The sequence below is a fragment of the Saccoglossus kowalevskii genome, chromosome 7 (assembly GCF_978046115.1).
Source record: "Saccoglossus kowalevskii chromosome 7, keSacKowa6.1, whole genome shotgun sequence".
In the NCBI taxonomy this organism is placed as follows: Eukaryota; Metazoa; Hemichordata; class Enteropneusta; family Harrimaniidae; genus Saccoglossus; species Saccoglossus kowalevskii.
In genome coordinates, this window is record NC_140647.1 from 27846651 (window position 1) to 27902061 (window position 55411).

At 36.5% G+C, this 55411-nt stretch overlaps 1 protein-coding gene and 1 long non-coding RNA gene across 2 annotated transcripts; both read right to left on the reverse strand.

The window, feature by feature from the left end:
- Positions 1–17256: 17256 nt before the first annotated feature.
- On the reverse strand, positions 17257–22195 carry LOC146740897 (uncharacterized). The gene is made up of 4 exons (XM_085501421.1): positions 22030–22195; positions 20136–20178; positions 18818–18955; positions 17257–18341 (listed from the first exon to the last, which is right to left on the reverse strand). Exons 2-4 carry the CDS (start codon positions 20148–20150, stop codon positions 17889–17891), a joined length of 606 nt encoding a protein of 201 aa, XP_085357547.1. The 5' UTR covers positions 20151–20178; positions 22030–22195; the 3' UTR covers positions 17257–17888.
- Positions 22196–23094: 899 nt separating this feature from the next.
- On the reverse strand, positions 23095–26961 carry LOC146740898 (uncharacterized). Its single transcript, XR_014929922.1, has 3 exons — positions 26652–26961; positions 24021–24236; positions 23095–23461 (listed from the first exon to the last, which is right to left on the reverse strand). It is a non-coding gene; the product is annotated as an uncharacterized LOC146740898 (long non-coding RNA).
- Positions 26962–55411: the final 28450 nt, after the last annotated feature.

A 55411-nucleotide genomic window follows, 5' to 3' on the forward strand; every position in this document is an offset into this window, starting at 1 on the left:
AGTTAAAATGATTGAGATTTGATTCTTTATGAGAGCGAGTGTCATTGTAGCGTGGACTTGTATAATCATATGCATAGTTATAGTGACTTGAAAAATTATCAATGTGGTAATCACGCTGAGAATGAGGATAGGATTGTGATTGGTACTCATAGTCACGACGAACAATGAGTTTGGGCGTCTCATAGCCAGTGCTAAACACTGTTTCCTCCTTACATGGACGCAACTCGGACTAGCCTATATGAAAACATATGAGATTAGCTTAAATTTTAGCCCGTGCTTGGTGTAGCCAGATGACATAGTTAGCGCACAGTCCCCCAACAGCCGGTTGGGAAACGCTGTTGTTCTAAGTTGTGAATCGCATACAGTGCGCGTTGCTCTTCAGTGGGGAGACAGCGGTGACGTCATATCATTCTCGTTGGGAGCACTTCTGTTCTGTGTCACGTCTACAAATATTGCGTGTTTTTAAGTAAAGTCGGTAAATTTTATTTAAAGTTACAAGTCTCTATGTGATCATATCGGTTTCATGAAAATGCACGTGTAGTTTAAAATCCATATTCATTATACCACGACGGAAAGTTTCAACCCTGGTAAATCGCGTTAGCACACCCAAAACAATCACATTCTTTATTTGTGATTTAATACTTGAATTGTTGGGTAATATTTAATAATTTGTGCATAAGTGCCGAGGAGATGTTCATCTCAGTGGAGGAACTGTGGTTAGCGATACACATGCAAATTATAGTTTACATTAAACTTTTGACTAGTACTATATAGTCTACAGTACTTCGAGATTAAACTGGTTTCGTATTATTGTAGGGTTTATAATTCTAAACTACGTTGTTGGAATCAGAATTTTGTAACTTACACGAGGTCGAGAAAAAGTTATCGTCATTATCAACAACTATATAAATTGATCTGTGAGTTGAACAGCCCATTTAATTACGTCTCCCATGATGCACCAGTGCTAAACTGGGATTGTGTAACCGCGAACCTCAGGTTGCATATTTGTTTCTTTAATATATTCACAAGGTCGTATACAAATGCAACGTCAACTTCCTCAGCCAAGGAATGTGAATCTTTGTGCCACGCTACACTTAGTACGCATATGTATTGAACGATGGCCGTACGTGGAGGATTCTGTTATAATACCTGGTCATTTGAACAACCATGGGCTCATAGAACAGTTCAAAGACTACCTCGTAAAGGGTTATATAAACGAGAAGTAACTATCACGAGAAAGTTTGCAAAATCTACTACAACGAGGAAAAACAGAGCATTTCCTTTCGTTGACCGGATGTCGCTCTCCTGTTCGTGTAATGACTGTTTAATCCAAACAGGCGTTCGAAATATCAGAATGATTCGCCGTGATTTTGACCTTAAATGCTATGATGAGCAGAATCTCATTTTAATACAACTAATGAATATACGGACGGTACGCCGATACAATTCACGCACTTATCATAATATTGATGTTACAATGAACAGAAAGCGTGTCTGCCGTCTGGGATTTTTGAAAATCTTCGGAATCAGCAAGCAACGTATTGCAACTCTTATGGGGAAAAGAAGACCACTTTCGACAATTCAATCCGACCGCCGCGGAAAACACGGACTGCACCACAGATCTGTTGACAGACAATGCGTTATGGACATCGACAATCATATGGCAAGTTATACATTCGAATCCCCCCATTATTGTAATATTGGAAACACTGAAACAAAATATACGCCAGCTTCAAATAGTATTAGTAGTTGCTATCGCGATTATCTGAAGAAACAACGAAATAATAACACACGTTTTAAAAAACATTGATATCCATTTTAAACGGCCTCGGCGAGATACTTGTCAGCGATGTGATGTGATGGCCAAAAAAATTAAATACGCACGAACGACCGAGGACAAACGGCGTTTCCAGAAGGCCCTACAGGATCATTTGTCAATTGCCGAAACACATTATGGTAATATAAATTACGATTTTACAGTTTTGGCAATGAAACCACCCGACACACAAAACTGGGAAATTCCCGAAGTATTTTTGTAGCGGACTGAATTTGATCTCATCATGTGTTCAACCGCCGAGGGAGGGCACTATGTTACAGAAGACGAACCACTTGCTCTGCAATATAAATGCGTGGTGGTTAGTTGGAAACAGACATCTTGCTTGTCGGAACTAAAGATGGATAATTTTTGTTCAACGAATGACGTCGCTGTATTTCACTTAGATTTCTCAAAAAGCCTTCCATGTCCAAAGGTAAGACATATCAGTTTTAATGTTAAATTACATTCTCTCTATAATGCCGTACACTTTCATGTTGTTATCTAGATTACTTCACATAGAATTTAATTTAGATTACTTCATATAAAATAATTCTAGCATGAAGATGGGATATTGCTTATTTTTTTATTATCGGACAATTTGATAATTATAGATTATAGGACCATATGTTTATCAGGAGCTCGCGATTCCAGTCGATACTTATTGATATCATATCGATCCCTGCTTTCCTCAGCTGACCAAAATTGATGATTCGAATTACCGTTCATAGACGATATATCATATCTAGTCCCTTATCTGATCTATTTGTTTATTTCAACTACTAGGTCTCCACTCAAGACTGGCACTTTCGCAGTAAATTACATCTGAGATGTATTGGAGTGGACGTTGCTAAGACAAGAACTTTTCATTGTTTTCTTTGGGATGAAATGAACGGAGGTAAAGGTCCAAATGAAATCATCTCTGCATTCCAAAGCCTTCTCGTGCAACAGAATATAACCTCACGGCATGCTATTTTGAGTTCGGATAACCATCCAGGTGAATATCTTTTTTATATATAGTATATTTGTGCTAGACAATAATTTCGGGCATTGAGTGACAATTTTGTCTTTCCTGACTTTCTTTTTTGCCATTTGCAGGTGAATGTTTAAACAATAAATTTATGTGGTATCTTCAGAGTTTAATTGACCGGGGAACTTTCCAGCGAATAGATTATAAAACGTTATTAGAGGGACATTCATACAGCTTTGCAGATCGTCACTTTGGGCTGATTGAAAAGAATTCACGGAAACACGATGTCATAGAGCTACCTACAGATTGGTTAAATGTGATAGAACAGTCGTCATTTGCGGGCCACTATAAAGCCAAACTGTTGACAATTGATGACATTTATGATTATTCTTCATACTTAAAAAATGAGTTTATATACAGGTACAAAGATGTCAACGGAATCAAATTTCCGTTTAACGGGGCTCACTATTTTAATTTTGGAATTGGTGAACGATTAATTGATGGTACTGTCAAAACATTTTCTCATCCGGAAACAGCCTGGGTGCGTAGGACTCTTGATCCGAAAGAAACTCCGATTGTTGTGTTGTTCAGGAAAATTAAGCAAATGACAAGAATAACAGATTGTCATTTACATACTCTTAGTAGAGAATTAAAACCATTGCCTGGAAAGGTGTTTCAAGACGTGAATGAATTGGCGATAACATATTTATCCCCACGCGCACAAGAATGGTATCAGGCTTTGCCAAAAGTCACGGAATCGTAAATATTTGCATAAATGTGTGTATTTGTGGTTATTTTTAATAACATTGTACGTGAATTGTTCTGATCTTATCTTTGCAAATAGTAATTTTAATATTTAGTAGACCCGGTAACGCAGTCTACTGATCAATGACAAATTGGTTGTATTTTTACCAAAAACTAAATGATAATTGTAGAGGTTGGTAATTTGCGAGAAGTGCTCACTATTTTAAATAAATACATGTATGTAGACGAACAAGTTTTCTTATTTTTTATATATGTTTCTTCACGGGTATACTTTGTAAACACACTTACGTTCACCCCAGTCAAGAAGGATCCATATGTAATTTCAACGAATCACGATAATTTGTAATAATGATTAGCATACCCATTTGAAGTATTCCCTGTTGCATTTGTCAAACTATTTCTGTAATTGTAACTCCCTAACATTGCTTGATTATTTCATTGACAACATTATTTATATACAAAGTCAAAATATATATTTTATCCCCTAATGGGACATGACATGTCACATATGTTTTAAGTCAATCTAACGCCTACCCGTCCTTGACAAAGACGACAAGCGTTTTTCGAATTCTTGACATAGCAACATCTGTTTCCTGTCTTTGAGACAATTCTGAATTGAAAACCGAAATTCATGACCATCCCTTAATTTGCTCTGTCGTGGATTTTAGTTGAATACCATTAAAACAAGCTATCAATCGTCACTTTCAGATTAGTAGAGCAGATGTTACATATTTTAACAAAAACGTGCCAAAGAGAATTGTGGGTAAATCTAAATGAAGCAATTCCCTAAAATCACATTGTGAGTGTCATGTGTGGTACTCTCATGTGACCAGCAGCACGAAATCATTTAGTGAGGACACAACTTGTCAGCTGCCCGTGTTGTTTGGCCACAACTATTTTTTATTGACGCTGGTAGTATTCTGTAACTTTCCCTGGAACCTGGAACTTACTATTACAGGGCACAATCTCCCCACTGTGTGAGAGGGCGGACATTACTAAATTATACTGTATAGCCATCGGTATTCTGGTATCGGAGTGATCATTATAAATTCCAATATGCATCGGATAAAATGCAAACCGTGATTAAATAATTTAGATCTAAATGTGTTGTTTTATCTTCATACTACGATCTCGCTCCGGCTTGGGTAGCCGATTGTCGCTGGATCAATACGCATGCGCGTATGCTTTTCTTAGCACGATAATGAGCCTCGATTTCGCATGCATATACGCCCTTCGTCAACTTTCGACAAATCATGAAAATGAACAAATTAAATACATACAAGTCTCTTATTCACGATAATTTGATCAAATAAATGTTTACACAAAAAAACCTTAAATAGTATGATTGACTAGTTGCGAGAAGACATTAACAAACAAACAAACGTCACAACAAGCTCAGACTGACCAAGACGCAGTTGGGTTACTTTTGTTTTGTACACTACGTCAGCAATGGTATCGGCTAACAAGACAGTAGTTTTAAAAGCAATGCAGCTTTCAGGAAAACACTAGTAACAAACTTAGAGGCAAATTGATTGCCGCACTGCTGCACTGTCAACCAATTTAGTCGTGAAATTGCTTACTTTATGTGCGAAGTCAAATCCAGACGCGAACGGAAGAATGATCAAATGAGCTTAAACAATGCAATGGTAAGTTTACGAAATATAATGTTATAATATAAGAATCTATGTGTGAGTAGATCAAACAACGAAGATTTTTTCAGCCAGAGGACGAGTATCATTCACGTCTTGAATTGGCCAATGGGCGTTCCAGAATTACCATATTATATGCCATTAGTATATACATAACCGACCAATCTTGGACTTTATTTCAATATGTTGGTCAGGGTTCTGACCCTGTGTATTTTTCGGTGGGTACCGTTTAATTTCATTACCCTGGCTACGTGTTAAAATGGGTCTGAATTCACTCTGGATAAGTACGTACATAACCGACCAATCTTGGACTTTAATTTAATGTGTTGGTCAGGGTTCTGACCCTGTATATTTTTCGGTGGGTACCGTTTAATTTCACTACCCTGGCTACGTGTTAAAATGGGTCTGAATTCACTCTGGATAAGTACATACATGACCGACCAATCTTGGACTTTATTTCAATATGTTGGACAGGGTTCTGACCCTGTGTATATTTCGGTGGGTACCGTTTAATTTCACTACCCTGGCTACGTGTTAAAATGGGTCTGAATTCACTCTGGATAAGTATGTACATAACCGACCAATCTTGGACTTTAATTCAATGTGTTGGTCAGGGTTCTGACCCTGTGTATATTTCGGTGGGTACCGTTTAATTTTACTATCCTGGCTACGTGTTAAAATGGGTCTGAATTCACTCTGGATAAGTACGTACATAACCGACCAGTCTTGGACTTTATTTCAATATGTTGGTCAGGGTTCTGACCCTGTGTATTTTTCGGTGCGTTCCGTTTAATTTCACTACCCTGGCTACGCGTTAAAATGGGTCTGAATTCACTCTGGATAAGTTCGTACATAACCGACCAATCTTGGACTTTCATTTTGCATGCAGGTAAGGTACACCTACAGACATAACTGTGGACATTCAGTTCTTTTTATTTAGATAATGGCAATTTTTTGGTCAGAGCGCCCTCTAGTATTGTGGAGAATCATGTTCATTTGAAATGCTCTGATTGGATGGAAGTTCAAGCCTAGCAAGGTGTGATAGAATTGGCCTGTTATGTTCAGATTCAAATAAGCATGAACCACTAATTTGACAGGGAAGTGATACTTATAATGCAGCAAGCTGTTCTAATTGCTGTTGTGGTAGAGTTTTTCTATTTTCCTGTCAAATGCATTTATTGGTCCACTGAAAAATCAAAATAATGTTCCCTGTAACTTAGACTCTTATTGATCAAGGCATTTTAAAAATCATGGGTGTTAACTCCCCTCAAATTATGACCCGTTGTCCCCTACAGAATAATGGTTGCATCTAATATTAAAATAAAGATGGCGGAGTATAGCGTTGATTCATCTCGTTCTACTCTGGATTACTTGGAGTCAATAAAGATCCTAGAAAGTTAGTATTTATATGCCTGTGTGTTTTTGTGTTTGTTTTTTCACTGTCTTTGACTTTCCCAGTATGTTTGTTACTGTTGACAACAATTCAGTCCTCTGCCAGGCTTCAGTCAATGTTTTTCTTCACTACCTACCCAACTCCTCGTCGGGCACTATGTAGCTGATGTAGTATATTTATCACAGACAGTAGGGCAATTGTCACATTTAGTGCTCCAAGAAAATATTCTCTGTCCATGTGTATTTATATAAATAGATGCAGTTTCTTTGGCTTGAATAACATTCACTGGCTTCGTACATACAGGTATACTGGTTTACCTGTTTCTAGTTGAAATTTAGCCAATCTTATTAACCAAGACAGTTGGACATTTGCCACATGTCACAACACTCATTTCCAAGTGCCATAGCTTGAAACAAGTAGTCAAATCTGATATTGGCTGGAGCGTTAGTTTATATGGACATGGTAAATGGCAATCTAGATGGTCAGAAAGTAATAAAAATAATCACAGCTTTACTCCACCCACCCCACTATGAAGTAAAAGGCTGTTTATAAGGCCATGTATGATGGTTTCATGTTTCTTATGGAAAACAATTTTAATTATAAACTTCTATGCTCCTGTACCCAACCGTGGGGGTCCATCACACTAAACAACAGGTGTCACTATTACTAAGAAAAATGTACTTTTTTTTCATTAAAATTACTGATATATATATATATATATATATATATATATATATATATATATATATATATATATATATATATATATATATATATATATATATATATATATATATATATATATATATATATATATATATATATATATATATATATATATATATATATATATATATATATTATATAATTACTGCAATACCAACCTAAGCCATTGCCATAATCTATTCAATCCACAAGTAATACTTGCTCACTTGCAAACAAAACAAAACAGTAAATTAAAACATTTTAGGTCGATTACGAAAGACTGAAACATGGACATTGCTATAGCACATTAGCGAGTATAAAATTACCAGTGAAATTCACATTGCAATTTTAAAGGTTAAAGCCACTTGTACATTTGAACTAATTGGCATGATCATTCCATTAGAAACTTATAAGCATTTTAGAATAAACATGACATGATGCAATTTGACAACTGTTTTTTCTGTACTGCTGAACAGTCGTGTGAAGGACATTCTAAACATCTTTATATTTAATAAATAAAATGGTATTCTGTTCACCAGGTTACCGAAGTATCTTACCGTTTAAGAAGCATGCTCGGCAAAATTGATATCACTCGTATATAATAGTACCAAATATGAACTAACTAAGCTGTAAATTATGTTTTGTATTGCTACTATATGATAAAATCTTTTTGTTATTATTAGATTACAATTTGATCAGTCTTTTATCAGTATAACATGTAAGCTATGTTAATAAAATTACATATTACGTATTATTACAATAAGTTATTAGATATATATATTTAATAATATGAGGTTATTACGAGGATACCTTAAAGTAAGCACGAACACAGTAAAGCGGCATTATCGACCGATGGCGTACTGTCTGATTGCATACTTTGAGGTATCCTGGTAAAAACCTTATTATTAGTCCACGTTCGGATTCAGTCCGAAAGCGGGGACTTGTGTTTGATATTTTTACGTCCGTGTATCCGTATGTCCATGCGTGCGTGCGTGCGTCCGGACCTGTATCTTAGACATGCCTGGATAAATCACAATCAAACTTCAGATATACGTCATAAATATTATACATATGCAGATCAATTTACGATCTTATTTAAGATGGCCCAATGGTGGCCATTTTTGTGTTAAAAAATCATCAAAATCAAGCATTGATACACATAATTTTATTTGTCATATCCAATTTAAAATGGCCACTAGCGGTCATTTTGTTTTAATGGTTTGACTCTTCAAAATGGCAAAATCGCAGCCACTTTTGGGCTAAAAAATCAAGCATTTCTGGCATTCCAGACTTGATCTTGGCGTTTATGGGTGGAGTTTGATCAAGAGATTACGGGTTCCTGATGCACGTAATTCTATGTTTTCAGATCGGATTGAAAATAGCTGACTGGCGATCATTCTGTTTAAATGAATGCGCTTCTAGAGCCATATCTATGATATGCTTTGATTTATTATGTTCAAATTTTATATATTCGATTTACATCATGTTATAGATATTCAAAATGGGCTACTGGTGGCCATTTTGTTTTAATAAATGCTGTTCCAGAGCAATATTTCTCAATTTAGACAAGTACTCGTTTGACGATCATATACAAGATATAAATCATTTTAATGTTAAAAAATCATTATAATCAAGCATTATCTTCTGGACCCATACTTCTGCCGAAATCCAAAAAGTTTAGAGCAGAAACAGCGAACTTCTTTATGTGGAGTCCGATCCAACCCTGGTGGCGGCCATATTTGTTTTTATTATTAGAAGATGCTTACGCGCGTAGTCATTCAATATTCGAATCGACACGCTGTAACTTATGGCGTTACGGTGACAGATGTATAATAATAGGAATTAACATGAACATTATTATAAAACTAATTGTTTATTTATTTATTTCACATACTGGCTCTTGCGATTTGACATCCTGTTTCACATACAGTGTTCTCTGAATCAATATTTTTTCACAAGACCTTGCAGAGTAAAAATTTAAATAATAATTGTTCATTCTATTTATGTCTTCTATTGAAACCAGGCAATTTTTACGATATCTTTTTGCAAACATATACTGGTTTACAACATATGTTGATTTGAGAAGATTAATTGGAGAGACTTTGATTCCAAACAATGGAAGTCTTAATTATCATATTAAACTGGCCATATTCAATATAAATACTGAAAACCTGAAGCACTAAGCCTGAAATATGCGTGGTTATTCCACCAGGAACATCATTTGTAACGAATTACGTTTCGCCCACTAGAAATCGCGAAAAATTGGCTAATTTATACTAGGAACGAACATCACACATGGTGGGTTGCCATGGTACGGTATTTTTTAACATTTAGATTCAAATATTTATTTTTATGGATACAAAATTAGGACAAGGTTTCATTATATCATATGTATATTGTATGGTCCAAATATTTTGCGTTGTCTGATTTCAGTCAAACTTGGGTATTTGAAATGGTGCGTTAAAATAAATGTTTCTTTCATAATTTGTGATGAATAATTATGGTGATTCTGAAAGAATTACATTTTTACCCGAGTGAACTAAAGTTTGGTTAGGCACTCGCTTAGTTGCCGTAAAGATGGGCGAAAGTTACACTTGAATCTATTTGATGTAGTTATTGTAACACAGAACAGACGACCAACAAATTATATACTTTCAAAAGCAAGATGGTGAAGTACAGCTGTAATAAGCCACATAAATGTACTCAGTACTAGTATGTATTTTGTAGCTTTGCAGATTACTACAACATCTCCATTAGCAATTTTCCCAATATTGTAACTAATGTGTCATCAATCAAATCATGTGACAGCACAAGACGTTTGCCACATCTATAAGCTTTCAGCTTGTGGGTTATTTATATAAACGTTTCGTTAATATTCAATTTATGTCTGTTCAGTGATTATTGAACTTCAAAATTCCATATTTTGTAGGTTGCTAGAGTAAAACACATATTTAAACTAGAAACTAGTCAGATCATCTAATTTCAGTAGTGCAAAAATGATACAACTGAATTTATCTGCTGTAGTTATTGTATTATGTAACTCGTATTTTTTCATTACAAAAGGTTATTCATGTGTAGCGACCACCTAGGAAAGTCTAGTATGGTAATATTCAACTAATACTCATCTTAGAATGTAGAAATTATAACTCCCACTTGCTTAAATTGATCTCCGACTCGCAGTTGTGCTGCTGCACTTATTATTTTATTAGTATTTTTCATACCACAACATATATATTGATTTCTACGAAGTGACGACGACTTTTCATTACAAAGGGTATTCACCTTTAGAGGCCACCTAGAGAAGTCTGGGTTGGTTCGACATATATCTATTGTGGAAATAATCCCTGGACTAACATAAATAGTTGTCAGATTCGCAATTGCTACACTATTACAAATCATTCGCTCTATGTACAGAGCTGTCTACAATATTGGTTTATGTGACAGGTGCGTGTATAGGTATATGAGTGACCCAAGTGTAATTATTTAACGAGCAAATAAGCGACCAATAAACTTGTTCATGTTCTCAGTCACGTCTTGTTTCTAGAGATGTGCGGTAGTCAGGTGAATTGTGTTCTTCGTTCTAACAATATTTTCTTTGCTGAAATCTACCCGTTTATTTGTATAAATTATAGTACTGTACATATAACGCTCGACAGGAATACAATGTTTCACCGTGAAACGCAATTCAATCAGTCATCGAAGAATTAGGTATTGAAGTCACTATAACTCGGATTTTGGTGTTGTTATGCACGACGGAGAGTCATGTAACAATGTCAAAATTTCTGTGTTCAGTATGGTTAGTAGGACATGTTAGCTACTTAATATCTCTCTTGATGCGTAGAGCCGAGAATAGTTACTGATGACGTTGTATAGTTTCAAAATTCTTAAGCCGCTCGCAAAGATTGACTTATAGTATTAGGAGCTGCTGCACTTGTTACTTTGGCGTCCATCTTAGTATGATAGAGTGTGTACAGTTTTCTGAACAGAGTGGAAATCAATGCCGAAAATATGTACTTTAAAAAGGTCTTATTACCATATTTTATGTTATTATTTCTTTTATTTCTTTATTCATTAATTACCGACAAGGACTCAGTATCTCTTACAAACAATTATACATTTGAGTTTAAATATTTTTCCCAACAACAATTACTCAGCATATTAATGAATAACGCGGATCGATCAAAATAGATATTGTTGAGTCAGTGGAACAATGAGTCAACTTCGTCGTGCTGAGAATCTAGTTAAAGATACCTGATAGAGAAAAAACCTTTGACACCATTTCCGGCTCAACCATATCTTCTGGACCAACAATACCACCGACACCCCCAACTCCCAGATACGGTAATTAACTGTTACAGAACTATGCCCTTCATAGTACCAGCAGTCGTCATACGGCAACACATTGAAAATGGATGAAACTTTGCGAGACTACATCGATCGTTGTATGAAAGACAGTGTGGAAGAAATAGAAGCTAAATACGATGTGCAGGTGGTATTCAAAGTCAACACGCACGTCAGTTTCCTTGATGAACAAAAGGCTTGGGATACACAGAACGTGATGAGAGCTATTGCGACGTTTAAGAAACTATACAGGGACATCAAAGCAAAAACACCAGAGAATATAAAAGATAGAGGGTTTGTTTTTTCAAAGCAGGACTGTGAGATGAAATATTGAAGTGTCATGGTGAACAAGGGTAAACCAGGCTATGCCACATTTCATGGAATTAACAAAAACGAAAAACGAAATTATTTGCAGCAAGGTGGGGAACACATATCAAAGCCTTTGATGAGCATAAGAAAACAGTTCCGAGGAAAGTTGCCAAGGTAGCAACAGAACACACACCACCCCCTCCACCTGAGCTGAAAGACCCAATAAATGAATTACGAGAGGAAACACCCAAGGGAAAGATAATGCATTCTGGTGATGATAATTTCAGGCGTTCCTATATTCTTGACAGCCGGGAAATCCAAATTTGAATATACGACGGGAATATCCTAGATGAGACAGTGAACGCTATAGTTTGTCTTGTAAATGAACAAATGAAACCAAGTTGTGATATAGCTGTGGCTGTCGTCAAAGAAGCTGGACCCGATGTATAAAAGGAAATTGACGCATATTCTAAGAAACACGGTCAATTGACGACATCACATGTTACTGCTACGTCAGCAGGAAAATTACCCACGACTCTGATCTTGCACGCAGTTTGTCCACGTTGATCTGAGGCTAACCCTGAATGGAGTAGTAATTTCCTGTCGGATACCTATAAAAATATACTAGAAACCACACACAAATACGCTGCTATTTCCATAGCAATTCCTCCACTTGGTACAGGTAAGGTATTTAATAAATACTAGGGTGTCCGGGGCATACTCTAGAGCCTCGAAACGCTATTCCTAGCATTTTGAGGGGCAAATTGTGTTGACCATTCTAATGTAATGAATGAAATGTGATATAAAGTAATGATAGGGCTACTAAGGTAACGGTTAATAGTGAATTCGATATTTATTTATTTATTTATTTATTTATTTATTTATTTATTTATTTATTTATTTATTTATTTATTTATTTATTTATTTATTTATTTATTTATTTATTTATTTATTTATTTATTTATTTATTTATTTGCTAACTCAACTCACTCATTTATTTTGTCTATTTGTATATTTTTTCCTATTTTTGTTTATTTTTTGTTCAAACTTATTATTTCCCACAGGACTGTTGGCGTACACTTAGCGTACATTCTTACAAAGGTGTCGACCCAGTCATGCGAGCAGAAATAGACAAGCAAATAGACTGCAACTGCAATCTAAGAACATTGACATTATTCACAGGAGAAAAAGGACATGCTTGACAACTACCGAGCAGGTGGAAGTAAATCATCATCCTCTGATAAAAGTACAAAAGAGGATATATCTGCAAATTCTGCTGCTGCTGGTGATGGTGATGAGAAAGAAAAAGACAAAGGTGAAAACAAAGGATCAGATGCGGATAATGAAACGGCTCAAGGGGAAGCGGATGGTGGTGATAAGGAAAGTAAGGGCGGCCGAGACAAAAGTGGGCGGCCAAAGGGACACTCGTAGAAGAAAACCGAGGATGTTGATAAATCAAAAGAAAAGGAAAAGGATGACGGTAAGACATGTAAAGGATGCAAAGAAACATTTCAAGATCCTATCGAGTTACCAACGTGCAAACATAAATTATGCCGTGAATGCATGGTAAAAGTTCGTGGTGAGCTGAAATGCCTGATTTATGAGAAGGAGTACAAACCTACTCAAGGTAAACAATCCAAGGGGAAAATGACGTCATCCATAGATAAGACTATTCACATTCCAGAATATGATAAATTTACAACAACTGTTATCAAATATACATTTAACGAAGGCATACGGGCGGTAAGTTGATCACTCATCTTGAATCAAGCATTGAATGCATGATTTGATAGGGATTGGGAGGGTTCTTTGTTACAACCGAGGCAGAATAAACGTGTATATCGAGTGTCCACCGCATTATGGAATACACATGTAATCAATACTCGTCTTCGTGTTTTGCTATTAATTTGTTATGTCTATATTTCGATGGCAGCACTTTCTAATGTTAAGAAATGGCCACGTTTATCTGCTCATGGTTGGAATATTGGGCATCTTGTTACAACGCATATGGCTTTCATCTGTGTGTACAGGTGAATATTAGTTTTGCCACAAGTTTATTTTTATTATTAACAGGAAGGTCATCCCCATCCCGGAATGAAATATAAAGGCGAGTTATTCACAGCCTATCTGCCGAACAATAAAGAAGGATCGCAATTATTAAACTTACTGAAGAAAGCATTCGATAAAGGTTTGTTATTTGGAATCGCTCCACGAGAGATACTGGATACTATTGATTGGAAAGATATTGATCACAAAACAAGTGTTACCGGTGGTCCAGAAATGTAGGTATCCATATAATAAGGGGGCGGACCATTTGATATCCTGGGGGGGCAGGAAGATTGAAATGAAGCCTATTTTTTCCCCTATCTGATATGGAATTATTTTTTTTTCCAGCAGACCGTGTCTCTGATTTTTTTGCACTCAACAGTTGTTTTTATTTTTTCAGTATTTTAAAGCGGGAGGGTAATCACCTGCGCACTCGCGGGAATTGAGTCCCAAGCGACGATAACAACACACGCTAAAAGCTCAAAGGCTAATGGGTAGGCAGCAACCAATAGACCACATCATGATAACACAAAAAAAATCGACAAAGGTCGTGGCATCTCAATCATGCATACAACTGACTATATATATGAAAGCCTTCGTCAACTAATCAACAAGCAATACTATACTAAAATCAGTGGTAACGATACTATAGTTACAACTAATTTGGTCCATGAGCTCGTTACAGAAATGTACAATCTTGAATTAATCGATTACGACACGTATAAATATACAGACCCATTTAACAGAAAGTTAGAACGCCCCGGTGGTATTTACTGCCTAAAGTACACAAACCACCACCGGAGGGCAGTATATTCGTCGGTAGACCAATAATCAGACGGTGCTTGCTCTGGTCCGACAGAGGAAATATCAGAATTGATTGACCACTTTTTAATTCCAATCGTTAAAAGACAACATACACACATTAAAGATGTAATAACAAAATCGAAAAAATACAAGTATCTGAAAATAACGTTCTAGTAACCATGGAAGTCGTATCAACGTATACTAAATACTGTTCACGAATAAGCGATCCGAGCAACCGCTAATGCAATGCAATCGAATTACAATCACAGTGATAGTCCTTTGAAACCACTACCTTTGGAATATATAATTAAACTCCTTGAAATCATTCTGAAAAGAAACACATTCGAGTTTAATAATGAGTATTATACCCAAACATGGAGTTAGCATGGGATCACCATTTTCACCTGAGATTGCTGACATTACATTCCACCTAGTGGGAAATCAAATTTGACTACTTAGTGCTCGATATATTAAAACTTGGTATCGCTTTCGAGATGACATCTTCATGGTATTCAAAGATACCGTACCTGAATTACACAAATTTGTTCAGGATGCTAATATGCTTCATAACAAATACCGGCTCACATTTGAATACTCCATGACACAAGTCACGTACCTTACCTATATAAAGGACAACGCTTCCATGATCTGAATATATTAGACGTGAAAACGCACATCAAGACAACGGAAACTTTCAATATTTGAAACGTAATTCTTGTCACCCTACATCAGTATTCAAAGGATTTATTAAAGGCGAAACCATTCGGTATGCTAGAACATGTAATAATGTGAGCGATTTCTTACATAAACGTAATCTATTTATTGAAAAATTATGTGATAATGATATCAGAAATATATTCACAACTAGATTCAACCCTTATATACAAGGGTCTAATCTCAAAAGAGCCCTATTAAAAAATTGGGACTTAATTCGGAATGATCGGTTACTTAGTAACATTTTTCCAAATCTTCCCCTTATTACATTTCGTAGAAATACTGACGTGAAAGATAAACTTACAAGTTCTACTCTACATACTGACAAACTCGTGAAAAACTACACACCACACGACGAAGAACTACTTTCCATTTTAACTAAATTGTATGATGAAAGTAATAACGTCGAACATTCTGAAAGCAAAATAAATCGAACGATTCGGTCAAGTACTATTCCGACTGATGAAGGGTTCATCAAAAAACCCCAAAACAGCACCATCACACAAGTGAATAATTCAATTACGGATAAATTTGAGTGCTGTATCGACATAGGCTTTCTTTGTATTCAGTTTTGTATTCCAATATTGTTTCCGTGTTTATCTCTATCGGGATCGCACCTGAAATATTTTAACAAGGAATAAAACATCTATTATGTATTTAGTTAGCTAATGCAATACCGCCCTCAGTTAGTGAGACATTCGTCAATCCGCCACCCCCATCGATAATAAATGCATTGTTAGAGAATGCTTATACAGAAATACAGCAGAAACTCATTGTGAATAAACTGTTAAACAACATAGTGGATGGAATTGTTGAGGGAAAGAATCATGGGGTCTGAATCATGGGGTCTGAAAGTTTCCGATTTTTTCACATGCATATAATGTAGGATTTTCTTTCAAGCATTGACATAAATGTTTTTTTTCACAAAATCTTCCTGACCCCCAGGATATCAAATGGTCCGCCCTAAATACAAATTTAAATTTATATTCAGTGATGAAATTGTAAAAACAATAAATAGACATTATTTCAGATATGAGTGTGTTACACGAATCCCCATGTTGAAGAACGTTACAATTCACAATTGTTGCCCATACTTATCACTGTATGTCTCAAATATTGTCTCTTGATATTATTAGTAGAGGTGGACATTTCCCTGTACAATTACAATTTTATCAAATATTTATTTTTTAAATGAGAATTTATTGACTCGTTCATTTCATGACATACTATTTATACTTTTCAGAAATTGTTATCCAGACCCGGATTATTTAAAACGTTTACGACAACAACTCGCCTCAAAGGGAATTAAATGAGATAAAGCCGACTACTTATTGGAGATCATGAACTACTTATTTAAAACTACTCATAATTTAGATATTTATCGTTACAACGTTAACCGAATCAGTTGATGTATTGACATTTCGATTTAAATGTCTGGTCATTAAGTAATCCTAGTCGTTTACTGTTCACAGTTCTGATTCAATTTCCTGCATTCGGAGATACAAATAGAATTACGTATGTTCGGAATTACTGTGGGGCGTAGTCATTCGGTATAAGAACGAATTCATACGAATTAATTATTTCTCGCAAATCGTACCATATATTTGTCATAACTCTACAATCGAAGCTATATGAAGGACGCTAATATACAATTTTAATGGTTTTTACATACAACACAAAATATATGACTGACAACTCTTGGATTACGGTTGTTAACAATAATCACATTACAATTCAATACGTAATATTTGACTTATATTTAGCAAATCTGCTGGTAGTATTTATTGTTTGTAATTGCCACATGTCTATCACTTTGCCTGCTTTGCATATGGGAATACATTTGAATATTAAAAGCTAGCCTCAAGGAATTCATGGATATTTTACCGTGAGTCCAAATTGGCGACATGAACAAAAAAATACCCTTCGAGCCAAAGTTCTAATTTTCAAGATTGTGGGAACAGAAATCCGGTGGTGTCAGAAAATAATAATTAAGAATCACAACTTCACAACTTACAATCGGAAATTGTATTGTTGAGTGAAGATCACATAATACTTATATTCACAGAAAAAATCGTTCGACCTCAATTCTTACAAGTAACATTATCACAACATAACATATTTTAATTTTGGAATAAAAAATATTATGCATGATATAAGGAATGTTCAGAAAAGTGTTTTTCTTTGAAAGACACGTAACAATTACATCATTCATATATGTGAATTCATATTTAATGTTGGATACACATAAAACACATTAGTAACTTCCATAGGCAGAAATCTGGTTTAATGGTTTAAAGTACCTATATCAATCAGTATGACGATACATACTGTATATATCACATTAAATCAAATCATCATGTCGCAAACACTGACTTGATTCTAGAAAAACTTGAAAATAAAAACACCCACGATTCCACCCACAACGCTGGCACCGACTGCATTGAAAGCACAGCGAGCAAACAGTGCAACCGTTTGTTTTGCTATTCGGTGATCAATAATGGAAAGGAGGTGTCGTATAGCAGCTTCGACATCTTGGGAACCCATATTCTGATTTTGTACAGTGGTGCACGCATCCCGCAGATCATCGTAACGGACGTAAGTTGGTAGAGTATTCTGAAACACTCCAAGAGACAAGCCGACCAGAGCGCCTAAGATCATTCCTATTACAACGTGACGAGCATTCATCCTATCAAATACTGAACAGGCGATACATTTGTGGACTGGCTTCCCACTGGAATCCACCCAAGCGATAAACTTGTTACGTCTGTTACCAGAATAGAACATGATCAGCATATTCTTAGCAACACATTGGATTTCGGCATTCTTCAACACCTAAATGAGCACAAAACAGACAAAAAATAGTTAAGGGACACACTTGTGGTGAACTTTTTTTAATAATAATTTTAAATGGAGAACATTTATTTGTCTCTTTGTTAAACAATAAATCCATCATTTGAGTATTCTTGAGTTTTTGAAATACTGCGATATGTTGTTTATTAACCTTTATATCTCACATAGATTAGTAATAATTTGTATATATGAACCACACAAGGAGGGTGAGTTGAGGTTTCGAACTGTACCAATGCAACTTAAATCGATTTTAAATCTCGCAAAAATAAGTCAGTTTTTCAATTCGTGTTCCATCATGGTGCATTTCAATATTTGTCTGGAGGGAAATACTTTACTGAAAAACAACATGCGTGTAGTTGAATGCGTAGCATCAATAATCAGTTAAACTTATCCATTGGCTATACATTGAAATTAGAATATACACTTGATTACCATGGCGATAATAGGTGCTCGGTTACCTTTATGTTTGAATATTTCACCACTTTCAAAGCTTCGTCTAAAATTTTGCCATGGTCTACGGTCAGCTCATATCTACGACGAACACGGTCGACGTCACCATATGAAATAGTACGTTCACACCGTATTTCTTCATAAATCTAATTTAAATAATTAAAGTAGTTAAGTTTTAATTGTTCATACATCATGAGACACACACACTTAAAACCTAATAATGAATGTTGACAATAAACCCAGTAGCAGTGATATTATTAAATATGTTAATTAACTATTTTAACCGAATTAAATTCAGAGAGTACTGCTGGGAATGTCATGCCTGACAATTTAGTTTGTTTTTACTAGGTATCAAAAGATTTAAAAGTCATCAAATTTACACTGGTAATTTGATCGACACGATCTTTGTTCAGATTAACACTGTATCACGTGGCTGAATGATATGCATCTTATGACATCTTGTATTTTGATGGATAATGGTTTGTTGATGCAAAAGGTGCCAAAAAAACAAATGAAGTTTGACATGTTGAAAGAAGGTGAAATAATAACATGATAATATGTAAATAATATCAAACGGAGAAATAATGATGCAGTAATAAAATAAATGTAACAATAAACGTAAATGTAAATAAAAAACGATGAAATAATCACCAAATAATTGATAAATAATGACATCGGCATTTGAAATGAAACGAATATACAATTGTCACTTGTCAATTGACAAATAAAGTAAACTTGTCACAATAATCACCAAAGATTGATAGATTAATGTTGAATAATCTGAATTATGATATAATATAAACAAAATATGTAAACATGGTCAAACGATATAACAACAACAACAGAATCACCTAATTATAATAATACAATGTCGTAGTAATAATGAAATAAAAGAAACAATATGACCAAAGACTTAGTAATGAAAAAGCAATTATAACGTAATTTTAATCTCACGCACATATGAATCATCATAAAATATTAATGGTGAGGTATATAATGTAAGCTTGTAAAAGTAATTTAAGTGTTTTGTAATCAAAGAATTGATGACCTGTGACTTGTAAACTGTACTCTGACTTGAAACCAGTAACCTACCTTGTGATGGATATTCCATTACACGTGTACAATAGGGTACCCCCCCCCCCCCCCTCCAAGGACAATTTGTACCTGGTGCTTACATCATGGGTTGCATTATATCTCAATACGTCAACACTTATTATGGTCAAAATAAGGAGGAAATGATAATCTAAACATGAGGGTTTTCCTAACCATCCAAATCACGCCAAATAACATTAACTTAATATATGTTATAATAACTGCACTACCAACCTGAGCAAATGCCATATCTATTCAATCAGCAATATGTGGTCACCTGCAAACAAAATAACGGTAAATTTAAAACATTTTAACATACAAACAATATGTCGAAGACGAAAGCCAGAAGCACGGACACTGGCATTGAATATGATACCAAAGCCAGTACAAACTTAAATGTACCATTGCAGGGCACTAGTCATCTTTAGAAAGCCCTTGGTGTGTATTTTTTGAAAAAAAATTCCCGGTCAGCTAAAGTCAGTAATTTACCCATTATTTGGAGGGGTGCCACCTATGTTGCCTAATATGCAAACAAAGGTTGTTTCAGCTATAAATTCAGAGCTTTTTTCTTGATCTTATTGCAAAATAACTTAAAATTATGATTCAAGCGTGGGGATGAAACATTATCAAACACAGTGTGAATATAGTATTGATGCAGGCAAATTACAAGCACAAACAAAACAACTGTTTTTTTCAACATGTAATGCTAATATACGTTTCATTTTAATGGTCTTGTGAAGGGCATTGTAAACACCCTTATATCTAATACATGAAGTAAGATCTCGTGGTTTTCTGTTTATTAAAAAATGTGTATTAAATCTCTTAGAAGAATATGTGTTAACTACACTAAAATTCAAAAACGTTTGAATGTTGATTCTTCCAACTTACACATTTCTAACAGATACACACACAGACCTTTCCAATGTTAACACAGACTTAGAGGTCATACTTTTACCTGTATCATTATTTATGTCAGTTATTATAATAATTATGACGTCACTATTTGTTAATGTATTGTTAGTATTTATGACGGGAGAAGTTAAATGTGTACGAAATTCTATTGTAAACATTTGATCGTTGTGAGCTATTTATCAGTATAATCACATTAGTATGCAAGAGGACATACATGGATTGTTCAGCAAGATGAATGACAGTATGACCAGAGACGGCGACACAAAATTTTGCATGAAGGGGTGAGATCTGACCCTCCAAAACGCACATTTGCCGACACAAAGCATTTCAGCGTGATTTGTTTTGGAGAGGACGCCCTCAATATTTTTCTAGGGTGTGCGACCGCCCCTTCTGCCCTCCCTCGGTACCAGCGGCACTGATGACGACAATAACACTGAGTTTGGAACAGTTAAGCTCATATCTTAGATAGTGAGGAAAACGAATGGTTACCAGCAATAAATAACAGTGTTGAATTCGATAAACGAAAAAGATCGTGATTTTAGTACAAAAATACGAGAAACACAGACATTAACCATCTGATTTGTGGGTTCATATGTATATTCGTAATCAGTGTCTAGCTGAGATAGTGACTGCAGTTCAATTTAAGACCAGACAACATTGATAAATATATATGAATATCATTGTGGTTGTTGACATATTTTACCCCTCTTGATGGCGTCATAATATAAATTACAATTAATGTAGTTATAATGTATAAACTGTGTCCCGTTTTTTCCCAAAACGACTTAAAAATATAGAGGCATAATTTCAAGGTTTTAAATGGGTGTCTGTATTGTTTTTTTTTTCACAAGGCTACAAGAAACCAATATTATCAAAGACCCTTGGCCAAATATAGATTGTCAACAGTAATATGGCGAACGGAGAAACGTAGTGTAAATGGTTTACTTGATATTGCATTGGTTTAGGACAAGCACAAGCATGTAACTTAAGACCATCCCAATAACCTGGCTTTGTTCGAACACCATGCTACACTATGGCAGTGCGACAATGTAAAAACAACTGGTGGTTATTTCCGAACACTTTACTCACCATATTCACCACTCGCGTAGAACACTACCTACATAACAATATCTTTAACATGTTCGTCCCTGATAAAAATCTAATATTTCATTATAATGAGTGAAGTAGCTACTGAAGTAATTACTCTAGAACTCACCTATATAGTTGACTTAACGTCAGACTCGCCCTTGCTCTACTGTGCAGGTAAAGATTTCTATACCCACTGTATTTAATTCCGGTCTCGAGTCACTTAGGTCACGTCACACGCAAAAGGAAGTGCGACCTCCTGCGTGCAGAATTCTACGAAATGATGACTAATAGGTTGGTGGCTCTTTCACTTTCATGCCCAGTTTCACATCTGTGGTCACCTGCAAACAAAATAACAGTAAATTTGAAACATTTTACCATACAAACATGCCGCCGTCCATGGTTATACTGTCATTCATCTTTGAACAATCCGTGTATGTCCTCTTGCATAATCATTTGATTATATTGATAAATAGCTCACAACTGTGTTTTTTAACGATCAAATGTTCACAATACAAGTTCGTAAACATATAATTCTTCCGTCATGAACACTAACAATACAAATAACAAATTGTGGTGTCATAATATTTATAATACATGGCATATATCATGATACGAGCAAAAGTATGACATCTAAGTCCGTGTTAACATTGGAAAGGTCTGTGTGTTTTTGTCAGAAATGTTTAAGTTGGAAGAATCAACAATCATACGTTTTTGAATTTTATTGAGTTAATATGTATTCTTCTTAGAGATTTAATACACATTTTTTGGTAAACTGTGGGAGTTGACAGCTTCTTCGGGTGAAGTACAGAACCACTGAATTTTGACATATTCTGAGGATGTCTACCTGTTTGATTTAAATTATAGTTTAAAATATTAAACTGTGAATAAACTATCTCCCGTTTTTTCCAAACGGACTTAAACAGATAGAGGCTTGCATAATTTCAAGGTTTTAAACGGATGTATTGTTTTTTTCAGGAGACTACAAGAAACATATTATCAAATACCCCTTGGCCAAATATAGATTGTCAACAGTAATATGGCGAACGGAGAAACGTAGTGTCAATGGTTTACTTGCTATTACATTGGGTAAGGACAATCAGGAGCATGTAACTTAAGACCATCCCAATAACATTACTTTGTTCGAAGGCCATGCTACACTATGGCAGTGCGACAATGTAACAACAACTGGTGGTTATTTCCAAACACTTTATTCAGAATATTACACTCGTGCAGAACACAATGTACATAACAACATCTTTAATATGGCCGTCCGTCGATAAAAAACAACTAATATTTCATTATAATGAGAAAAGTAGCCACTGAGGTAATTACTCTTGAACTCACTTATATAGTTGACTAAATGTCAGACTCTCATGTGCTCTACTATGCAGGTAAAGATTTCTATACCCACTGTATTTAATTTCTGTCTCGGGTCACGTCGCACGAAAAAGGTTAAATTCCTCTGAAGTGTGACGTCCTGCGTACAGATTTCTACGAAGTGATGACGAATAGGTTGGTAGCTCTTTCACTTTCATGCCCAGTTCCACATACGTGGTCACCTGCAAACAAAATAACAGTAAATTTGAAACATTTTTTCATACAAACATGTCGCCGTCCATGGTTATACTGTCATTCATCTTTGAACAATCCGTGTACGTCCTCTTGCATACTAATTTGATTATACTGATAAATAGCTCACAACTGTGTTTTTTAACGATCAAATGTTCACAATACAAGTTCGTACACATATAATTCTTCCGTCATGAACACTAACAATACAAATAACAAATATAGATTGTCAACAGTAATATGGCGAACGGAGAAATGTAGTTTCAATGGTTTACTTGATATTACATTGGGTAAGGACAATCAGAAGCATGTAACTTAAGACCATCCCAATAACCTTGCTTTGTTCGAAGGCCATGCTACACTATGGCAGTGCGACAATGTAAAAACAACTGGTGGTTATTTCCAAACACTTTATTCAGAATATTACACTCGTGCAGAACACAATGTACATAACAACATCTTTAATATGGCCGTCCCTCGATCAAAAAACAACTAATATTTCATTATAATGAGAAAAGTAGCCACTGAGGTAATTACTCTTGAACTCACCTATATAGTTGACTAAATGTCAGACTCTCACGCGCTCTACTATACAGGTAAAGATTTCTATACCCACTGTATTTAATTTCTGTCTCGGGTCACGTCGCACGAAAAAAGGTTAAATTCCTCTGAAGTGTGACGTCCTGCGTACAGATTTCTACGAAGTGATGACGAATAGATTGGTAGCTCTTTCACTTTCATGCCCAACTTCACATATGTGGTCACCTGCAAACAAAATAACGGCAAATTTAAAACATTTTACCATACAAACAATATGTCGACGACAAAATCACGGACACTGGGACTGCATATGATACTAAAGCCAGTACAAACTTACCAGTACCATCTTTAGAAAGCTCTTGGTGTGTATTTTTGAAAAAAGTTATTTTCCGATTATTTGGAGGGGTCAATTTTAATAGTTATAGCCGCGTTTCCAATTAAATGTATTGAAAGAATTATCTAAACAGAACCCGTAAATATTTTAGAATAAAACATAAAATAATTAACACCATCAGAATAATTATGGCGCAACCTATGTTGTCCTAATATGCAAACAAAGATTTTGCCGCTATGAATACAGAACTCTTTTCTCGATCTTAATACAAAATAACTTAACATTATGATTAAAGCGTAGGGATGAATCTTTATCACATACAGTGTGAATATAGTATTGATGCAAGCAAATTACAAGCACAAAAACGACAACTGATTTTTCAACATTTTTCTGTAATGCTGCTATACGTTTCATTTTAACGGTCTTGTGAAGAGCATTGTAAACATCTTTATATCTAATACATAAAGTAAGATCTCGTGGTTTTCTGTTTACCACGTGTTATACTATGAGGTTGTTACGAACCTTTTTGTGTAAAGTCGATCAACCATGGTGGCAGCCATGTTTGGATTTATTATTAGAGGACGCTTACACGCGTAATCGTTAGATATTTGAAATTCGCATTTCCTTATATGATAAGATGAAAATACCGCAAAATTACGACACGATCTAACTTATGGCGTTACAGTGACAGATGTATACTAATGCTACTTATGATACACGGGAACGTTTGAAACCAATTTCCGTGATATTGACTAGCAACGTGTTACACACAGATGACATAATTTAGAGCAATTGTTACAACTGTTGGCAATTATTGAGCACATCATTTCTCACAATCAACACATATTTACAAACATCTTCACATCACAATTCACGTGATACAATCTTAATTTAAATCCATTTTTTCAATTTTGTAAAGACACACCAAACACGGAAGATATGCATTGAATTACATTTAATAGCAAAACACTTACATAATCAAAACATAAAAACCAATAAACTTACACTAATTATGCAATAATGAAAAAAACAATTATCTCTACAATAAAAAAAAAATGATTATTTCTAATGAAACTAAAAATTGGGCAAGGAGTCCCTTCAGTCTAGCTTACCAGGGCCAAGGGCATAAGTGAGGCCACCATCAAGGCTACGGAGTGTCCTTGTAGCTGAAAGTCACTATGTAGGTCACTGTGTCACCGAGGTCGTGCGTGACCGTGAAGTGAGGGGTAGCCTGGAGAGTGGATACTGACAAACTGAATGGGGGGCAGGATGAAATCCTTGGTCCAAACTGAGGAATGGCAAGTATGTCATGATAGGAGTGACCCCCATGAAATAAGGATTGGGTAGTGGGTTGAGTTAGTTGATGGAAGGATGCTCCAGCCCAAGGGGCATATGAAATATGCACGGTTTGGGGAGCAGGATCCTGGGTGACATGTGCGCATGTGTGACCCTGGTGGATATGGCAGGGTACTCCAGCCCAAAGGACATATGAAATATGCACGGCTTGGGGAGTAGGCATCTGGGTTCCATATGAGCGTGCATAACCCATATGGAAATGAGTATATGATGGATGCTTCAGCCCAAAGGGCATATAAAATTGCCATTGGTATGGCAAATGTCGTTTTGATATACCCAAATGTGTGTCTTTACTGGTATGACAAATATGGTTTACATAAAAACACCATGAAGTTGTAAACAAACAGATTTTTAGTGAATCTGTTTAGTGAAATTATATTTCTATTAGGCGCCCTTCAGTGACCCGACCACGCGCAAATTACTCCAGTTAAATTAGTTTTTGATTTTTGTTGGTATTTTTCGATGTCTGTATTTATTTTATTAATCTGTTTTTTTTCTGTTATTTGTATGTGTTAAATGTGTGCTTTTTGCCGACTATCTGGATTGTTTTTTCCTTAGTGATATGTTTCGTTGCAGCATAGCAAACTTTAATAAATATTCCGGTGCATACTGGTCATTTTGTCATTATAAACATAAAACAGAACCAGTTTATATCAGTTTATGGTTTTGTTACTTGCGTGAGACAGAAATAATAAACTGGCTCTAAAACATACCATAACAAGCAAATACTCTTTAATAAACATTGTTCGCCGTCAAAAGATCAAACATTGATGTTTGGGGAGCGACACAACATTTTGACGTCTGTGGTGAGTGACCACGTCGCGACTTCCGCTTAATTGCTGGATGCGCAGCATCTCTCTTTTTTTCTCTATATAGTTCACCGCGTAAATCATACATTTATGAAAAAGTAGTCTTGTAAGACTTTGTATTTTTCTGAAATATTTAAATACCTCAATAAAGTAAATGGATTTTGTATCGTTGACTCCCGCTGGAAGCATAATTTTTCGACTCGTCTCTGGTGGGTTGAATGAGATTACTGATTTCAGTTAATATTCTTTTTTTTAATTTTCAGATCACCGATCATAATAATATGCAGCCAGCTGGTCCCACTAGTTCTGGTGACAGACGCAGTTTTGATGCAACTACTCCGGAAACTACTTCAAGAAGCGCTTACATGTCTAACTCCAACACAAAAATATAAAATCACGACGGTGGAAAAAGAATAATATTCGCAATATATTTTTATATTTCAGTCACTGGTTCAGATGTTTATGTTTATAAGGAAAAGAAGCCTGTAGTCTCATATCTTCCTTCCTTTCATGTATACTCGAATTGTAATAAATACAAATGTCATGCACGTTTTTCTTTGGAGATCGGTGGCAGTCGTCATGTCACGCATGCGTGAGATATATAGGTCTCATTTAAACAAAGATCGCAACTTTGACTTTCTTGCGCAGACCAACGAGTATAAACTGAGACGTTACGAAGCTTCAATTAGGTATTTTTTAGGTGATTGGAAGGTATCGAAGGAGACATCGGCGGTAATTCATGTATATTACGCCCAGGCCAAACCTCATACTGTTTTCCATTAAAAGAGCGTATTGGATTGTGGGAAAATCAATGTGTATCAATACAAATGTCACACATGCGTAGCGCGACGATCACCGCCCTTTAACATCGGTCTTGAAATCGTATCATGCTAGGCCTGTGTCCTCGTCTAACACTAGTATACGCACATTGTTTGTAGGTTTGATCAGTATATCTTTCCTATAGTTGAACGTACATACGTAATGTTAGGAATAACAATAATAATGATCTAAACATAGTTTCTCTAACTTGCCAAATCTCGCCAAATAACATTAAGTCTAAATATATATTCTATATAATTACTGCAATACCAACCTGAGCCAATGCCATAATCTATTCAATCCACAATACTTGGTCCCTTGCAAACAAAACAAAACAGTAAATTTAAAACATTTTAAATCGACTACGAAAGACTGAAACATGGACACTGCTATAGCACATTAGCGAGTATAAAATTACCAATGAAATTCACATTGCAATTTTAAAGGTTAAAGCCACTTGTACATTTCAATCTATTGGCATGGTTATTTTATTAGAAACTTATAACCATTCTAGAATAACATGACTTGATGTAATTTGACAACTGATTGTTTTGTATTTTTCTGTACTGCTGATATACCTTTCAGTTTAACAGTCGTGTGAAGGACATTGTAAACACTCTTATATCTAATAAATAAAATGGTATTCTGTTCACCAGGTTACCGAAGTAACTTACCGTTTAAGAATCATGCTCGGCAAAATTGATATCACTCGTATATAATAGTACAAAATATGAACTAACTAAGCTGTGAATTATGTTTTGTGCCGCTACTATATGATGAAATCATTTTGTGATTATCTTTTCCTTCGAAGGATACATCATGAGAATGCCGAAAACCAAAAAGTTTAGAGAAGAATCAGCGAACTTTGTGTGGAGTCCGATCAAACCCTGGTGGCGGCCATGTTTGTTTTATTATTAGAGGACGCTTACGCGCGAAATCATTCAATATTCGAATTCGCATTTCCTAATATGGTAAAAATACCCCGTAAAATACCGGAAAATTACGTCACGGTGAACTTATGGCGTTACGGTGACAGATGTATAATAGGTATTAACATGAACATTATTATTTTGCGAAAACTTGTTTTCACTTGTGTATCTTGCTGTAATGAAAGAAAATTAAACATCTACTCGTGTACCAATTTCAACTTATCAATATATTACTTATAATGTATAAACCGTATTGAAACGTGTGTCACCTTTAAAAAAAGCTACATGTTAGGCTGATTTCAATCCTTTAGAATTTTGAACGACTGTGGCAATATGTGGAATTGTCCTAAAAGACTATAAGACAAACATCATAAAGACCCCTTAACCAACTACAGATTGTCAACTGTGATAAGACGACTGGAGAGACGGGATGTGTCAGCGGTTTACATTTGTAATACATTGTTTGTTTTTTGAACAAGCAAAACTTGTAACTAAGCGACGTCTCGTACACCACGGCAGTTCTACAATTACAAAACAAATAGTGATTATTTCGAAACAAGTTACACCTGTGCATAACACAATGTACAGTATCTTTAACAAGTAACCCGATAAAATAACTAATTCGAGTATAGTAGGAAAGGTATCCACTGAGGTAATTGGTCTTGAACTCGCCTATATGTCTGACTCGCAACTACTCTACTGCCCCGCTTAAGATTTCTATACACGTCGTATTTTCTGCCCCAAAGTCGAATTCGTGCATTGTTAGCGTCACATGTGCAGATTTCTATGACATGATGACTAATTGTTTATTTCACATACGACTGGCTCTTGCGATTTGACGTCCTGTTTTATATTAAGCGTGCTGTGAATTCATACTTTTCACACAGACCTTGCAGAGTGAATATTAAAATAGTAATGTTATATTCTATTTATGTCTTCTATGAAATCAAGGCAATGTTTACGATATCTTTCTGCAAACATATACTGGTTTACAACATATGATGATTTGAGAAGATTACTTGAAGAGACTTTAATTCCAAACAATGAATGTCATTATTATTATATTGAACTGACCATATTCAATATAAATACTGAAAACCTGAAGCGCTAAGCCCAATTATCCGTCATGTATTCACCATAACTCGGAATTTGGCGTTGTTGTACACGACGGAGAGTCATGTAACAATGTCAACATTTCTGTGTTCAGTGTTGTTGTAGGGCATGCTAGCTAGTTAATATCCCTCTCGATGCATAGAGCCGAGAACATTACAGTTACTGGTGACGTTGTATAGTTTCGAAGTCTTAAGCGGCACGCAAAGGTTGACTTATAGTATTAGGAGCTGCTGCACTTGTTAATCTGGCGACCAGCTTAGTATGGTAGAAGGAAATCAATGTTGTAAATATGTGCTTTAAAAAGGTCCTATTACCATATTTTATGTTATTATTTATTTATTCATTAATTACTGACAAGAACTCATACAAACGCTTAGACATTTAAGTTTAAATAGTATTATTTTAGTTTTTCCAACGACAATTACTCAGCATATTAATGAACAACGGGATAGAATGAAATACATGTTGATGATGACGATCAGCTCATCACATGTAAAAAAGAGGTCAAATGATGGTGTTCTAAGGGGCAGTGGAACAATGAGTCAACTTCGTCGTGCTGAAAAACTAGTTAAACGATACCTAATATGGAAAAAAACTCTGAGACAAACTCTGATCTTGCATGCAGTTTGCTCACGTTGGCCTGGCGCTAACCTTCGCTAAACTTCGCTCGCTCGCTCACTCACTCACTCACTCACTCACTCACTCACTCACTCACTCACTCACTCACTCACTCACTCACTCACTCACTCACTCACCCTAAAAGACTATAAGACAAACATCATCAAAGACCCCTTAACCAACTACAGATTGTCAACTGTGATAAGACGACTGGAGAGACGGGATGTGTCAGCAGTTTACATTTGTAATACATTGTTTGTTTTTTGAACAAGCAAAACTTGTAACTAAGCGACGTCTCGTACACCACGGCAGTTCTACAATTACAAAACAAATAGTGATTATTTCGAAACAAGTTACACCTGTGCATAACACAATGTACAGTATCTTTAACAAGTAACCCGATAAAATAACTAATTCGAGTATAGTAGGAAAGGTATCCACTGAGGTAATTGGTCTTGGACTCGCCTATATGTCTGACTCGCAACTACTCTGCTGCCCCGCTTAAGATTTCTATACACGTCGTATTTTCTGCCCCAAAGTCGAATTCGTGCATTGTTAGCGTCACATGTGCAGATTTCTATGACATGATGACTAATTGTTTATTTCACATACGACTGGCTCTTGCGATTTGACGTCCTGTTTTATATTAAGCGTGCTGTGAATTCATACTTTTCACACAGACCTTGCAGAGTGAATATTAAAATAGTAATGTTATATTCTATTTATGTCTTCTATGAAATCAAGGCAATGTTTACGATATCTTTCTGCAAACATATACTGGTTTACAACATATGATGATTTGAGAAGATTACTTGAAGAGACTTTAATTCCAAACAATGAATGTCATTATTATTATATTGAACTGACCATATTCAATATAAATACTGAAAACCTGAAGCGCTAAGCCCAATTATCCGTGGTTATTCCACCAGGAACATCATTTTTAACGAATTACGTTTCGCCCACTATAAATCGCCAAAAAATGCTGATTCATACTAGGAACGAACACCGCACATTGTGGGTTGCCGTGGCTGTTCCGTACTAGTATGTATTTTGAAGCTTTGCAGATTACTACAACGCCTCCATTAGCAATTTTCGCAATATTGTAACTAATGTGTCATCGATCAAATAATGTGACATGACAAGACATTTGCCACATCCATAATCTTTTGGCTTGTGGGTTATTTATATGAGCGTTTCTTTAATATTCAATTTATGTCTGTTCTGTGATTATTGAACTTGGAAATTCCATATTATGTAGGTTGCTAGACAAAAACCACTAGTAAAACACATAATTAAACTAAAAACTAGCCAGATCATCTGATTTCAGCAGTGCAAAATGATACAACTGAATTTATCTGCTGTAGTCATTGTATTATGTAACTCGTATTTTTTTCATTATAAAAGGTTATTCACGTGTAGTGACCACCTAGCAAAGACTAGGATGGTAATATTCAGATAATTTACAACTTAGAATGTAGAAACTTCGACTTGCATAAATAGTTGTCAGACTCGCAGTTGCACTGTTGCACTTATTATTTTACACACAGCGCTACCTATACTATCGATCGATTACCTAAGATAACGTTTCACGGGTGAGGTGGAATTTCGCGGAATTGTAATACCACAAAATATATATTGATTTCTACGAAGTGACGACGACTTTTCATTACAATGGGTTATTCACCCTTAGCGGTCACCTGGTGAAGTCTGGGTTGATTCGACTTATAACTAATATTTAAACTAATACACTTAAAAAGTGGGAATAATCCCTGGACTAACATAAATAGTTGTCAGACTTGCAATTGCTGCACTGTTCAGTGCAGTCTATAATATCGGTTCATTCGACAGGTGCGTGTGTCGAAGCTACTTGGCTATTACTTTATCTAACCATAGGCATATGATTGAACCCAGTGTAATTAGTTTACGAGCAAATAGGCGACCAGTAAACGTACATGTTCTCAATTACGTCTTATTTCCAAAAATGTGAGGTAGTCAGATGAATTGTGTTCTTCGTTCTAACAATATATTTTCTTTGCTGAAATCTACCCGTTTTTTTGTATAAATTATATTACTGTACATATAAGGCTCGATATGAATACAATGTTTTGCCGTAAAACGCAATTCTCTCAACCAGTCATCGCAGAATTTGGTCATGTATTCACCATAACTCGGAATATGGCGTTGTTGTACACGACGGAGAGTCATGTAACAATGTCAACATTTCTGTGTTCAGTGTTGTTGTAGGGCATGCTAGCTAGTTAATATCCCTCTCGATGCATAGAGCCGAGAACATTACAGTTACTGGTGACGTTGTATAGTTTCGAAGTCTTAAGCGGCACGCAAAGGTTGACTTATAGTATTAGGAGCTGCTGCACTTGTTAATCTGGCGACCAGCTTAGTATGGTAGAAGGAAATCAATGTTGTAAATATGTGCTTTAAAAAGGTCCTATTACCATATTTTATGTTATTATTTATTTATTCATTAATTACTGACAAGAACTCATACAAACGCTTAGACATTTAAGTTTAAATAGTATTATTTTAGTTTTTCCAACGACAATTACTCAGCATATTAATGAACAACGGGATAGAATGAAATACATGTTGATGATGACGATCAGCTCATCACATGTAAAAAAGAGGTCAAATGATGGTGTTCTAAGGGGCAGTGGAACAATGAGTCAACTTCGTCGTGCTGAAAAACTAGTTAAACGATACCTAATATGGAAAAAAACTCTGAGACAAACTCTGATCTTGCATGCAGGTTGCTCACGTTGGCCTGGCGCTAACATTCGCTAACCTTCGCTCGCTCGCTCGCTCACTCACTCACTCACTCACTCACTCACTCACTCACTCACTCACTCACTCACTCACTCACTCACTCACTCACTCACTCACTCACTCACTCACTCACTCACTCACTCATTCACTCACTCACTCACCCACCCTAAAAGACTATAAGACAGACATCATCAAAGACCCCTTAACCAACTACAGATTGTCAACTGTGATAAGACGACTGGAGAGACGGGATGTGTCAGCGGTTTACATTTGTAATACATTGTTTGTTTTTTGAACAAGCAAAACTTGTAACTAAGCGACGTCTCGTACACCACGGCAGTTCTACAATTACAAAACAAATAGTGATTATTTCGAAACAAGTTACACCTGTGCATAACACAATGTACAGTATCTTTAACAAGTAACCCGATAAAATAACTAATTCGAGTATAGTAGGAAAGGTATCCACTGAGGTAATTGGTCTTGGACTCGCCTATATGTCTGACTCGCAACTACTCTACTGCCCCGCTTAAGATTTCTATACACGTCGTATTTTCTGCCCCAAAGTCGAATTCGTGCATTGTTAGCGTCACATGTGCAGATTTCTATGACATGATGACTAATTGTTTATTTCACATACGACTGGCTCTTGCGATTTGACGTCCTGTTTTATATTAAGCGTGCTGTGAATTCATACTTTTCACACAGACCTTGCAGAGTGAATATTAAAATAGTAATGTTATATTCTATTTATGTCTTCTATGAAATCAAGGCAATGTTTACGATATCTTTCTGCAAACATATACTGGTTTACAACATATGATGATTTGAGAAGATTACTTGAAGAGACTTTAATTCCAAACAATGAATGTCATTATTATTATATTGAACTGACCATATTCAATATAAATACTGAAAACCTGAAGCGCTAAGCCCAATTATCCGTGGTTATTCCACCAGGAACATCATTTTTAACGAATTACGTTTCGCCCACTAGAAATCGCCAAAAAATGCTGATTCATACTAGGAACGAACACCGCACATTGTGGGTTGCCGTGGCTATTCCGTACTAGTATGTATTTTGAAGCTTTGCAGATTACTACAACGCCTCCATTAGCAATTTTCGCAATATTGTAACTAATGTGTCATCGATCAAATAATGTGACATGACAAGACATTTGCCACATCCATAATCTTTCGGCTTGTGGGTTATTTATATGAGCGTTTCTGTAATATTCAATTTATGTCTGTTCTGTGATTATTGAACTTGGAAATTCCATATTATGTAGGTTGCTAGACAAAAACCACTAGTAAAACACATAATTAAACTAAAAACTAGCCAGATCATCTGATTTCAGCAGTGCAAAATGATACAACTGAATTTATCTGCTGTAGTCATTGTATTATGTAACTCGTATTTTTTTCATTATAAAAGGTTATTCATGTGTAGTGACCACCTAGCAAAGACTAGGATGGTAATATTCAGATAATTTACAACTTAGAATGTAGAAACTTCGACTTGCATAAATAGTTGTCAGACTCGCAGTTGCACTGTTGCACTTATTATTTTACACACAGCGCTACCTATACTATCGATCGATTACCTAAGATAACGTTTCACGGGTGAGGTGGAATTTCGCGGAATTGTAATACCACAAAATATATATTGATTTCTACGAAGTGACGACGACTTTTCATTACAAAGGGTTATTCACCCTTAGCGGTCACCTGGTGAAGTCTGGGTTGATTCGACTTATAACTAATATTTAAACTAATACACTTAAAAAGTGGGAATAATCCCTGGACTAACATAAATAGTTGTCAGACTTGCAATTGCTGCACTGTTCAGTGCAGTCTATAATATCGGTTCATTCGACAGGTGCGTGTGTCGAAGCTACTTGGCTATTACTTTATCTAACCATAGGCATATGATTGAACCCAGTGTAATTAGTTTACGAGCAAATAGGCGACCAGTAAACGTACATGTTCTCAATTACGTCTTATTTCCAAAAATGTGAGGTAGTCAGATGAATTGTGTTCTTCGTTCTAACAATATTTTTTTCTTTGCTGAAATCTACCCGTTTTTTTTGTATAAATTATATTACTGTACATATAAGGCTCGATATGAATACAATGTTTCGCCGTAAAACGCAATTCTCTCAACCAGTCATCGCAGAATTTGGTCATGTATTCACCATAACTCGGAATTTGGCGTTGTTGTACACGACGGAGAGTCATGTAACAATGTCAACATTTCTGTGTTCAGTGTTGTTGTAGGGCATGCTAGCTAGTTAATATCCCTCTCGATACATAGAGCCGAGAACATTACAGTTACTGGTGACGTTGTATAGTTTCGAAGTCTTAAGCGGCACGCAAAGGTTGACTTATAGTATTAGGAGCTGCTGCACTTGTTAATCTGGCGACCAGCTTAGTATGGTAGAAGGAAATCAATGTTGTAAATATGTGCTTTAAAAAGGTCCTATTACCATATTTTATGTTATTATTTATTTATTCATTAATTACTGACAAGAACTCATACAAACGCTTAGACATTTAAGTTTAAATAGTATTATTTTAGTTATTCCAACGACAATTACTCAGCATATTAATGAACAACGGGATAGAATGAAATACATGTTGATGATGACGATCAGCTCATCACATGTAAAAAAGAGGTCAAATGATGGTGTTCTAAGGGGCAGTGGAACAATGAGTCAACTTCGTCGTGCTGAAAAACTAGTTAAACGATACCTAATATGGAAAAAAACTCTGAGACAAACTCTGATCTTGCATGCAGTTTGCTCACGTTGGCCTGGCGCTAACCTTCGCTAACCTTCGCTCGCTCGCTCACTCACTCACTCACTCACTCACTCACTCACTCACTCACTCACTCACTCACTCACTCACTCACTCACTCACTCACTCACTCACTCACTCACTCACTCACTCACTCACTCACTCACCCTAAAAGACTATAAGACAAACATCATCAAAGACCCCTTAACCAACTACAGATTGTCAACTGTGATAAGACGACTGGAGAGACGGGATGTGTCAGCGGTTTACATTTGTAATACATTGTTTGTTTTTTGAACAAGCAAAACTTGTAACTAAGCGACGTCTCGTACACCACGGCAGTTCTACAATTACAAAACAAATAGTGATTATTTCGAAACAAGTTACACCTGTGCATAACACAATGTACAGTATCTTTAACAAGTAACCCGATAAAATAACTAATTCCAGTATAGTAGGAAAGGTATCCACTGAGGTAATTGGTCTTGGACTCGCCTATATGTCTGACTCGCAACTACTCTACTGCCCCGCTTAAGATTTCTATACACGTCGTATTTTCTGCCCCAAAGTCGAATTCGTGCATTGTTAGCGTCACATGTGCAGATTTCTATGACATGATGACTAATTGTTTATTTCACATACGACTGGCTCTTGCGATTTGACGTCCTGTTTTATATTAAGCGTGCTGTGAATTCATACTTTTCACACAGACCTTGCAGAGTGAATATTAAAATAGTAATGTTATATTCTATTTATGTCTTCTATGAAATCAAGGCAATGTTTACGATATCTTTCTGCAAACATATACTGGTTTACAACATATGATGATTTGAGAAGATTACTTGAAGAGACTTTAATTCCAAACAATGAATGTCATTATTATTATATTGAACTGACCATATTCAATATAAATACTGAAAACCTGAAGCGCTAAGCCCAATTATCCGTGGTTATTCCACCAGGAACATCATTTTTAACGAATTACGTTTCGCCCACTAGAAATCGCCAAAAAATGCTGATTCATACTAGGAACGAACACCGCACATTGTGGGTTGCCGTGGCTGTTCCGTACTAGTATGTATTTTGAAGCTTTGCAGATTACTACAACGCCTCCATTAGCAATTTTCGCAATATTGTAACTAATGTGTCATCGATCAAATAATGTGACATGACAAGACATTTGCCACATCCATAATCTTTTGGCTTGTGGGTTATTTATATGAGCGTTTCTTTAATATTCAATTTATGTCTGTTCTGTGATTATTGAACTTGGAAATTCCATATTATGTAGGTTGCTAGACAAAAACCACTAGTAAAACACATAATTAAACTAAAAACTAGCCAGATCATCTGATTTCAGCAGTGCAAAATGATACAACTGAATTTATCTGCTGTAGTCATTGTATTATGTAACTCGTATTTTTTTCATTATAAAAGGTTATTCACGTGTAGTGACCACCTAGCAAAGACTAGGATGGTAATATTCAGATAATTTACAACTTAGAATGTAGAAACTTCGACTTGCATAAATAGTTGTCAGACTCGCAGTTGCACTGTTGCACTTATTATTTTACACACAGCGCTACCTATACTATCGATCGATTACCTAAGATAACGTTTCACGGGTGAGGTGGAATTTCGCGGAATTGTAATACCACAAAATATATCTTGATTTCTACGAAGTGACGACGACTTTTCATTACAAAGGGTTATTCACCCTTAGCGGTCACCTGGTGAAGTCTGGGTTGATTCGACTTATAACTAATATTTAAACTAATACACTTAAAAAGTGGGAATAATCCCTGGACTAACATAAATAGTTGTCAGACTTGCAATTGCTGCACTGTTCAGTGCAGTCTATAATATCGGTTCATTCGACAGGTGCGTGTGTCGAAGCTACTTGGCTATTACTTTATCTAACCATAGGCATATGATTGAACCCAGTGTAATTAGTTTACGAGCAAATAGGCGACCAGTAAACGTACATGTTCTCAATTACGTCTTATTTCCAAAAATGTGAGGTAGTCAGATGAATTGTGTTCTTCGTTCTAACAATATATTTTCTTTGCTGAAATCTACCCTTTTTTTTGTATAAATTATATTACTGTACATATAAGGCTCGATATGAATACAATGTTTTGCCGTAAAACGCAATTCTCTCAACCAGTCATCGCAGAATTTGGTCATGTATTCACCATAACTCGGAATTTGGCGTTGTTGTACACGACGGAGAGTCATGTAACAATGTCAACATTTCTGTGTTCAGTGTTGTTGTAGGGCATGCTAGCTAGTTAATATCCCTCTCGATGCATAGAGCCGAGAACATCACAGTTACTGGTGACGTTGTATAGTTTCGAAGTCTTAAGCGGCACGCAAAGGTTGACTTATAGTATTAGGAGCTGCTGCACTTGTTAATCTGGCGACCAGCTTAGTATGGTAGAAGGAAATCAATGTTGTAAATATGTGCTTTAAAAAGGTCCTATTACCATATTTTATGTTATTATTTATTTATTTATTCATTAATTACTGACAAGAACTCATACAAACGCTTAGACATTTAAGTTTAAATAGTATTATTTTAGTTTTTCCAACGACAATTACTCAGCATATTAATGAACAACGGGATAGAATGAAATACATGTTGATGATGACGATCAGCTCATCACATGTAAAAAAGAGGTCAAATGATGGTGTTCTAAGGGGCAGTGGAACAATGAGTCAACTTCGTCGTGCTGAAAAACTAGTTAAACGATACCTAATATGGAAAAAAACTCTGAGACAAACTCTGATCTTGCATGCAGTTTGCTCACGTTGGCCTGGCGCTAACCTTCGCTAACCTTCGCTAACCTTCGCTAACCTTCGCTCGCTCGCTCGCTCGCTCGCTCGCTCACTCACTCACTCACTCATTCACTCACTCACTCACTCACTCACTCACTCACTCACTCACTCACTCACTCACTCACTCACTCTAAAAGACTATAAGACAAACATCATCAAAGACCCCTTAACCAACTACAGATTGTCAACTGTGATAAGACGACTGGAGAGACGGGATGTGTCAGCGGTTTACATTTGTAATACATTGTTTGTTTTTTGAACAAGCAAAACTTGTAACTAAGCGACGTCTCGTACACCACGGCAGTTCTACAATTACAAAACAAATAGTGATTATTTCGAAACAAGTTACACCTGTGCATAACACAATGTACAGTATCTTTAACAAGTAACCCGATTAAATAACTAATTCGAGTATAGTAGGAAAGGTATCCACTGAGGTAATTGGTCTTGGACTCGCCTATATGTCTGACTCGCAACTACTCTACTGCCCCGCTTAAGATTTCTATACACGTCGTATTTTCTGCCCCAAAGTCGAATTCGTGCATTGTTAGCGTCACATGTGCAGATTTCTATGACATGATGACTAATTGTTTATTTCACATACGACTGGCTCTTGCGATTTGACGTCCTGTTTTATATTAAGCGTGCTGTGAATTCATACTTTTCACACAGACCTTGCAGAGTGAATATTAAAATAGTAATGTTATATTCTATTTATGTCTTCTATGAAATCAAGGCAATGTTTACGATATCTTTCTGCAAACATATACTGGTTTACAACATATGATGATTTGAGAAGATTACTTGAAGAGACTTTAATTCCAAACAATGAATGTCATTATTATTATATTGAACTGACCATATTCAATATAAATACTGAAAACCTGAAGCGCTAAGCCCAATTATCCGTGGTTATTCCACCAGGAACATCATTTTTAACGAATTACGTTTCGCCCACTAGAAATCGCCAAAAAATGCTGATTCATACTAGGAACGAACACCGCACATTGTGGGTTGCCGTGGCTATTCCGTACTAGTATGTATTTTGAAGCTTTGCAGATTACTACAACGCCTCCATTAGCAATTTTCGCAATATTGTAACTAATGTGTCATCGATCAAATAATGTGACATGACAAGACATTTGCCACATCCATAATCTTTTGGCTTGTGGGTTATTTATATGAGCGTTTCTTTAATATTCAATTTATGTCTGTTCTGTGATTATTGAACTTGGAAATTCCATATTATGTAGGTTGCTAGACAAAAACCACTAGTATAAAACACATAATTAAACTAAAAACTAGCCAGATCATCTGATTTCAGCAGTGCAAAATGATACAACTGAATTTATCTGCTGTAGTCATTGTATTATGTAACTCGTATTTTTTTTCATTATAAAAGGTTATTCATGTGTAGTGACCACCTAGCAAAGACTAGGATGGTAATATTCAGATAATTTACAACTTAGAATGTAGAAACTTCGACTTGCATAAATAGTTGTCAGACTCGCAGTTGCACTGTTGCACTTATTATTTTACACACAGCGCTACCTATACTATCGATCGATTACCTAAGATAACGTTTCACGGGTGAGGTGGAATTTCGCGGAATTGTAATACCACAAAATATATATTGATTTCTACGAAGTGACGACGACTTTTCATTACAAAGGGTTATTCACCCTTAGCGGTCACCTGGTGAAGTCTGGGTTGATTCGACTTATAACTAATATTTAAACTAATACACTTAAAAAGTGGGAATAATCCCTGGACTAACATAAATAGTTGTCAGACTTGCAATTGCTGCACTGTTCAGTGCAGTCTATAATATCGGTTCATTCGACAGGTGCGTGTGTCGAAGCTACTTGGCTATTACTTTATCTAACCATAGGCATATGATTGAACCCAGTGTAATTAGTTTACGAGCAAATAGGCGACCAGTAAACGTACATGTTCTCAATTACGTCTTATTTCCAAAAATGTGAGGTAGTCAGATGAATTGTGTTCTTCGTTCTAACAATATTTTTTCTTTGCTGAAATCTACCCGTTTTTTTTGTATAAATTATATTACTGTACATATAAGGCTCGATATGAATACAATGTTTCGCCGTAAAACGCAATTCTCTCAACCAGTCATCGCAGAATTTGGTCATGTATTCACCATAACTCGGAATTTGGCGTTGTTGTACACGACGGAGAGTCATGTAACAATGTCAACATTTCTGTGTTCAGTGTTGTTGTAGGGCATGCTAGCTAGTTAATATCCCTCTCGATGCATAGAGCCGAGAACATTACAGTTACTGGTGACGTTGTATAGTTTCGAAGTCTTAAGCGGCACGCAAAGGTTGACTTATAGTATTAGGAGCTGCTGCACTTGTTAATCTGGCGACCAGCTTAGTATGGTAGAAGGAAATCAATGTTGTAAATATGTGCTTTAAAAAGGTCCTATTACCATATTTTATGTTATTATTTATTTATTCATTAATTACTGACAAGAACTCATACAAACGCTTAGACATTTAAGTTTAAATAGTATTATTTTAGTTTTTCCAACGACAATTACTCAGCATATTAATGAACAACGGGATAGAATGAAATACATGTTGATGATGACGATCAGCTCATCACATGTAAAAAAGAGGTCAAATGATGGTGTTCTAAGGGGCAGTGGAACAATGAGTCAACTTCGTCGTGCTGAAAAACTAGTTAAACGATACCTAATATGGAAAAAAACTCTGAGACAAACTCTGATCTTGCATGCAGTTTGCTCACGTTGGCCTGGCGCTAACCTTCGCTAACCTTCGCTCGCTCACTCGCTCGCTCGCTCGCTCACTCACTCACTCACTCGCTCGCTCGCTCGCTCGCTCACTCACTCACTCACTCACTCACTCACTCACTCACTCACTCACTCACTCACTCACTCACTCACTCACTCACTCACTCACTCACTCACTCACTCACTCACTCACTCACTCACTCACTCACTCACTCACTCACTCACTCACTCACTCACTCACTCACTCACTCACTCACTCACTCACTCACTCACTCACTCACTCACTCACTCACTCACTCACTCACTCACTCACTCACTCACTCACTCACTCACTCACTCACTCACTCACTCACTCACTCACTCACTCACTCACTCACTCACTCACTCACTCACTCACTCACTCACTCACTCACTCACTCACTCACTCACTCACTCACTCACTCACTCACTCACTCACTCACTCACTCACTCACTCACTCACTCACTCACTCACTCACTCACTCACTCACTCACTCACTCACTCACTCACTCACTCACTCACTCACTCACTCACTCACTCACTCACTCACTCACTCTAAAAGACTATAAGACAAACATCATCAAAGACCCCTTAACCAACTACAGATTGTCAACTGTGATAAGACGACTGGAGAGACGGGATGTGTCAGAGACGGGATGTGTCAGCGGTTTACATTTGTAATACATTGTTTGTTTTTTGAACAAGCAAAACTTGTAACTAAGCGACGTCTCGTACACCACGGCAGTTCTACAATTACAAAACAAATAGTGATTATTTCGAAACAAGTTACACCTGTGCATAACACAATGTACAGTATCTTTAACAAGTAACCCGATTAAATAACTAATTCGAGTATAGTAGGAAAGGTATCCACTGAGGTAATTGGTCTTGGACTCGCCTATATGTCTGACTCGCAACTACTCTACTGCCCCGCTTAAGATTTCTATACACGTCGTATTTTCTGCCCCAAAGTCGAATTCGTGCATTGTTAGCGTCACATGTGCAGATTTCTATGACATGATGACTAATTGTTTATTTCACATACGACTGGCTCTTGCGATTTGACGTCCTGTTTTATATTAAGCGTGCTGTGAATTCATACTTTTCACACAGACCTTGCAGAGTGAATATTAAAATAGTAATGTTATATTCTATTTATGTCTTCTATGAAATCAAGGCAATGTTTACGATATCTTTCTGCAAACATATACTGGTTTACAACATATGATGATTTGAGAAGATTACTTGAAGAGACTTTAATTCCAAACAATGAATGTCATTATTATTATATTGAACTGACCATATTCAATATAAATACTGAAAACCTGAAGCACTAAGCCCAATTATCCGTGGTTATTCCACCAGGAACATCATTTTTAACGAATTACGTTTCGCCCACTAGAAATCGCCAAAAAATGCTGATTCATACTAGGAACGAACACCGCACATTGTGGGTTGCCGTGGCTATTCCGTACTAGTATGTATTTTGAAGCTTTGCAGATTACTACAACGCCTCCATTAGCAATTTTCGCAATATTGTAACTAATGTGTCATCGATCAAATAATGTGACATGACAAGACATTTGCCACATCCATAATCTTTTGGCTTGTGGGTTATTTATATGAGCGTTTCTTTAATATTCAATTTATGTCTGTTCTGTGATTATTGAACTTGGAAATTCCATATTATGTAGGTTGCTAGACAAAAACCACTAGTAAAACACATAATTAAACTAAAAACTAGCCAGATCATCTGATTTCAGCAGTGCAAAATGATACAACTGAATTTATCTGCTGTAGTCATTGTATTATGTAACTCGTATTTTTTTCATTATAAAAGGTTGTTCACGTGTAGTGACCACCTAGCAAAGACTAGGATGGTAATATTCAGATAATTTACAACTTAGAATGTAGAAACTTCGACTTGCATAAATAGTTGTCAGACTCGCAGTTGCACTGTTGCACTTATTATTTTACACACAGCGCTACCTATACTATCGATCGATTACCTAAGATAACGTTTCACGGGTGAGGTGGAATTTCGCGGAATTGTAATACCACAAAATATATATTGATTTCTACGAAGTGACGACGACTTTTCATTACAAAGGGTTATTCACCCTTAGCGGTCACCTGGTGAAGTCTGGGTTGATTCGACTTATAACTAATATTTAAACTAATACACTTAAAAAGTGGGAATAATCCCTGGACTAACATAAATAGTTGTCAGACTTGCAATTGCTGCACTGTTCAGTGCAGTCTATAATATCGGTTCATTCGACAGGTGCGTGTGTCGAAGCTACTTGGCTATTACTTTATCTAACCATAGGCATATGATTGAACCCAGTGTAATTAGTTTACGAGCAAATAGGCGACCAGTAAACGTACATGTTCTCAATTACGTCTTATTTCCAAAAATGTGAGGTAGTCAGATGAATTGTGTTCTTCGTTCTAACAATATTTTTTCTTTGCTGAAATCTACCCGTTTTTTTTGTATAAATTATATTACTGTACATATAAGGCTCGATATGAATACAATGTTTCGCCGTAAAACGCAATTCTCTCAACCAGTCATCGCAGAATTTGGTCATGTATTCACCATAACTCGGAATTTGGCGTTGTTGTACACGACGGAGAGTCATGTAACAATGTCAACATTTCTGTGTTCAGTGTTGTTGTAGGGCATGCTAGCTAGTTAATATCCCTCTCGATGCATAGAGCCGAGAACATTACAGTTACTGGTGACGTTGTATAGTTTCGAAGTCTTAAGCGGCACGCAAAGGTTGACTTATAGTATTAGGAGCTGCTGCACTTGTTAATCTGGCGACCAGCTTAGTATGGTAGAAGGAAATCAATGTTGTAAATATGTGCTTTAAAAAGGTCCTATTACCATATTTTATGTTATTATTTATTTATTCATTAATTACTGACAAGAACTCATACAAACGCTTAGACATTTAAGTTTAAATAGTATTATTTTAGTTTTTCCAACGACAATTACTCAGCATATTAATGAACAACGGGATAGAATGAAATACATGTTGATGATGACGATCAGCTCATCACATGTAAAAAAGAGGTCAAATGATGGTGTTCTAAGGGGCAGTGGAACAATGAGTCAACTTCGTCGTGCTGAAAAACTAGTTAAACGATACCTAATATGGAAAAAAACTCTGAGACAAACTCTGATCTTGCATGCAGTTTGCTCACGTTGGCCTGGCGCTAACCTTCGCTAACCTTCGCTCGCTCGCTCGCTCGCTCACTCACTCACTCACTCACTCACTCACTCACTCACTCACTCACTCACTCACTCACTCACTCACTCACTCACTCACTCACTCACTCACTCACTCACTCACTCACTCACTCACTCACTCACTCACTCACTCACTCACTCACTCACCCTAAAAGACTATAAGACAAACATCATCAAAGACCCCTTAACCAACTACAGATTGTCAACTGTGATAAGACGACTGGAGAGACGGGATGTGTCAGCGGTTTACATTTGTAATACATTGTTTGTTTTTTGAACAAGCAAAACTTGTAACTAAGCGACGTCTCGTACACCACGGCAGTTCTACAATTACAAAACAAATAGTGATTATTTCGAAACAAGTTACACCTGTGCATAACACAATGTACAGTATCTTTAACAAGTAACCCGATTAAATAACTAATTCGAGTATAGTAGGAAAGGTATCCACTGAGGTAATTGGTCTTGGACTCGCCTATATGTCTGACTCGCAACTACTCTACTGCCCCGCTTAAGATTTCTATACACGTCGTATTTTCTGCCCCAAAGTCGAATTCGTGCATTGTTAGCGTCACATGTGCAGATTTCTATGACATGATGACTAATTGTTTATTTCACATACGACTGGCTCTTGCGATTTGACGTCCTGTTTTATATTAAGCGTGCTGTGAATTCATACTTTTCACACAGACCTTGCAGAGTGAATATTAAAATAGTAATGTTATATTCTATTTATGTCTTCTATGAAATCAAGGCAATGTTTACGATATCTTTCTGCAAACATATACTGGTTTACAACATATGATGATTTGAGAAGATTACTTGAAGAGACTTTAATTCCAAACAATGAATGTCATTATTATTATATTGAACTGACCATATTCAATATAAATACTGAAAACCTGAAGCACTAAGCCCAATTATCCGTGGTTATTCCACCAGGAACATCATTTTTAACGAATTACGTTTCGCCCACTAGAAATCGCCAAAAAATGCTGATTCATACTAGGAACGAACACCGCACATTGTGGGTTGCCGTGGCTATTCCGTACTAGTATGTATTTTGAAGCTTTGCAGATTACTACAACGCCTCCATTAGCAATTTTCGCAATATTGTAACTAATGTGTCATCGATCAAATAATGTGACATGACAAGACATTTGCCACATCCATAATCTTTTGGCTTGTGGGTTATTTATATGAGCGTTTCTTTAATATTCAATTTATGTCTGTTCTGTGATTATTGAACTTGGAAATTCCATATTATGTAGGTTGCTAGACAAAAACCACTAGTAAAACACATAATTAAACTAAAAACTAGCCAGATCATCTGATTTCAGCAGTGCAAAATGATACAACTGAATTTATCTGCTGTAGTCATTGTATTATGTAACTCGTATTTTTTTCATTATAAAAGGTTGTTCACGTGTAGTGACCACCTAGCAAAGACTAGGATGGTAATATTCAGATAATTTACAACTTAGAATGTAGAAACTTCGACTTGCATAAATAGTTGTCAGACTCGCAGTTGCACTGTTGCACTTATTATTTTACACACAGCGCTACCTATACTATCGATCGATTACCTAAGATAACGTTTCACGGGTGAGGTGGAATTTCGCGGAATTGTAATACCACAAAATATATATTGATTTCTACGAAGTGACGACGACTTTTCATTACAAAGGGTTATTCACCCTTAGCGGTCACCTGGTGAAGTCTGGGTTGATTCGACTTATAACTAATATTTAAACTAATACACTTAAAAAGTGGGAATAATCCCTGGACTAACATAAATAGTTGTCAGACTTGCAATTGCTGCACTGTTCAGTGCAGTCTATAATATCGGTTCATTCGACAGGTGCGTGTGTCGAAGCTACTTGGCTATTACTTTATCTAACCATAGGCATATGATTGAACCCAGTGTAATTAGTTTACGAGCAAATAGGCGACCAGTAAACGTACATGTTCTCAATTACGTCTTATTTCCAAAAATGTGAGGTAGTCAGATGAATTGTGTTCTTCGTTCTAACAATATTTTTTCTTTGCTGAAATCTACCCGTTTTTTTTGTATAAATTATATTACTGTACATATAAGGCTCGATATGAATACAATGTTTCGCCGTAAAACGCAATTCTCTCAACCAGTCATCGCAGAATTTGGTCATGTATTCACCATAACTCGGAATTTGGCGTTGTTGTACACGACGGAGAGTCATGTAACAATGTCAACATTTCTGTGTTCAGTGTTGTTGTAGGGCATGCTAGCTAGTTAATATCCCTCTCGATGCATAGAGCCGAGAACATTACAGTTACTGGTGACGTTGTATAGTTTCGAAGTCTTAAGCGGCACGCAAAGGTTGACTTATAGTATTAGGAGCTGCTGCACTTGTTAATCTGGCGACCAGCTTAGTATGGTAGAAGGAAATCAATGTTGTAAATATGTGCTTTAAAAAGGTCCTATTACCATATTTTATGTTATTATTTATTTATTCATTAATTACTGACAAGAACTCATACAAACGCTTAGACATTTAAGTTTAAATAGTATTATTTTAGTTTTTCCAACGACAATTACTCAGCATATTAATGAACAACGGGATAGAATGAAATACATGTTGATGATGACGATCAGCTCATCACATGTAAAAAAGAGGTCAAATGATGGTGTTCTAAGGGGCAGTGGAACAATGAGTCAACTTCGTCGTGCTGAAAAACTAGTTAAACGATACCTAATATGGAAAAAAACTCTGAGACAAACTCTGATCTTGCATGCAGTTTGCTCACGTTGGCCTGGCGCTAACCTTCGCTAACCTTCGCTCGCTCACTCGCTCACTCGCTCGCTCGCTCACTCACTCACTCACTCACTCACTCACTCACTCACTCACTCACTCACTCACTCACTCACTCACTCACTCACTCACTCACTCACTCACTCACTCACTCACTCACTCACTCACTCACTCACTCACTCACTCACTCACTCACTCACTCACTCACTCACTCACTCACTCACTCACTCACTCACTCACTCACTCACTCTAAAAGACTATAAGACAAACATCATCAAAGACCCCTTAACCAACTACAGATTGTCAACTGTGATAAGACGACTGGAGAGACGGGATGTGTCAGCGGTTTACATTTGTAATACATTGTTTGTTTTTTGAACAAGCAAAACTTGTAACTAAGCGACGTCTCGTACACCACGGCAGTTCTACAATTACAAAACAAATAGTGATTATTTCGAAACAAGTTACACCTGTGCATAACACAATGTACAGTATCTTTAACAAGTAACCCGATTAAATAACTAATTCGAGTATAGTAGGAAAGGTATCCACTGAGGTAATTGGTCTTGGACTCGCCTATATGTCTGACTCGCAACTACTCTACTGCCCCGCTTAAGATTTCTATACACGTCGTATTTTCTGCCCCAAAGTCGAATTCGTGCATTGTTAGCGTCACATGTGCAGATTTCTATGACATGATGACTAATTGTTTATTTCACATACGACTGGCTCTTGCGATTTGACGTCCTGTTTTATATTAAGCGTGCTGTGAATTCATACTTTTCACACAGACCTTGCAGAGTGAATATTAAAATAGTAATGTTATATTCTATTTATGTCTTCTATGAAATCAAGGCAATGTTTACGATATCTTTCTGCAAACATATACTGGTTTACAACATATGATGATTTGAGAAGATTACTTGAAGAGACTTTAATTCCAAACAATGAATGTCATTATTATTATATTGAACTGACCATATTCAATATAAATACTGAAAACCTGAAGCACTAAGCCCAATTATCCGTGGTTATTCCACCAGGAACATCATTTTTAACGAATTACGTTTCGCCCACTAGAAATCGCCAAAAAATGCTGATTCATACTAGGAACGAACACCGCACATTGTGGGTTGCCGTGGCTATTCCGTACTAGTATGTATTTTGAAGCTTTGCAGATTACTACAACGCCTCCATTAGCAATTTTCGCAATATTGTAACTAATGTGTCATCGATCAAATAATGTGACATGACAAGACATTTGCCACATCCATAATCTTTTGGCTTGTGGGTTATTTATATGAGCGTTTCTTTAATATTCAATTTATGTCTGTTCTGTGATTATTGAACTTGGAAATTCCATATTATGTAGGTTGCTAGACAAAAACCACTAGTAAAACACATAATTAAACTAAAAACTAGCCAGATCATCTGATTTCAGCAGTGCAAAATGATACAACTGAATTTATCTGCTGTAGTCATTGTATTATGTAACTCGTATTTTTTTCATTATAAAAGGTTGTTCACGTGTAGTGACCACCTAGCAAAGACTAGGATGGTAATATTCAGATAATTTACAACTTAGAATGTAGAAACTTCGACTTGCATAAATAGTTGTCAGACTCGCAGTTGCACTGTTGCACTTATTATTTTACACACAGCGCTACCTATACTATCGATCGATTACCTAAGATAACGTTTCACGGGTGAGGTGGAATTTCGCGGAATTGTAATACCACAAAATATATATTGATTTCTACGAAGTGACGACGACTTTTCATTACAAAGGGTTATTCACCCTTAGCGGTCACCTGGTGAAGTCTGGGTTGATTCGACTTATAACTAATATTTAAACTAATACACTTAAAAAGTGGGAATAATCCCTGGACTAACATAAATAGTTGTCAGACTTGCAATTGCTGCACTGTTCAGTGCAGTCTATAATATCGGTTCATTCGACAGGTGCGTGTGTCGAAGCTACTTGGCTATTACTTTATCTAACCATAGGCATATGATTGAACCCAGTGTAATTAGTTTACGAGCAAATAGGCGACCAGTAAACGTACATGTTCTCAATTACGTCTTATTTCCAAAAATGTGAGGTAGTCAGATGAATTGTGTTCTTCGTTCTAACAATATTTTTTCTTTGCTGAAATCTACCCGTTTTTTTTGTATAAATTATATTACTGTACATATAAGGCTCGATATGAATACAATGTTTCGCCGTAAAACGCAATTCTCTCAACCAGTCATCGCAGAATTTGGTCATGTATTCACCATAACTCGGAATTTGGCGTTGTTGTACACGACGGAGAGTCATGTAACAATGTCAACATTTCTGTGTTCAGTGTTGTTGTAGGGCATGCTAGCTAGTTAATATCCCTCTCGATGCATAGAGCCGAGAACATTACAGTTACTGGTGACGTTGTATAGTTTCGAAGTCTTAAGCGGCACGCAAAGGTTGACTTATAGTATTAGGAGCTGCTGCACTTGTTAATCTGGCGACCAGCTTAGTATGGTAGAAGGAAATCAATGTTGTAAATATGTGCTTTAAAAAGGTCCTATTACCATATTTTATGTTATTATTTATTTATTCATTAATTACTGACAAGAACTCATACAAACGCTTAGACATTTAAGTTTAAATAGTATTATTTTAGTTTTTCCAACGACAATTACTCAGCATATTAATGAACAACGGGATAGAATGAAATACATGTTGATGATGACGATCAGCTCATCACATGTAAAAAAGAGGTCAAATGATGGTGTTCTAAGGGGCAGTGGAACAATGAGTCAACTTCGTCGTGCTGAAAAACTAGTTAAACGATACCTAATATGGAAAAAAAACTCTGAGACAAACTCTGATCTTGCATGCAGTTTGCTCACGTTGGCCTGGCGCTAACCTTCGCTAACCTTCGCTCGCTCGCTCGCTCGCTCGCTCGCTCGCTCGCTCGCTCGCTCACTCACTCACTCACTCACTCACTCACTCACTCACTCACTCACTCACTCACTCACTCACTCACTCACTCACTCACTCACTCACTCACTCACTCACTCACTCACTCACTCACTCACTCACTCACTCACTCACTCACTCACTCACTCACTCACTCACTCACTCACTCACTCACTCACTCACTCACTCACTCACTCACTCACTCACTCACTCACTCACTCACTCACTCACTCACTCACTCACTCACTCACTCACTCACTCACTCACTCACTCACTCACTCACTCACTCACTCACTCACTCACTCACTCACTCACTCACTCACTCACTCACTCACTCACTCACTCACTCACTCACTCACTCACTCACTCACTCACTCACTCACTCACTCACTCACTCACTCACTCACTCACTCACTCACTCACTCACTCACTCACTCACTCACTCACTCACTCACTCACTCACTCACTCACTCACTCACTCACTCACTCACTCACTCACTCACTCACTCACTCACTCACTCACTCACTCACTCACTCACTCACTCACTCACTCACTCACTCACTCACTCACTCACTCACTCACTCACTCACTCACTCACTCACTCACTCACTCACTCACTCACTCACTCACTCACTCACTCACTCACTCACTCACTCACTCACTCACTCACTCACTCACTCACTCACTCACTCACTCACTCACTCACTCACTCACTCACTCACTCACTCACTCACTCACTCACTCACTCACTCACTCACTCACTCACTCACTCACTCACTCTAAAAGACTATAAGACAAACATCATCAAAGACCCCTTAACCAACTACAGATTGTCAACTGTGATAAGACGACTGGAGAGACGGGATGTGTCAGCGGTTTACATTTGTAATACATTGTTTGTTTTTTGAACAAGCAAAACTTGTAACTAAGCGACGTCTCGTACACCACGGCAGTTCTACAATTACAAAACAAATAGTGATTATTTCGAAACAAGTTACACCTGTGCATAACACAATGTACAGTATCTTTAACAAGTAACCCGATTAAATAACTAATTCGAGTATAGTAGGAAAGGTATCCACTGAGGTAATTGGTCTTGGACTCGCCTATATGTCTGACTCGCAACTACTCTACTGCCCCGCTTAAGATTTCTATACACGTCGTATTTTCTGCCCCAAAGTCGAATTCGTGCATTGTTAGCGTCACATGTGCAGATTTCTATGACATGATGACTAATTGTTTATTTCACATACGACTGGCTCTTGCGATTTGACGTCCTGTTTTATATTAAGCGTGCTGTGAATTCATACTTTTCACACAGACCTTGCAGAGTGAATATTAAAATAGTAATGTTATATTCTATTTATGTCTTCTATGAAATCAAGGCAATGTTTACGATATCTTTCTGCAAACATATACTGGTTTACAACATATGATGATTTGAGAAGATTACTTGAAGAGACTTTAATTCCAAACAATGAATGTCATTATTATTATATTGAACTGACCATATTCAATATAAATACTGAAAACCTGAAGCACTAAGCCCAATTATCCGTGGTTATTCCACCAGGAACATCATTTTTAACGAATTACGTTTCGCCCACTAGAAATCGCCAAAAAATGCTGATTCATACTAGGAACGAACACCGCACATTGTGGGTTGCCGTGGCTATTCCGTACTAGTATGTATTTTGAAGCTTTGCAGATTACTACAACGCCTCCATTAGCAATTTTCGCAATATTGTAACTAATGTGTCATCGATCAAATAATGTGACATGACAAGACATTTGCCACATCCATAATCTTTTGGCTTGTGGGTTATTTATATGAGCGTTTCTTTAATATTCAATTTATGTCTGTTCTGTGATTATTGAACTTGGAAATTCCATATTATGTAGGTTGCTAGACAAAAACCACTAGTAAAACACATAATTAAACTAAAAACTAGCCAGATCATCTGATTTCAGCAGTGCAAAATGATACAACTGAATTTATCTGCTGTAGTCATTGTATTATGTAACTCGTATTTTTTTCATTATAAAAGGTTGTTCACGTGTAGTGACCACCTAGCAAAGACTAGGATGGTAATATTCAGATAATTTACAACTTAGAATGTAGAAACTTCGACTTGCATAAATAGTTGTCAGACTCGCAGTTGCACTGTTGCACTTATTATTTTACACACAGCGCTACCTATACTATCGATCGATTACCTAAGATAACGTTTCACGGGTGAGGTGGAATTTCGCGGAATTGTAATACCACAAAATATATATTGATTTCTACGAAGTGACGACGACTTTTCATTACAAAGGGTTATTCACCCTTAGCGGTCACCTGGTGAAGTCTGGGTTGATTCGACTTATAACTAATATTTAAACTAATACACTTAAAAAGTGGGAATAATCCCTGGACTAACATAAATAGTTGTCAGACTTGCAATTGCTGCACTGTTCAGTGCAGTCTATAATATCGGTTCATTCGACAGGTGCGTGTGTCGAAGCTACTTGGCTATTACTTTATCTAACCATAGGCATATGATTGAACCCAGTGTAATTAGTTTACGAGCAAATAGGCGACCAGTAAACGTACATGTTCTCAATTACGTCTTATTTCCAAAAATGTGAGGTAGTCAGATGAATTGTGTTCTTCGTTCTAACAATATTTTTTCTTTGCTGAAATCTACCCGTTTTTTTTGTATAAATTATATTACTGTACATATAAGGCTCGATATGAATACAATGTTTCGCCGTAAAACGCAATTCTCTCAACCAGTCATCGCAGAATTTGGTCATGTATTCACCATAACTCGGAATTTGGCGTTGTTGTACACGACGGAGAGTCATGTAACAATGTCAACATTTCTGTGTTCAGTGTTGTTGTAGGGCATGCTAGCTAGTTAATATCCCTCTCGATGCATAGAGCCGAGAACATTACAGTTACTGGTGACGTTGTATAGTTTCGAAGTCTTAAGCGGCACGCAAAGGTTGACTTATAGTATTAGGAGCTGCTGCACTTGTTAATCTGGCGACCAGCTTAGTATGGTAGAAGGAAATCAATGTTGTAAATATGTGCTTTAAAAAGGTCCTATTACCATATTTTATGTTATTATTTATTTATTCATTAATTACTGACAAGAACTCATACAAACGCTTAGACATTTAAGTTTAAATAGTATTATTTTAGTTTTTCCAACGACAATTACTCAGCATATTAATGAACAACGGGATAGAATGAAATACATGTTGATGATGACGATCAGCTCATCACATGTAAAAAAGAGGTCAAATGATGGTGTTCTAAGGGGCAGTGGAACAATGAGTCAACTTCGTCGTGCTGAAAAACTAGTTAAACGATACCTAATATGGAAAAAAACTCTGAGACAAACTCTGATCTTGCATGCAGTTTGCTCACGTTGGCCTGGCGCTAACCTTCGCTAACCTTCGCTCGCTCGCTCGCTCGCTCACTCACTCACTCACTCACTCACTCACTCACTCACTCACTCACTCACTCACTCACTCACTCACTCACTCACTCACTCACTCACTCACTCACTCACTCACTCACTCACTCACTCACTCACTCACTCACTCACTCACTCACTCACTCACTCACTCACTCACTCACTCACTCACTCACTCACTCACTCACTCACTCACTCACTCACTCACTCACTCACTCACTCACTCACTCACTCACTCACTCACTCACTCACTCACTCACTCACTCACTCACTCACTCACTCACTCACTCACTCACTCACTCACTCACTCACTCACTCACTCACTCACTCACTCACTCACTCACTCACTCACTCACTCACTCACTCTAAAAGACTATAAGACAAACATCATCAAAGACCCCTTAACCAACTACAGATTGTCAACTGTGATAAGACGACTGGAGAGACGGGATGTGTCAGCGGTTTACATTTGTAATACATTGTTTGTTTTTTGAACAAGCAAAACTTGTAACTAAGCGACGTCTCGTACACCACGGCAGTTCTACAATTACAAAACAAATAGTGATTATTTCGAAACAAGTTACACCTGTGCATAACACAATGTACAGTATCTTTAACAAGTAACCCGATTAAATAACTAATTCGAGTATAGTAGGAAAGGTATCCACTGAGGTAATTGGTCTTGGACTCGCCTATATGTCTGACTCGCAACTACTCTACTGCCCCGCTTAAGATTTCTATACACGTCGTATTTTCTGCCCCAAAGTCGAATTCGTGCATTGTTAGCGTCACATGTGCAGATTTCTATGACATGATGACTAATTGTTTATTTCACATACGACTGGCTCTTGCGATTTGACGTCCTGTTTTATATTAAGCGTGCTGTGAATTCATACTTTTCACACAGACCTTGCAGAGTGAATATTAAAATAGTAATGTTATATTCTATTTATGTCTTCTATGAAATCAAGGCAATGTTTACGATATCTTTCTGCAAACATATACTGGTTTACAACATATGATGATTTGAGAAGATTACTTGAAGAGACTTTAATTCCAAACAATGAATGTCATTATTATTATATTGAACTGACCATATTCAATATAAATACTGAAAACCTGAAGCACTAAGCCCAATTATCCGTGGTTATTCCACCAGGAACATCATTTTTAACGAATTACGTTTCGCCCACTAGAAATCGCCAAAAAATGCTGATTCATACTAGGAACGAACACCGCACATTGTGGGTTGCCGTGGCTATTCCGTACTAGTATGTATTTTGAAGCTTTGCAGATTACTACAACGCCTCCATTAGCAATTTTCGCAATATTGTAACTAATGTGTCATCGATCAAATAATGTGACATGACAAGACATTTGCCACATCCATAATCTTTTGGCTTGTGGGTTATTTATATGAGCGTTTCTTTAATATTCAATTTATGTCTGTTCTGTGATTATTGAACTTGGAAATTCCATATTATGTAGGTTGCTAGACAAAAACCACTAGTAAAACACATAATTAAACTAAAAACTAGCCAGATCATCTGATTTCAGCAGTGCAAAATGATACAACTGAATTTATCTGCTGTAGTCATTGTATTATGTAACTCGTATTTTTTTCATTATAAAAGGTTGTTCACGTGTAGTGACCACCTAGCAAAGACTAGGATGGTAATATTCAGATAATTTACAACTTAGAATGTAGAAACTTCGACTTGCATAAATAGTTGT

Excerpts from the sequence above, each read along its gene's own strand:
- LOC146740897 (XM_085501421.1), bottom strand. Across the intron at positions 18,342-18,817 it reads TGAAATATTCAAACATAAAG|GTGTTGAAGAATGCCGAAAT; the intron begins GTAACCGAGCAC and ends GTGCTCATTTAG.